Source organism: Diadema setosum, chromosome 5, assembly GCF_964275005.1.
Source record: "Diadema setosum chromosome 5, eeDiaSeto1, whole genome shotgun sequence".
Taxonomy (NCBI): Eukaryota; Metazoa; Echinodermata; class Echinoidea; order Diadematoida; family Diadematidae; genus Diadema; species Diadema setosum.
In genome coordinates, this window is record NC_092689.1 from 2,153,010 (window position 1) to 2,225,098 (window position 72,089).

Below are 72,089 nucleotides of genomic sequence, written 5' to 3' on the forward strand. Positions count from 1 at the left end.
GTCATAGAGTTAGTTAGGACCTCCTTGATAAATGAAATACCTATTATTATACAGGCTATTTGGTACATGGTAAGATTGTAGGGTTTGGGACGGAAACACCAAGCGATTCAGCTCTAGATGACTTGTGCAAAATGGTAACTTACAAAGCTTCTCATTCTCATCTTTTTGATCGAATACTAATCTAGAATTGATGTGTCACTAAGAGTGAATTCATGGATGCTCCACTTTTTTTTTCAACAGACGTCATATTCAACAAACATGGTGTTTGAGTCATAGAAAAAAAAATCACAGCTCAGCTTGCACTGAAAAATAAACGAGTTTGTCTTGTAGAAAGCATTTTGCCTTCAATGCAAATCTTAAGACTTATGACTGCTGTGTACCGTGTTTCATCGAAACATATAAATTGGTATGTTACAATAATGATTATTATCTTCAATGTTGTGACATTCTGTGGTCAAAATTATATTGTATATTTGATGTCACCAATGTAACTTCCAGGAATAATTACCTGTATGAATAGGGTAGTATACACTACTTGAATTTCACCATATTTCACTCGCACTATAGAAACATTGAGTTTATAGTTTCGTGGATTTTGTCAACATGTAAGCAAACAAACAAATTTTTGATTGGATCAGGGTTTGGCATATCAAATGTCGTGTCCAAATACCACATACAGGTTTTCTCACGAGAAAGAAAAAAGATATAATCACTCACTTATGGGCGTTGGCGAATGACCTACAGGTGACTCTACGCCGTATGTGTTTTTACTGCATATTACATAGACCACAGGTGCACGTCCCTAACAATAACAATGTTTCTTTTTGGTGAAATATTTTCTTCCTCATTCGGAAGGTGAGCCAAAGTGCATTGACGATGACCCCTAACCTTATAAGAATATAAAAGGCAAGCTCAAAAGGCGACTCAGTATAGGCTCTTAGGGCATCAAAGTTTACCACTGCTGAAAAATGATCATGCGATTGAAATTTCAGAAAATGATAAAAGATCCACAATAGACCGAAACCTGTAAATTCTGTTTATCTATAAATGTCCGCATGCAGAAGACCAGTACCACATCCCCACCATCGTTTTAATTTTCTTTCTGTGCCAAAATGATCTTGTTTAACATCTGGCAGGGTTCTGTTTCTGTTTCTCTTTATTTACCATTTTTCTATTAAGGATTCCATTCTGATATTTATTGTGATCGCGAGTTCACTAGTCCCATTTTACATCAATCTGTTCGATCCCTTCCAGCATTGCTTGTGTAGGCCTTTGTTCTTGACAGCACGATCAGCTATGTAAAAGACAGCCAGGTATATTGTCCATTCAAAGTTAATAATGTATCATTTTATCCGACACCCTTTTTTATCGCCACTGATAATTCTTACACTCGGAATTCAAGTCTCATGTTAGCCCTGCGGCATGGTGGTATAATTGTTCAGTTTTGTCTTTAGAAAAGCACCAAATTTGGCCCACATGTAGATTACACTGTCTTCTCCTCTTTCCCATACGGACCGTAACTGCAAAGCAATTCGGACGATCATGTCAAGTCGTTGAAGACAGGTTTGGTATACACCGTATTATGTTTCTCAAGTAATAGATCGATTTGTTCATTTATCCCTTCCATTCTTTTTTTTTTTCTTAATCTAGCATCAGCCCCCATAATTCTACTAACTTGCTAAAGACCCGTCATACTTTTCCGAGTAATCTACGCGGGCTTGTTGCGTGTAGGGATTTTCCAGCACGTAGGAGAATTTTCTGCGGGCGAACAAGGATGTTGGCGAGTTCCGTGCTTGCGTCTTACTAATAAAGGAGAAACTGGTCCATTTTCAGCTACGAGCGACATACGGGGACTGCGAAGTACCTGCGTTACAATTGCGAAGTACCTGCGTGGGAGTTGCCTGCGAGGTGCTGCCGCCAAGGGCCTCCAACTGGTGTTCTGCGTTCGGCAATTCCCACGCAGGTACTTTGCAGCTGTAACGCAAATACTTCGCAGTCCCCGCTTAGGCGGCCAAGATAATAACATCCTGTGGGACTTCTGCCATTCCTCCAGAGGAATTCCTTCACCGAGTTGTCAGCCCCCACGCGCCTGGCACGCAGGTCACACAGAATACCCTCAAGTAGAACTTAAGTAGAACGCGTAAGACACATGCAAAACTCGCCCAAATCTTTGTCCGCCCTCAGAAATTGTCCGGTATGCTGGAAATCCCCACACGCAACAAGCCCGCGTAGCTTGCCCGAAATGGTGTGACAGGGCCCAAACATGGTTGCGGAAGAAAAGGATTTGCGTGCGCACCTCCGGGCGACTACGGGTGAGATACGTGCTACGTACTGTCATGTGCGGGTCATCTGCGGAGACCTCCGGGTAGTAAAAATTGTCCCTCGCAAGTCGCACGTAAGGCTTGCCCGGAAAGGTGTGACACGCCCTTAACAAGAGTTCCTGTGAAGATCGGGTCGTTAAAGGCCGTGTCACACCAGCCTTGCGTGCGACTTCCGAAGAACATTTTTGCTATCCGGAGGTCCCCGCAGATGACCCGCACATGACAGTACCTAGCATGTATCTCAAAAGTAGTTACCCGGAGGTGCGCACGCTGGCTCTATTTACCCGCTGCCAAAAAAGGCCCTGTCACACCAGCTAAGCGGGCTTATTGCGTATGGGGATTTTTCAGCACGCAGAACAATTTCTGCGGCCGGACAAGGTTTAGGGCGAGTTTGGCGTGGGTATTACATGATAAACGCGTGATACCTAAGTCCTTCTTGCGTGTATTCCGTTGAACTGCATGTTAGGCGCGTGGGTGTCACGTGATAGCTTCGTGATAGCTTCTTTTATGTCAGTTACGGGCGACATACGGGCTCTGCGAAGTACCTGCGTGTTATCTGCGTACTAGTCGCCTGCGAGGTGAGTGCTAGTCTGAACAATAGGCCGGTTCGAGTGGATGGGCAAACAATCATTTGTCAACTAGCTTTCAAGAAGTGAAGATGCCCCGTGGACGGAAAGTGCACAAGGGCAGAGAACGTCCAGTGGATGGACAGCCACAAAGCCCGGAAGATTCAAAGCAAATGCATCAAATTGCTGCTGAAGTCCATTCGGCGGATGAAGTCCTGTCTGAAAGGGACCAGGTAGTCCTCGACGCCACAGAGGACAAAGAAGAGAATGAGTCCACAAATGGCACGCACTCCCTTCACATCGCATAGGCATAGATCAGCGGGCAACTTACCTACTTCAAGTGGGTCAAATGCCTGTGAATTGCGGTGGCTACGGCCTTCCTACGGGTGTTCTGCGTGGAACTCTTCGGGCAATCCTCGCGATTCATCCGGAAATAGTTTTGGTCATGCTCAAAACTTTGCTGCGGGAAAATTGGACTAGCGTGCGCACCTTCGGGCAACTAAGGACGAGATAAGTGCTAGGTACTGTCAAGTTCGGGCCAACTGCGGAGAGCTCCGGGTAGCAAATTTGTTTCCCCGCAAGTCAAGCCGCAAAACTTCCCCAGATACGGTATGACAAGGCCTTGAGCATGCTCAAAACTTGTTCCGGAAGAGTCACGGGAGTTACCCGTAGAGGTACGCGCAGAACACAAGTAGGAAACCCTTACCGGTAGCACTTCACAGGCAACTCCAAAGCAGGTACTTCGCAATCCCCGTAAGTCGCTCGTAACAGAAAATGGATCGGTTTCAAAGCTCTCACGCGAGTCACACGGAACGCACGCAAGTAGAAGCTAAGTAGCACGCGTCTAGTAAGTAAGAAACAAGTGCGAAAATTGCAAACATTCTTGTCCGCCCGCGGAAAATCTTCTACGTGCCTTAAACTACCTCCTCGCCACAAGCCCGCGTAGCTTGCCCGGACAGGTGTGACACCGCCTTAAGCAAGTTCGAAATGTAACTTTTAGGTATTGTCATCATTTTGAGACAACATTGTGCTCCTGGTCATCCGTTTTATTTTGTTTGTTTGTGTGTGTGTGTGTGTGTGTGTGTGTGTGCGTGTGTGTGTGTGTGTGTGTGTGTGTGTGTGTGTGTGCGTGTGTATTTGTAGTTTCATTTCAGTTATCATCAATGAAACGAATGAGATGCTCGGTGTTTTCATTATCAAATTTTAATTGTTCACGTCTTTTGTGTGACAAAAAAGAATGCACATGAAGGAAATATTTCTCTTATTTTGTCCAAACTATGTGAATGTTTTGTGAATTGTACAGGAATACCAGTTTCGATTATTGTCCTTATATCTTTTGAATGGAAATGAATAAATACCACAAGGGGGAAAATGTGTGTGTGTGTGTGTGTGTGTGTGTGCGAGCGCGCGCTCTCATGCATTATTCATACATAGTACATAATATGCATGTTGTACGACTCTTGCGAACTGACACCGTGACCGTTGATGGCGGTATAACCTCCACTAATTTTGAAAATGATTACTTGTATTGATGTTCTTATCACTGACGAGAGAAAGGCAAAGCAATGTGCCAACTGACTTCTAAGAGCACAAGTTTTTGACCTTTCCGTATTATGTGAATGGTTGTATCTTATTTACTCACAGTCCGGGTCCTATGAAAAAAAAAGAAAAAAGCTATGGATTACATTGTGATGGTATCACCATCTGTTCCGCAAAAAGCAGTACAATACATTATGATAATAATATCAATATACAAGCGCAAAATCTGTATAGATGATTATTCTTCTGCGCTGCAAAAGCTTCTGATATGCTTGACAATAATACACACTTTAAAAAAATGTGTCTTGGGTCTCGATTCCAAGACTGCTACAGTTGGGATTTCCTGACTGACATAATCAAACATGTACCATCTCATGCAGACATAATAAATGATACAATGCGCATTAAGTGATAAATGAATAAATGTTTGCCTTTGTGATTGTGAGCGTGTACGTGTGCTTAAGAAAAAAAAAAATCCTTGTGAAAAGGAACATCTCTGGATGTCGCAGAGTTCCGTCTAAATACTGTGCTGTGCTTACACTGAGAACAGATACTGCACTTGTGCTTAAGAAAAAAAAAATCTTTGTGAAAAGAAACATATCTGAATGTCGCAGAGTTCCGTCTAAATACTGTGCTGTGCTTACACTGAGAACAGATACTGAAAACCATGTGCAACATGGCCTGTCAACAAATTACGTTCTGTCAACAAACCTGTGATGTTAGATGATCTCAGCACTTTATGTTATAGGCAGATATGGACTATTTTTCGGGGCGTTATTGATATCATTGACCAACATATCTCACTTTATAATACTAAAGTACCTCACGTGATGAATCCTCGTTTCGGATCAATTGAAGTCGCGGGCATAAATTTAGCTATGGCCCGCGCAGCACAGAGTTTCATCGCATCCAAGCGGACCGCTTCATAGCATTCAAATTCACCTCATTAATCAACCTAATATCAACCATGCCCCGAAAAGCAGTCCGTTTTTTCAACTCCCTTACGACCCAAGGAACTTCCTGTGAGTGTCATAGAATGCAGGTGAGATCCCAATGGGGCAATTTTTTATCTTTTATAGACCGAATAAACTTAAACTAGCAGAAATTTCTTACAACTGCGATAGTGTTCACATCAAATTCACACACTTTACTGTGATTATCGTGAACAAACTGGTCTCCTACGCATGACGTAGGTACGTTCTAACACCCTAATGACCGAAAGAGGGCGCGGTTTACAACTATGGGGCGGTAATAATGCATGCAGTGTAGGCCTCACGCTCCTAATTCAACTCGCGCATTGCCTGCCTAAAGATGAGGTAATGTTATTTTTTACCAAAAAATCATTTAAAATCAGTCAAGTGGAAAATTGCCACTTTTGGTAGTGTTTGACATTGCTTGAGGACAGGAGCTTCTGCAGGTTATGAAGAAGTTGAATGAATCAGGGTTTTTGTATTTTTAATGATTTTTTATTGATGTATGAGGTAATTTGCTATTTTTATCATTTTTGAGAGTGACTGGATGACTAGTCTCGTATGGAGGCTCTTAACTTTTTTTTTTAGAGCTGGACAACATCCCAAAATATGTTGTTTGCTTGAAAGCAGAGAAAATTTCCCTTCATCTACTTCAATTTAAAAAAAAAAAAATCTATGATTTGATTGATTTTTTATGATTCATGGAATATGCTGCATTTAACACAGGTTTATATGGGAGCCCGGAAAAGGAGCGTGAGGCCTGTACGACTCTTATGAACTGACACCGTGACCGTTGATGGCGGTATAACCTCCTCTACTTTTGAACATAATGACGTTCTTATTATTGAAGAGAGCAAGGCAAGACCGAGTGCAAACTGACCTAGCACACTTTTTTTTTCTCTTTTTTTTTAAGTTTTTCCTCATTATGTGAATGGCTACAGTGTCTTATTTATTTACAATAAGGGTCCTACGGGAAAAAGCTATGGATTGCATTGTCATGATATCACCATCTGTTCGGCAGTTTCGAAACAGTACAATACATAATGATAATAATATCAATATACCAGCGCAAGATTTATATAGGGACCCTAGATAATAATTATTCTTAAGCTGCCCTGCAAAAGCGTCCGATGTGCTTTACAATAATACACACTTAGAAAAAAAATGTGTCTTGAGTCTCGATTTCAATACTACTACATGCAGTTTATGACTTACATAATCAAACACACACCATCACAATGGTCATGCAGACAGAAATGATCACATAAATGATACACATGAGTATAAATTGATAAATGAATAAGCGTTTGTCTTTGTGATTGTGAGCGTGTACACTGTACGTGTGCTAAAGAAAAAACATAAATAAAATGGTTGTGAAAGGAACATCCCTGGAAGTCGTAGAGTTCCGTATTCTGAACACTGTGCTGTACTTACACTTAGAGCAGATACTGAAAAAAACCATCATTGACCATGGGCATTTAAATGTCCTGTCAACAAACCTGGATTGCTAGATGATCTCAGTACTTTATATTTACGCAGATATGGACTGATGGATGATATATTGGTATCATTTCCCAACTCTATCTCACCTGAATACCTCACTTGATGAATCCTCGTTTCGGACTGATTGAAGTCGCGGCATAAATTTAGCTATGGCCCGCTTTCATGGACCGCTTCATAGCATTCAAATTGACCACAACTAATCAACCTAATATCAACCGTGCCCCCCAAAGCAGTCAATTTTCAACTCCCCTTACGACCCGAGGAACTTGTTCTGAGTGTCAGAGAATGCAGTTGAAACAAATGAAACCATGGTTTAAAGGGCTCACACCCGTAAATATAATGGATTCTTCCCAGTCTGATCACAAATTCGTACCAAAGATACCAATATTAATTCAGAAAAAAAAAAATCATTAAAAAATTAGGAAATGAAGGTAGAAGAAAAGTTTTTAGCTCAAGTTGATGAGTGTGAATTCCTCTACAAAATATATTCTGCTTGGCAGGTGATAGCTTTTTCTTATGGAATTTAAAGGGACTAATTCAACTCGGCGCACGCACAGAAAATCTGAGCCTTTTTGAGTTAAAAAGACACGTAGTCTGACTTTGCCGACCTTTTGACAGAGTTTGAGCTGAATAACCCCCCCCCCCTTTCATATTTTGATGAGTGAAAGGGCACATCTTACTTTATTTTGACATGCGATATGAAAGACGCCATTTGTACGAGTTATTTTACAGAATTTTTTAAAGTTTGATTTTTAACACACATTCCTATGGGGAAATATTTATGGGTGTGAGCCCTATAGAGAATGCACGCAATGCACACAAGTCTATGGGAAGTATTCATCCCATACAAGCTCTGCTGGTTTATGTTGATCTATTTTGTAAGATCTCTTCCTCCCTCCCCCTTCTCCTCCCTACCCCCCCCCCCTCCTCTACCCCCTACCCCCCCCCCTCTCCTCTACCCCCTCCCCCCCCCCCCACCCCAACTCTGCTTGGCTACAATTTGTTTTTTTTTTTTTATTATGTTCTTGTGGTACTAGATCTTTGTACATAGCAGTCATCAGTATCACACAACTTTGAATGACTGTGTTATTTTAATGTATTTCTTTGTTTTGCCCACCACTGAAACAGCTCAAAATACATAAAGTTAGTCTGATTGACAAAACAAAGTCTTTTGAAGTACTTTGTAGGCAATAAGGTGATGATGACACCCCCATAATCAAAGATAACTGCCTGCATCTATGTAATCATCTTATGAAAAACTGATCAACACTGCAAGATTTATTTTTGAAGAAAAAAAAAACCCAAAGGGCATGATTTTCAAAAGTGTCCCTTTGAGAAGCTTTATAACCCTTGAATGTGTAATTTCCGATATGATGTAGGGGCAGATATCATCAAAAACACATTTATGATGTTAAAAAGTCAAATAAGAAATATGACCTCCACTATACCATGGACAAAAACCATGGAGCGCCAATTGTCGCGTAGAATATTTCGTTACGAAATCAGTCATTTCGTCGATGAAATGATTATTTTGTAACTAAATTAACATTTCGTCCACGAAATTATAATTTCGTTAACGAAAGATATATTGATTTTCTTCATGTGAGCAGCATACTAGATGAAGTATTGTGGTATAACAGTAATATATGCTTTAATGGAAAAACTTTGTTTTTTGAAGAATGGTACAAGAAGGGTATCTTGACACTTAATGATGTAGTTGAAAATGGATGTTTTAAATCTCGCGAGTTAATTTGTTGTGCTCTCAATTGTGATAATTTATTAGTGGATTTTAAGTATTCAAAACTTAAAAAGGCAATTCCAAAGATATGGGTGGAACGTATATTAGAAGTAGATCAATGTGAAAACGCGCACAAAGATTACGATACTGATTTATATGCAATAAAGGACAATGAGTATATTAGATTATCTAGAACATCGTCGAAACAATTTCATAGTTTTTTATGTGAGAGTAAGAAAAGTGATCTAACTATACTGTTATATTGGAAGGACAGATTTGATTTGAGTACTGATTTTGATTGGAATACTGTTTTGAAACAAACATTTCGGAAATTAAGGAACAACAAAGTTAAGCAATGCTACTTTAAGACATTACATCGTAATAATAATAATAATAATAATAATACATACAATTTCTATAGCGCCGTTCTCCACTTTGGTTAAATGCTCAAGGCGCTTTACAATAGGTACATCAAAGCGAACAGCTTGAAAATACAAGTACATCACAGTAATAGAAGAAGATGAAGAAGCAGAAAAAAAAAAGACATGAAAGTCTGTCTTCAAAAGACACTGGTCTTCAAAATGCACTGCTAAACAGATAGGATTTTAAATTACTCCTGAAAGATGTTATAGAGCTTGAGTCTTTCAGCTCACGAGGAAGTGAATTCCACAGTGTTGGTCCAGCGTGAGCGAAAGCACGTTCCCCCCAAGATTTCCTAGAAAACGGAATATGTAAGAGACCTGAAGTTGAGGATCGAAGAGTTCGTGAAGGTTGGTATTGACGAAACAAACAAACATTGTAATCAGGATTCTACCTTATAGATATAATCTTTTCAAATGGAAAATTGTAAGTGATAATTTGTGTATATTTTGCTCAGAAAAAGAAACATCTAGTCATGTTCTTTTGGAGTGTCCTAAAGTGTCTATGTTTTGGAAAAAGATTACTGATTTTATTCAGTTCGCTTTTAGAGAAACAATCTTATTAAACGAGAAATTATTAATCATTGGAGTAGAATCAAAGAGTCCAAATGTAACGAATATAGATAAGATATTGATATATGCGCAGTATGCAATTTGATGATGCATTTATTTCAAGGGCATTTATACAATAGTTTGAAAATATGGATTAGTTTTAGAAATGAAATATTGTTAGATAATGTTTCTGAGATTGTAACAAACATGATGAAATCATTTACTTGATAATCAATGAAGAATCTGTACTTTTTGAGTATGTGCTCATTCATTGTTTAAAAAAAAAGAAAGAAATTGTTTGATGTAAAGCTTTGGAAATGAATGAATAAAGTACCTCTGTAGAGGTTAAAAAAAAAAAATCGTTAACGAAACGGTCATTTTGTCGACCAATTTTGTAACGAAATATTCCGTGCGACACTTGGCGCTCCATGGCTTTTGTCCATGGTTTAAACCATGGTTTCATTTGTACCACCTTCGTGAATTCGGCCCATAAATGAGGCAGTTCAGTGCAATTTACTTTTATCTAAAAATGGGAGGCAACTATAAAATCTATGCCCCAATTTCTACCAGTCAGATTCGAGAATTAAAATGAGGTAGGCGTATCAAAAGATGTAGAATATTCTGTGCGCAGAATGTTTTTACCACATTCGCGTCTGTTGTTTCAATCAAAATTAGAAAACAGATTGGACACCACTTATTGGCGAAAAATATATTTGGGACTATCAAAGGGAAATTAACACCAAAAATATATTATGCATAGATGCAATGAATGCAGAATTGTATAAAATTTGGGGGAAAATTCCCATTTCAAACAAAGATGCCGGTGATACTCTTGAAGTCATTTGAAGTGGCATGTAGAGCCTGTCTGATTTTTTTTGGTTTTTTTTTGTTGTTAGGTATTTAATTAGGGAGGTGGCTTCCCACCTCATTTGCACATTTCTGTACAAATAATGCAGAAATAAAAACAATCTGTCAGTAAGTCAATCAATCAAACAAACAAACAATCAATCAATCAATCAATCTATCTATCAATGAGGCAGTCAGTCAGTCAATCAGTCAATATGAAGAATAAAAAGAATAATGCTCACGAACAAGCATGTGAAAATAATTATGTGAAACATATACCGGTATTTTTGTATTTTTAAGGTATTATGTTTCTGAATGAACGTCTGTGACATCATGAATAAAAACAACAATTTTACTGAACTCAAAATAAACGTGCCAATTAGACCCAATTCACATCTTTTTCAGTGTTGACTTGTTTGTTTTCTTCATGGTTAATTTCAGTCTTCAGTCAAAAGAATTCTTTGTTAAAATCTTCCTCGTTGGAGGATACTTGTAAATTACGGGAGGGGTGCACAATCGAATGTTGGGAGAGATCGGGCTTTATTGTGACCTTGTGCATTGTGATTAGTTTAATCACCGATTTCATCACGCCTTTCTTCATGTTCGACTCGAGCTAGTTGACTTCTTCGCAACAATAGCAAGACTCCCTCCCACCCGCGCAATCTACACTTTAGACTGGATTCAGGAGCATTTGCATCACAATAGACGTTATTGTTAAAACGCCTTTTTGGGGGAAGCCAGTCGTGAACTGTGTTGCGATAGGCGTTGTTGAATCACGCACGCTCCCCTACCTGCAATGCAAACTGATTGTTCACACAGTCACTAGTGTACACCTATCGGACTGGTATCGTTGGTGACGTGTGGTCTCTTGCGTATTACACCACAGGACCTGTTTGGTTCAAGTCAGCGGATATCCCGAGCAGATTACTGCAACTATGGCCGACATTAAGTTCTGTACCTTGCTCTTTTGCTTTATTACGACTCTCTCTTCATCATGGCTAGTATGTGGATTGCCACTTCAGGAAAACATAGAGGGTGAGTAGTTTCCCTACCAATTTTTAATGGAGTTGTGGTTTAGGCTCTATATACGTCATTGCATAATACCTTCAGCAATGTTCAGAAAGGAACGCGCTTGAATATGTTTAGCCTGATGTAGGCACATTATACAGACCTAATCATTATTCTAAAGCACTGTAACGAAAGTCGTTCATAACAACTCCGCATCCAAAATATAAAGAAAATATCATTCAACGGGTCATGCAATGAATCAGATGCATTGCTATAGTGCAAGTTGCATAAACTTTCCAACTTTTGTGACAGAAACTATAGGGATATGATTCAAATGCCTTTTGAGAGATGTCTATTAAGCTGGCATAGATTGCACATTAAAGGGACTGCACAGTACGGGTTAAGGTGAGGATTCAGGTTTCTAACATTTTTTGATGAGATAATGAGAAACCTCTTATGAAAATAATGAAATATTATGAAAAAGCATGTAATTTCAAGAAGGATTCAGTGTTTATTTGATGAAAATTGGCCGTGAAATGGCTGAAATATCCAAAAATGCGATCATAATAAAATTGACAGGCCACGACTTTTATTAGGATCTTTTTGTTTACCTTACTTTTAAATATGTCAGTCATTTCAAAACCGATTTTTATCAAATAACCTTTTGATAACCCTTAGAATTGTATGCTCTTTAACATTTCATAGAATGGTTTCTAAATATCTCGCATAACATTACAAGCTGAATCCCCACCTCAACCAGTACTGTACACTCCCTTTAAGTTTTTGACATGACTGGCATTGTCCATCTTGATATCAGATCAATTATTTTTTTCAGACAAACATCACCCTCTGATTTAGAGGAAACGGTTGTGGCTAATATAATGTGACGCTGTAGAGATCTGCTATACAGAAAGATACAGATTATCAAAGTTCAGCGTTTAATGTCTGCAAAGGTCTTCTGCTGCTGTGCGAAGTTGCAGATTTTTCCTTCTTAACTGACTCGCACCAAAAACAAGTGTAATTCATATTTTCTCTCGTGTCATTCAGTTGTCTACCACACTTAGAAAAGACAGGGCTTCTTCTTCTTCTTCCTCTTCTTCCTCTTCTTCTTCTTCTCCTCCTCCTTCTCTTAATCCTCAAAGGGCTATTATAGTCTATCACGAAGATGATGTTCTTGGGGAGGTACTGTAGGTGGGCCACTTCATCGGGTTAGCACCCTGCTCTTTCCGATGAATGAGTGAAGTGGGATCTTTTACGTGCATGGATTGAGTCTCCCTTACACGGTACTATTTACCTTCGAGAGCAGTGATTAAAAAAAAAAATGTTCCGAGTTATCACATGTTATGCATAATGTGTAGGTCAGTTCTATCACAAAACATCCTACCATATAAAAATATCGCAATAAAGCATAAGATATAAGGAGATATCACTATATTTTTTCACTAAACCATAACTGTATACGCTTTAGTCTAGAGTCAATTTTAATATAACTATTGTTCACATTCTGTTTATTTAACAATACTTAACATTGATTATACTGATTTATCTTTTTACACTGGTTATTTCTATCCCCAACTCACATTTTAGAACTATTTTGAAGCACTAAAGCTGGGTTTTGTTTCATGTGCAAATGGTAAATGATTTCTTTAATGTCCTATCCAAGGGCTTGCACGATACTGCAGTATGCTGTTTCATGTGGTCGTTATCTTGATAGAAAAAAAAGCATGAGTATGCACACAGACGTTGAGCATTTCCCCTTCAGAAAGTTAACAGAAGATACAAACAGATTACATTGTAAATATTTGGCGAAAAGCAAAGAGGAAACACGAATCACTCATTCTTGATGCTGTTAGACGAGGCTATGCACCTTTCCTATGATACAGACTTTTCTATTTCGATACATGGATGGTTTGTGATTATCACGTTGCTCGTTTTGAACCTCACCAAGCTGTGAATTTGTTCCAGATTATGTTTGTAGGTACTGAAGCAAGTGGTGCACATGATACTTGTAGGTTTAACATATATGTGTTTGAGCAGACATTATTTTTATTCTGAATTCAATTTGTGATGCAGCTCGTCAAGTTATTCTGTGACTTTTGGTATACAGTAAGCATTTGTTTTGTCCGTGTTTTTTTTTTTGTTTTTTTTTTTTGGGGGGGGGTCTTATACATGTAACATGCATGGTTAACATACCTGGTTTGGGGCTTACATTGTATATAAAAAACTTATTTACCCCTCTCCTCCATGTTCTGCGTACGGTAACAAACAAACTTGTATTTTTGCGCTGTGCGGTTTACTTAGAACATAGGCATGAAAATTGCTACTCAGACTTATGTTTGTCCTTTTCTTCATGGTTTTTCCAAGTTAGATTTGAAAGGATTGAAAGAGTTTCCACTCATGCGCACGGTCGCACATGAAAACCCCGCAACATAAACCAAACCCGCCAAACATGCCTCTTGGTACTCATTAATACTGTCATTTGATCCTGTATCACATATATTAAAAATTGAACGACATGATCCAATCCTTCACAACATTATCAGGCTACTTGTCTTTTATTTGATTATAAAGCCTCATTATACATACCATTAAATGACGAATTCATGTCATAATTATAGTCTTAACTTGTGCTATTATAGTAACAACATATTTTCCATTGGCATACAAGCATGCTAAGAGTCAAAATCTTCCCAAACATTTTTTTTTTTCAGGAGACACACCAGGATAATTAAAGGTTATGACATGGCACTTTAATATCTTTGCCTTCTTGATATTACCTTACTCACCTCAGAGAAGTGAAACCAATCTAGATGTAGCATGGAAATACCAGTAATCAGTTCTGGGCAATTTCAGGTGTAATAAGCAATAGTCTTTGGAGTGCTAATGCGGTTTAGAGAATATGATGTGGCATTGAGTGCAGACATTTCAAAGATGTATCATAGAGTGCTCATCCTCTATGATACAGATAGATTATTGTCATTTGGGTAGAATTAACAAATAAGATATGCTATAGAAACCATCTGGTGCAATGCAGTAATGCAGTAATGTATAGAACTGCACTTCTGTAAAACCAAACTTGATGACAAGGAATATATTATCAAGGTATCATATAAAGAAAGCTCAAATGATCGCATTAATATCTCGTGGGAGTGATCACAGATTGTCGCGTCACAAATCAAATCGATTTGTTAGCATGTTGACTCAAGCAAAATGTGACACATGTGTTAAATGTACATAAGTGAGGTATCTCATGACACCATGTGCTCAAATTAAACTGTTCTAATTTGTCGGTCAGATACCGTATGCACAGCCAATCAACAACATTGCAAAAACTCCTCACTTTTGCAAGTAGTTAACACATGTCGAATTAATTTGCCGCCCTGTTATAAAGTTACATTGTTATTCCATTACGCACTGTACAGAAAATTATATACATTTAGGACACATAACTTACATAGAAATTGAATTGAAGAGCAATAGAGGATGTCTCGTATGATAGATTTAAAGAGTGATTGGAACCACAGACCAAAATGCTAGTTGCATCTTTAATTACAGGAAGAGCTAATCCAAAAGGCTAATTGCATCTTCAATTACTGGAGATCTGAGTGCCCGTAGCCTAGAGTTACGACAGTTACCTATACCTGCTTTGTAGATACTGACACAGACCAGCAGACAGAGTTGCTCCTAGTTTGCAGTTGAAAACATGTCTTTTGCCTGATTTTATTTTCAGCTACGCGATTGTTTGCCAATTAGCTTGAGTCATGGGAGACTTACTGTTTGTTCGCCTCGTCAGTAAACCACACAAACTGTCCATGCTAATGCAAATAGACGTCATTTGAGCAAATAATTTCCTGTCGTTTTCCTGCATATTTGCCACAATCAACATTGCATCCTAGCAAAGACCATTTTTCATTCGTATCATATATATATATATATATATATATATATATATATGTACATGGACAATCAAAAGTAGTAGAAACGAAAAGGGTAAATGATCATCCAGAATTTTTTCATGCTGTAGTTCAACACCAACAGTTTACTTACAAAGTAGTTATTTTTTGGGGGTACCCTGCCCTTTGTCAAGTGATTTTTGAATACACACGTAAGTAAACTGTAAGTAAACTGTTGGTGTTGAGCTACAGTATGGTAAATTTCTGGAGGATTATTTCGCATTTTGCTGTTCTCGTACTGTCCATGATCCCATATGACCAATTATGTTTGGCAGTGAAGGAAATCGAAATATTCAACAAAAACCTCTCCAGCCTTTTCACTCTAACTGCTGGACAAAAAGTTTGAGGATTATGAAGAAGACAATTTGACCATGAATATCACACTATAAATAAGTACGGTCACAACTCAGAGCGGCGGCCGATCGATTTGCATCCTGCTCGGTCGCCGTTGAAATTTTAACTCCGCATCAAAACTTCAGCGGCGACCGACCGATGCCCTAAAAATCAGTCGTGCCCGGTCGGTCACTGGTCGGTCTCGTACCGGTCGAAATGGGCTAAAAACTCGCCGACCGGTCGCCGAGCATGCCGAGCAGGCTAATTTGGGGGGTTGTGACCGTAGCCTAATTGTACTGCAAAAACACACGTAAAGAGAACTGAATACCTGGTGTATGGAATTAATTTCAGCGTGACATCTTATCCTAGGGACGGACTTGAGCTGTTGGAGGTCAAGTCCTAGACCAATGTATTTACATAAGCAAAACAGGGGGCATTGTGGCTAAACTAATGGGCATATACATTGATTTCAGCCCTTCCAGGCAATGACTATACAAATTGTAGTCTTATCGAAAATAATATAATTTATGTCATTATTTACGTACACGAGCGTACTTAGTAATGTATGCAAACTATGTAAGATCATACATAGTAGTCCTTCCCTGCTGGAAAAAAAAAGTGTCCTACAGTGTGAGTAACATAGTGTGAAACACAGTGTGAACACAGTGTGAAATCTCTTCACACTGTTAAATTCGAACGTTTTAACAGTGTGGACACAATGTGAGTCATCAATTCACAGTGTGAAACAAAGCATTACTTTGTGAACACTCTGTGAAAACCACACCACAGTGTAAAATCATCTTCACAATGTTAAATTCGAGCGTTTTCATATAGTCGACTATGTGAACACACTGTGGGACACTGTGTTCTTTCCAGTAGGGTTGTATATCCTTTAGATCGTAATTTCTCATTTTGTTAACTATTCCTCAAATAGATTAATTTGTTATGCATGCACTAGTTTGATCTCAACCGTCCTTTGTGGCAGGCTGTTTTTTTTTCCCCGAACAGAATTCTTCACACATCACGATCGCGTAAGGATTACATGTTTTTCAGAACGGCCCTAAGAAACAAAATTTGATCAACTCTGATGGGCAGTGGTTGGATCGCATCGTTGATTCCACAGGACATGATAGAGCCTCGACAATTGTGAACTCAACACATTTTTTTAATCTTTACCTTCAAACATTAGATATTCTCTGTACTGTATCAAATTAGGTATAGGATAAATGAGTGCTCCATCGAAAGTAAAACTGTTTGTTTTTATTTTGCAGGGCACACCTCTTGACAGTCATGTATAACGCATCTAAACATTTGTAGATTGAAACGTGCAGTATTTATATAATCATGTTTCTGTGCACTTATTCTTTAAAATGTTGCTTATCTTTTCAGTCAATGATGGTGACGTACCCTCAAAGCAACCAGAGTCAATAAACTCCGGCTCTATGTTCCCATCTGGCATGCAACCTCCACCTCCTGGTGCCCTCAACGATGGTGCCGTACCAGTAAAGCAACCACAGTCAGCCAACCCTGGTTCTATGTTCCCATCTGGCATGCAAGCTCCGCCTCCTGGTGCCCTCAACGATGGTGCTGTACCAGTGAAGCAACCACAGTCGGCAAACCCTGGTTCCATGTTCCCATCTGGCATGCCCCCTCCTCCTCCCGGCGCACTCAACGATGGTGCCGTACCAGTAAAGCAACCACAGCCAGCCAACCCTGGTTCCATGTTCCCATCTAGCATGCCACCTCCGCCTCCTGGTGCCCTTAATGATGGTGCCGTACCAGTAAAGCAACCACAGCCAGCCAACCCTGGTTCCATGTTCCCATCTGGCATGCCTCCTCCTCCTCCTGGTGCCCTCAACGATGGTGCCGTACCAGTAAAGCAACCACAGCCAGCCAATCCTGGTTCAATGTTCCCATCCGGCATGCCACCTCCGCCTCCTGGTGCCCTCAATGATGGTGCCGTACCAGTAAAGCAACCACAGTCAGCCAACCCTGGTTCCATGTTCCCATCTGGCATGCCTCCTCCTCCTCCTGGTGCCCTCAATGATGGTGCCGTACCAGTAAAGCAACCACAGTCAGCCAACCCTGGATCCATGTTCCCATCTGGCATGCCTCCTCCTCCTCCTGGTGCCCTCAACGAAGGTGTCGTAGCAGTTAAACAGCCACAGTCAGCCAACCCTGGTTCCATGTTCCCATCTGGCATGCCCCCTCCTCCTCCCGGCGTACTTAACGATGGTGCCGTATCACCAAAGCAACCACAGCCAGCCAATCCCGGTTCCATGTTCCCATCTGGCATGCCCCCTCCTCCTCCCGGCGCACTCAATGATGGTGCCGAATCACCAAAGCAATCACAGTCAGCCAACCCGGGTTCAATGTTCCCATCTGACATACCCCCACCACCCCCTGGTGCCGTAAATAACGGTGCACAAACTACAATTCAATTGCAAAGTCAGTATCAGACAATACCTTCAAGCAACTATCCCAATACTTTGGCCGGCCAAAGTCAGAGTTCAAACTCTCCCGCCGAATCACCAGCTAATGCCGTTGCTGAGCCAAACTATCTCACCGGATTTCAAACACCAAATGATGCCGCTCCGCCAACGGGACAAGAGGTGCCCATCCTGAACCCATCCCAGCAACACACTAAGGTTAACAATCAAACTGCCTCGGATATTCCAACAGGAAGTATAGCGGATGATGCTAGCCAAAACAGTTTCCCCAATAATCCCAATGCCGTAGCTCCATTAAGCCCAGATAGTGTGTCTTTGACGGATGCTGCTAAACCAGCCGAAGAAACAGGAAGCGTTGTACACTCTGAGACACAAACCACCTCAGATGAGACATCTCCCAACGAGCAGGGCGTAGGTGAAAACTTAGCACAACAACAGGATGAGACAAAAGTTACTCAAGGTGGCATTGTTACCGTTCCCGATGAAGACTCTTTTGAGGAAAGTATTACCATAGTGGAGGAAGAAGGACGTGAATCTTCTGATTATTCATTTATGAACTCGTTTTTTGACTTACAATCAGAGGACGAAAGTGATTATTTCGGTATGAATGCATTGGACTCGTATTCAAGCCCGGACTATGATTTTGGCGGGGAAGAAGACCAGACGAAAATGACAATAAACTTCGGCGTCTCCAGCAGTGACACTTATGGTGGTGAGTGTTATCTCTATATGCTCTTAATCGTAGGAGTTTGTTCAGACGTCAATCATATAAATACTTATTCTCCTTCAGGATTATTAAAGTGAATTAGCGTTGGAAAATGAGGCCTTCAGCAAAATGATGTAGGTACTAGATACCCACCCACATAAAATTTTTGGTAGCAATGTACAACGTGTATGCAAACCGAAATGATAGATTGTGATTGTGTCAAACCTGTGTCGCACGCAACACGTTTCACCAGAGATGACATACGAGGTCATACACAGAGATAGGGTTGTCATGCTCTTTGCAGATACCGAGTGATGATTAATGATGAGCGTTAGATCGCTGAATAATCAGACTATGTTCCTGTCATACATTTTATCGATGCTCCGCCAGTGTCTCTCGCATTTTTTTTTGTCGAAAGACACTTCATTGCGTTTTTCCTTTCTTTCAGTTTTGTTTCAATGATTTGTGATCGTTGCTTTAGTTAAACCGTCAAAGCATCACTTTTGACTTTTACCTAGTATGTTGTATGCTCTGTCCCTTTTTCTCACAGAAATGGAGAGCTCATTCTATTCCAATTTGGACTGGATTCTAAGCGATGGGAGTGAATCTTATGTAAGTACCATAAATTAGTTTAAAAAGAAGACATTTCATTTTCAAATCTTATTTCTCAGAAATATAGGGATGAAGAGAGAAACAACCTCTCAAAAGAGAGCATTAACGTGACGTGGGTCATTGCCGAAATATGTAAAAATAAATGGGATGCGGTTGTTAAGTGGTACCACAGGCATCGCGTTGGGTTTCACTGCGAGCAATATTGTAAGTGGCTCGGTTTAATTTCCCCCTATCAATGTGTTAAATGTGTGATATCTAATTCAAAGGCAACATTTTCCTTTTCAGTTGTTAAGAGTTATCAGAATACCTGTCCCTACCAGTTGAAAAAGACCCTAATGAAAGCAGGGTATGTCGCTTAAATTTCTCACTCGTTTGGAAGGTAACGAGTGACATGTGATTGATTTTTTATTAATACGTATGACGTTAAATGTCGATTTGAGTTTACAATGAAAAAAAAAAAACCCTCACAAACCAACAGACTTGAAATTGTGACACTCACACCATAACGAGGATCCTGATCTATTCACAATCATCATCTCCTTTAAAATGTGTGACACAGGTGTTTAGATAAAATCGTATGAGTAAGGCATTCATTGCATATTATCTTTTGGGATGAAAGACTGATAGTGAAGTCCGAAGTCTTAAGGCAGTGAATTGTAACAATCGTAAGGGGAGGGGGAGGGGTAGGTGAAGTGGCAATACTTTCCTTATTGCACCACAAAGTTGTAATAAAGGATATTTGAGTTTGTTTGAGCTTGTTTAGATGTTCATGACATTTTTTATCTGTACATAATGTGAGCAGGGCCCCGTGGTAGAACAGTTAACCAACTGAGAGGGCTATACCTGCTAAAAAAATAAATGAATAGATAAATAAATACATGTAAATAAATAAGAAAGTAAATAAATAGATAAATACATAAATAAGAAAATGTAAAAAAAAAAAATAGATACCGGAAGTGTTGTCAAAGTGGCCCATACAAGGAAAAAGCAACAAAAAGCAGAACAAAACAAAATGAATCTCTACAAGTGAATCACAGGGAAATTATTTTGTATGTCGTTGCTACAGGAAAACAGCGACAGTGATTCACGATTTGAAGTGGTCGAAGAAGCAGACATAAAGCTAGAACATAACTGGGGAGACGACTGGAAGCCGGAGGATCAGGAACCTATCAGTCCGGACGTCACCGTCGGGCTCGACGATGATATGCAAGCTGGTAGTTTGCTCATCCTCTACTGCATTCCTGCTATCATCCTGACGGTCTTAATTATATTGGCGTGGCGAAACTATCGGGGCAGAATAAAGGCAAGTAAAGTCGTCCCTAGTTGCAATGGCAGATCCCTTTTGCCATTTGTGTCCATAATGTATAATATCTTACGTTCCAAGGAGGGTATGATTGGATAAAACTGAAGTATTTTTCCTCCAGACCTGATGATGATTTGTATAGACCAGTTTGCACAAGGCCCTGTTATTATTAACTATATATTTCACCAGGAAGTCGATTAAAACCATCAGAGGATTCTAAGTTATTGTGTTTCAAGGTACTCCTTTGCTGCTTTTGAACCAGTCTGTTCCATTTAAGTGAAACAAAAAAGGAAGCTTTCAAAGTATTGCAACTGTCTGTTCGACTGATAAACCTTCAGTATTCGTGGGTCGTAGATGATCATTCTGCATGATTATGATAAGTTTTGATGATTTAAAGTCACTCGTCCACTTCCATTTTTGTTAATTTTTTTTTTAAATTTTAAAATTTTGAACTACACGTATAGTAGAGATATTCCTTTTGAAGCTTATATCTACTCATTTTTCATAGCAAGTTCTTCGCAATCGAAGCAAAGCATTGTCCTAGTTATGGCCGTTGAGGGCGGACATAACACTATCAATTTGTGCGAGAAGCGTGGTTCGTTTTTAGGTGCTGGATATAATATGCTCAAAGAGAAAATCAGTCTGAAACAGCATTTAAAAAAGAAATAATACTTCTATAGAATCAAACAAAGCAAAATAAACCAAACAAACCTGTCACCATATCTGTTGGTTTGTTGTTGTTTTTTTGCAAGATGCTTAGAAATGACTTTTGAAAATGTTAAAGAACATACTTCAAAGAGGAATTCAAAGTTTATAATTAATATGAAAATCGGTTTCGAAATGACTGATATATCCAAAAGCAAAGTAAACAAAGCGAACGTAATAAAACGTTGGGTCACACCTTATAAAAGGATTGCTTTGTTTCGGATATCTCAGTCATTTCAAAACCAGTTTTCATCAAATAAATTTTGAATTCTCTTTAGAAGTATGTTTTTTTTTTCATTATCTTAAAAAAGATAAAGAATAAAAAATATAATCAAAAAACGTTGGAAACCTGAAATCCCATCTCATTCGTTACTGTATTATCTCTTTCAATGTGCAAATTTTCATTTCGGCATGACATATCCTTTTTCATGGTTTTTTTTTATAAAAGAGAGTTGTTTCGCGGGAGAAACTCGAGTATCTCCTTCTTCATTTTTTTTTTTTTTATGTACGAGACCTGAGAGAGATAATCCATGACTCTGTTTAATTTTATTCCTGATGTGTGTATACTGTTTGTTGTTACATCGATCAAGCCTCCAATAAGCCGAGCAGTAATCATGAAAGTACCATTGATATCGTTATATTAATAGTAATAACCACATTTAATTGTCATTCCGAAAGGCCATAAGAACTCTTCTGGGCTTTAACTCCCACATCTGTGATCATTATGGCCTTTTGTTTCTTCCATGATATTTATAAACTGTGTGTATTTTCGTTCATTTTCAGCAGCGGAAGGATGAAGGTAGAAATATAAGATTAAGCCACTCTTTCCATACTTAAATAAAAAAGAAAAGACACCCTGTCTGCAGCATTTGGCATGATATATAGTGAGAAGTGCAACCGATTGAATTGATGCATACTGCGAAACTCCAACCACACTGCTTGTAAAAATTTAAAGGAATACTCCATTATTCACTAAAAAGAGTACTCCATTATTCACTAAAAAGAGTGAAACTAGGATTGCAATAAATTATTGCTATTGGTTTCTCTATTTCGTTTATTTTCATCACAGGTTGTCACTGTCTCTCCTACAACGAAGGGTTATGATTGGAGAGAGAAGTCTGGGTCAAGGGAGCAATTAGAGCCGATGCTGGCGCGAGGAGCAGACGAGGATGGATATTGAAGAAGAGATCTGTGAAACCATTGTGTGGGCATTAAAGGGGCATTCCATATGATTTTCATAATTTCACATCATGTAGTACACAAATCAACAGTTCCATGCACAGATTTGTGGAATATATTGTGGCCCTTCAGCAGAGAAACTAATAGTCTGAAAAACATTAAAACAAATTGACACTGACCAGTGTTGATGACATAGAAGCCTCACATATTTCAGAAATGTAGCAGTGTAATTCCATTAGAATATACCACTTGCTTAACAAGTTCGCCTGTGTAAAATCTATGTCTGCCTTCTTCTTTCGTTCTACTTCCTTGAGCCCCAAATCATGCATTATTATGTTGAGGCTGCCATGTCATCATCCTTGTTCATTGCAATTTGTTGCAAGATACTTTGTTGCAATGAACATTATTATGTTGAGGCTGCCATATCATCATCGTTATTCATTGTAATTTGTTGCAAATTGTGGAAACATTCTTTAATATTCCCTATTCCAATCGCTATAAATTCTGAAACTCTGTCCTCAGTGTAACTAATTCACACTTGTTGAAATGTAAAAGTCTGAAAATCATCCGGAGGCCTCCTTTTTGATAAGTCATGCTTTCTCTCTCACACACACACACACACTCTCTCTCTCTCTCTCTGGACCAATTCACATTCGAACACGTATGGCAATCATAATCAATTTAACCGTTGTTTGTGTTATCACTTAAGCCTTACTTCTTTGCAACGCGTAGCATTATTTTGTAAAGTCGTTGAGCAGGCATGATTATGTGTATAAAAAAATTCTGTTCCTAATACTGTTCGTAGCATTGTTTTATACTTTCAGAGTGTGTTTGCAAATAACTGAAAGTATATCACTAACGTTTAAATGTTTACGATTTATCTCGTTTTCTTTCAGTTTGTTGCTTCCACATACGTGTCTAGTTATGTTGCCCGGAGGATATGTCTTCTTCTTTTTTTTTAAATCGCAGACGTTATGAACATAATTATGTCTCATACTCATTCTGCTAAAATATATTTGGAATGCCTGCTTAACTTGCGTATCTTACAAGGTATACTGTTGTTATATTTACATACTTTTTGCGAAAATCTGTAAATGTCTGAGTATTTTCTACAAGTAGATGTTTGATGTTACTTTTTTCTGCAATTTTTTTTTTTAAGAGTCACGGAATAATTTCTTTCTGTTTTGGATGTTCTATGTATTCTACGTCATTTCTTCCATACTGCCAATGTTTGTTTGTTTTGTTCTCTGTTATGTCGTGAATGAATGTATCTTTAAGATCCGATTATAATGTTTCCACACTTTATGCGAAGACTTCCGCATGTCTGAGCGTATTTTCTACCAGGACGTGCTTGATGTCAATATTGTCTGCAATACCTTTTAAAAATAGTCTCATAATTATCTCTTTCTCTCTCTTTCTATCTTTTTTTTTTATTATTTCTGTATACTTTACTTTCATGCCGCCTTTGTTTGTTTGTTTGTTTATTTGTTCTACCTCTGTTTCAGTATTTCTCCTTTATTTAGTTGAAGCAACTCAACATCCTTGCAAATTGCCTCAGCGCATGGTGTCATAAGGCAGGAAATGAAATCAGTGTCAAATAGGTATCATACACACCGACGTTTGGGGAACAAATTTAATGTTTGAAAAGAAAATTGTTCGTGATTTGTCGACCAAGCACATCGTGCCTAATTTGTTGAACAAATTTGCATGATTTTGTGTTATTGTTCTTTATGTGAACTGCATAAATAACTGATTATCGTTACATGATTCTTCCGTCCTACTAACCTATTGCCTCCAAGTCTTCCAGTTAGCATGTCTTTATGGCTGAATATAATTCTCTTGTACAATGTATTATACAGATTCTAACTTATCTTGAAATTGTAGATGTAACGGTGAAATAAAGTATTTACTAATTATGATATTTTGTATATTTTGTAAATTTACAAAATATTGAGATATTTTGTATACATGCAGGAGCCAAAGCACTTAAGAACAGAAACGTTTATTCATTGGATTCACTTAAAGGTTCAACTAAGTACTCGTTAATATTGCATTGTTTTGTTTTTTATTTGTTTCCCTGTGAAGTTTTGTCCTTGCAAGTTACATAATGTGCATTACCATAATGTAAGCTTCATAGGAGTGTATGACTTCATTGTCCACTTTTTTTTTTCAAAAATAACATCAAAAGCAGCTGGGTTATCTCACATGCTTACTCCGCACTTTATTGTTCAATAAACAGGGAGAACTGCACAGTGGCTGACATATTGTTGTCATTAGTAAAATCGAAATAAAATATTTGAATGAAATCAGCATGGTACGCAGTCCGGAAGAGTCTCTGTTGTACAAAAAATGATATCTTAACATAACAAGCAGTGAAATAGCTTTGTATATAGCTGTAAGTATAATGGGAATCTACTTGATATGTATGTGTGTGTGTGTGTGTGTGTGTGTGTGTGTGTGTGGTATCTGTTTGTGTATGCTGAAATATGAATTTCAAAGAGGATTGAACTTTTTTTTAATCGTGTATTATCCATCCTTGTTACGAAGGGTGCACGTCACGAGACCGACACCCAGTAGTCATACAGCCCACGAATCATACAGCTCACAAGTCATACAGCCCATGAGTTCGACACGAAGCAAACAAGGTCCACAAGACCGACACATCAAGCCCCGTGTTATATCTGTCGAACTCGTGGGCTGTTTTCACTTAGTGTCGAACTCATGGGCTTTATTTGCCTAGTGTCGGTCTCGTATGCTGTATAACTCGTGGGTGTCGGTCTCATGGGATGACCCCGTTACGAATACGTTAGGTTTCATCAAATGCATACGATACACATACATAAGTAGGCTATATGGTATCCACTCACTATGTGTGTATTTGTTTACCTGTGTGTGTGTGTGTGTGTATGTCTGTGTGTGTTTTCTTAAATGCCAAAAAGGCTGAAATTTTTTTTTTTTTGTTTAACATGTGAGGTATATGCATCACTGGAAAGGTTTTGATTTGCTCTATCTGATTACAGACATACTTTTAAAAAATTTAATGATTACAAATGGCGCTTAATAACCTGTGTCACGATCAAAGTCTTAGTATGCGAGAAGAGGAAACACGTGCACTGGACGCAATAATAGGATTCAACACTTTTGATCAAGCTTTCGGTCTTTCTCGCAGACCTTCATTGGGCAGTATAAACATGAAAAAATAAATTACTCACTGGCATTAGACACGAAGAAACTACACACAACAGCTGTATCAGTCGAACTTGTGGAATCAGTAAGTCTATGATAGTATGTCTATGTTCACAGTGTGCTACGGCTATACAGTACATACTCGAATTGTCTATATGTCAAAGGAGGTATAATAGTACTGAAAAACTGGGCTTCTCAGGTTATTGGCTATGTGACATAGAGAGTAAGAATTAATCAGGAATGTGAAGATGAAAATTACTGTGATATTGCCTATATGATAACATATAAAATATGAATAATTCATGAAATTCACTCTCTCAATGAACCCTCAATGTCCATATGTTGTAAAATAGTAAAAGTAATAATAACCAGTTCTTAGAACGCATAATACCAAAGTCCACAAATATCTATGCGTGTGCAAACAAAAGCTGTCAAATATTTCTCTATTCACATAATATTAACAATTATCAAAAAGATGAGTTTTTAACACAGATTTGAATTTATCCAAATCTTTGATGTATCTGATGCTGAGAGGAAGATTAATCCATAATGTTGTTGAAGGCATATAATAGGACAGTGGTTAGCTTTATATCGTATGATTTCTTATTTTATAACATAGAAAATACCAGGAGAATATCCAACCCACACCCTGTAACATACAGTGTTGTCCTTGCCTTCTACCTTATATTCCTAAATCGCGGCATTACTGTCGCAGGCCATGTGTTCATTAAAACACTGGGGAAAAATCAGTATTATCTTTTAAATAAGCATGTGGTCGTGGTCACTGTGAAAATATTCTGTGAAGTATAAAATCGAATTTGGAGGCTGGCTGAGCTTTCATTAAAGTTTTAGTAGACCACATTGGTTTCACGGAGACCACGCCCATGCACTCGGTATTATTTATGGTAAACGCATATATGAAAGCATCCCCTATTTCAGGAATACGATAATTTCTGATCCCCCCTTTCTCTTTTCACAGGCTCATAGTTCCACCTCGGAGACCCCCCCCCCCCCAACCGAATGCGGAATACTGGTCAATGAAATCCCTCTCCCATCTCATGCAGGTCCTTTTATTCCAACCCCTTGTGTCAAATAATAATAATAATAATAATAATTATTATTATTATTATATTATTACTATTATTATCATTATAATAATTATTATTATTACTATTATTATTATTAGTGTCCTTATTAAACTTATATTATAATAATAATTATTATTATTATCATTATTATCATCATCATTATTATTAGCATTATAATCATCATCATCATTAATGATAATTGGGGGTACCTATAATGCCGTTTAACACTCGGAGTGCTCAAAGGGCATGAAAAAACTCTCACAACACGGCATAAGAGAGAGAGAGAGAGAGAAATAGAAGAGAGAAAAATTTCTGAAATTGAATCATTGACTAATTGTATGCTTAATCTGAGCCGACATAGACGTAGACGAATAGAACTTCATCCCAAGATTTCTTATACAGACCGGGGTCAAGCCATCAATCTCAATAGACTTGACCTGAACTTTCCTTAATTGTGACTTAATTAATAACAACTCAGGCTTTTTGATGTTTAATTGTAAGGAGCGAGAGCTCATCCATGGGCGTATATCACTGGCACATCGTTGGAGTCGTTGCAGGGTATAGCATCACCTTGGTTTGGAGAAAAGGATGCATACAATTATTGTATGTCATCAGCATAACAATGGTAATCTACATTATGATGATGAAGTATTCATTTGGGGCTGGTTAGATATAGAGAGAAGAAGATCAGGTCTCCCACAGAACCTTAAGGTACTCCACATAAAAGCGGCGAAGGATCAGACTTGAACCCATTAACATCCACAATATGTTGATGATTCGATAAACATGACTGAAACCGTTTGTGTGCTGAACCTTTGATACCAACAGAAGGGATGTGTTTAATAGAATTTTATGGTTTAAAGTATCTAAAGCTGATGACGTGTCAAGAAGAAAATCAAATGCTGTGATCCTGCCTCTGTCCATTTCCATAAGAATGCGGTTGGAGATGTTGGCGAACATAGTCTCAACACTGTGCTGTGGGCGATAAGCAGATTGGAAATCGTAGGTTGCTCTCGATGAGATAATTCGAGAGCCTTGAGAAGACAACGCATTCGAGGAGTTTAAACGGAAACGGTAGCTCGGAGACCGGCCGATAGTTGTGAAAAAAAAAAATAGTTGTGAAAAAAAAAATAGTTGCGAAGAAAATCGAGACTCAAGAATAACTTCTCCAGAAGAGGATGGGCATGAAAAACTTTCAGGCAGATGGGTACAGGAGATTGCAGAAGGCTCGTGTTGATGATTTCTGCCACAATTGGTGCGAAGGTGTGGAAGTTACTAATTCTAAAGTAGCGTAGTGGATATGGGATCCAACTGACACGGCTTGGCTGGGAGTTTACGAAGAAGAGACTCAATTTCACTGGATTCGGTAGGTAGAAAGGCGTCCAAACTGGAACATGAGACGTTATTTCATCTGGAGACAGGTTGCTACACATGTGTGCTTGGATGGAGCTTCTATTTGCTGAAAGTGTGAGGCAGGGATTCTGTGTTTATGTTTGCTGGAAGAGAAGATTGGAGTTTACTGTTTGCAATGGAGAACAGCTGCCGTGAGTAGTTGCCACAGTCTTTGATGGCTTGCACTAGATGATCACGTTTGGCATTGAGAACCAGCTTGCTCAAAACCGCCCTTTGGTCACTGTAGAGTTACCAGTCGATCTGGAGTTTGCCCTTCGAGTGCCATCTCCGTTCAAGTTGTTTGAATTTCCTGCTTTCGAGAGTAATGTGATGGTTAAACAACGGGAAGTTGGGGTGATATTTGATGAGTCGCCTCTTGGGTGGAGTGAACAAAGTCATTGAGAAAATTACACAGCTTGATATTGTAGTGGGAGACAGCACCTTCAAATGTGCCGGTCAGAGAGTCAGATGCTAAAGCCTTGGAGACAATGGCTGCAAACTCCTCTATGTTGACTGCTTTAATGTTTCGAGCCTTAACCATGTGTCTGCGTACGAGGCCTAGCTTGCCCAAATTAAGACCGCAAGCGTTCGGAAAGACTAGGAATAACTTGGAGATCTGTACAGATGTAAACTTTGGACCCTTGAACAATGAAGGCGTCCAAGGTGTGACGTTTTTCGTGTGTAGGAACCCTAACTTTTTGTGACAGGTCATGGGTAACCATAAGGTCGTTGAACTTCTTGTGGATGTTCAGGTCGTCTGTAATAATTTGAGGAAGGGTTTGTACAGTCTGCTGTCTGGCTTCTCAGAGAAGTAGTCCAGGAATTGGGAAAATGACGGGTGGTTTCTTGATGGTCGATACGTATGATGGTTTCGATGCTGGAGCTAGAATATACGAAAGCACAAGAGAGCATCCGAAACATCCTCAATGGGATACCCCGTCATGTGAGCTTCCGGGCTATCTCGGAAGAGGAGACCCGCTCCGCCTCCTCGTTTCGACGATCTGAGAAGTTGCTTGAACGTGAAACCATTCGAAAAGAGGTCAGCGATGCCAGCGTCGTTGCTCGAAGTGAGCCACGTTTCACATACGCCGACAATATCAATGCAGCAACCAAGTGTGAAGCCTAGTAATTCAGTTGATTTGTTCCTCAGTGAACGGACATTGTGACTGAAGCTCGGAAGTGGATGGTATTGCTAGAGGACTGACGTGAAAATGTCGTCTGGAGCCTTTGGTTCCACGGTGTATAGGTGTCTTACGAAGAAGGCCGAGCTGTTTGATTTTGAAAAAAGCAACAGGTTGCGAGGACATTGATTGTCATTAATCCTGCAATGGTGATGATGGTGTAGAGAGTCAGCATCGAAGGTGATATGTTTATCAGTGCCAAGCTACCAGCCATCACAGCCATGGAAAAGTGAAATGTATAATATATCAATTTGTTTACATTGTAGTGAATAGCGTCCCCATGCGGTTACACGTAGAAAGTTCATGCTGCATGTATGGTCATGTAAAGTTTGGGTACGTCTACCACTGGATGTTCCATGCATAACAGCGATACATCAAAAGAATTTATACAGAAACACATGATTTTAGAATATTTCCTCGGTATTTTCTTTACTGTCAGTAGCGCCCCCAAGTGTAATCTTGCGAAAGTTCAAAGCTGGTGCCATAATATGAAGAGAATAACCCTAAAAAGACTGGGCTATTTTGGAGGTTTTGAGAACTCAGTGGGGGCATGATGCCCCCCCCCCCCCCTCCATATTGTCCATGGAATGTCCGATTTTCATCGGCACACACCTAGTGAATGACGTACACTTCAAGAATGCATAGTTAATTTTACAAATATCAAAAAAATTTTGATCAAAGGCTAATTATGGAAATATGCTGATTTTTATGGATTTTTTAAAGATTTTTGTTTATTTTGTGCCATTACGGTTGTCTAGTGATTCCTTAATCGTAAAATATGTGAAAGGAAGTTGTTAAACATGTATTTATAAAAAAAAAAAAATGATTGTCGAACACACACACACACAAAAAAAAAAAAACCCACAAATGACAGCAGACGTGATGGCTGGTAGCTTGGCATGACTTGCTCACTGTGGTCCAGGGTTCGGGCTGAAGTCACCACAAGAGAGCAGTAAAACATCGAAAGTGGCACTGGTGTTGGCATAGTTCCTTGCGGGATATCCAAGGCCTCTCTTGCCAAAAGAGCTTGCATAACTTGTATTTATCAGATACAATGTCATGGTTAAGGCAAGACCGACAACCACCCCCCCCCCCCCCTTATCTCAGGGAAGCCGTAGGAGACATTTTTATGCCTCCATCACGAAGTATTGCAGGAGTTATGTTTTCAAATACATGTATTGTCCGGCCGATCAATTTTGTGGATCGCGACACCGTAACTAATGCCCCTGTAACACTTTGCCGGATAAGGCAATCACAAGTGAAACGAATGTTTCCGTTTATACCCGTTAAAAAGCATATTATATCCTTTTCATCGTTTGGATGGACGTTTATCTTCCGGGATGTCCTCAAAGCAGCCAGAAAATTTGTGCATGTACATTTTTTTTTCTCTCGTCAAAAAACTTCATTCCCCTACCATTCCTTCCCCCCCCCCCATTTTTACGCCCATGATTCATGGTTTACCCCCATTGCCATTTTTTTTTTTTTTTTTGAATTGGCCGACAGCAGTAACAATGAATTTCACGATGATTTGATGATTGACAATACAGCTTCACGCTGATTACATGCACGGTCCACTGCGCACATGTTCCTATTGCGCGAGGTAATGGCGTTGGTGCCATTATGATCTATGATTGAGTTGTGGCTCGAGAACGTATCTGTAAACAGTGAAGTTAGTGCAAAGAGGTTTTTCTTTTTTATTTCCTCACCACCATTATAAGCTCTGAGTTAGGTGAGGCCTCTCCGAGCCCTGCCAATTTGATAACTAAGATTACAAAAGTTGTGTTTCCGTGAAGATGAAATAATAAATGCTTAGAAATCTTTCTGTTTTATTGGAAAGGGCTTGTACATATTTATGTTGGGCAGAATATATCCATAACGGATCATATTTTTTTTTTATCCATATGGGACTAATAAGATAGTTGTAAATGCTATATCTATTGCGTGGGGATTCCCAGGTCTCCACTGAACCCGTTATTGCATCTCCAACTATAAAATCGAAGATTGAACAGAGTACGTAATTATCTCCTTCAGTGGCTCGTTACTTTAAAGTCAGGGAGGAAACAAAGTCGGATAGAATATCTAACTATTGATCAGTGGTGCTGCGCGCTCGGTAAGAATTATATATCTATGTTGCTTTTGGTATTTTGATCTGGAAGGTACAGTTGCGTATCATTTCATTGGCATTCATAGGCAAGTGCACGAAACAGCACAAGTGTATGCATTGTAGTCTACCTGATTCAAACCTTCAGATAAAGCCCAAAGGGGAGGGACACATTGTGCCTCTATCATTTTTCCATTTGCCATTCCTACACCTTTTACTTTAATTTCAACCGAATTTTGTGATTTTTCCTCAGAATTTGTTGCAAAATATTTTGCCATAAAAGTTAGCTATGTCCAATCGCTAGTTGCCATTACAACCATAAGCTGACAACCATGTCAACAATGGTTAACTAGATTTCATGGCTTTTGTGTTCCAAATTCAATAAACAATCTAATAGTAAATAAAGTGGGGGTACTCAGAGCTTTAATTTGCTGCAGGACCACAATATGAAGTAATAATCATTATGATTGGCCCTGAAGCGGTCTTATCATTTCTTTCATTCATTTCTTTACAAAATATCCTATTTGTTTTGTATCATTTTGTATCTTTCATACAAGTTTGGCCTTAAGTATCATTTGTAATCATATTATTAATCTGTAAAATCTAAATTCCTTATATTATGGAAAAGTGAAATGTATAATATATCAATTTGTTTACATTGTAGTGAATAGCGTCCCCATGCGGTTACACGTAGAAAGTTCATGCTGCATGTATGGTCATGTAAAGTTTGGGTACGTCTACCACTGGATGTTCCATGCATAACAGCGATACATCAAAAGAATTTATACAGAAACACATGATTTTAGAATATTTCCTCGGTATTTTCTTTACTGTCAGTAGCGCCCCCAAGTGTAATCTTGCGAAAGTTCAAAGCTGGTGCCATAATATGAAGAAAATAACCCTAAAAAGACTGGGCTATTTTGGAGGTTTTGAGAACTCAGTGGGGGCATGATGCCCCCCCCCCCCCCCTCCATATTGTCCATGGAATGTCCGATTTTCATCGGCACACACCTAGTGAATGACGTACACTTCAAGAATGCATAGTTAATTTTACAAATATCAAAAAAATTTTGATCAAAGGCTAATTATGGAAATATGCTGATTTTTATGGATTTTTTAAAGATTTTTGTTTATTTTGTGCCATTACGGTTGTCTAGTGATTCCTTAATCGTAAAATATGTGAAAGGAAGTTGTTAAACATGTATTTATAAAAAAAAAAATGATTGTCGAACACACACACACAAAAAAAAAAAAAACCCCACAATTCTACTCATATACATACTAACTCGAGTGTCTCGGTATTTCTTATGTTAATTATTGTTTTTATTATTTTTTCTACTATTTTATGTTTTTTTTTTTATTTAGAACAATAACTTTAAGATTACATCCTATTAGCTGAAAAACAGACTGTGCAAGAAAAACACATAAACATTAGAATCTTGCAAAATCCCATTAATTTTACACATAAAGACATACAAATACGTCATTTTTTGACTGACACGTGACCGTAAAATGCTATGTAACACCATAATCGCTGCAGGTATATACGCAAATTAAGTATCAAAATTTCCAGAGGGGGCCATGATGCCCCGTCCAGTCTTTTTAGGGTTAAGTTGCTTTATCCATTTGCTAAATTATGACAGTGATAATGTCAAATGATAGAGAAATGATGTAAAGGTGCTGAATGTAACCCCACCCCTTTGGGTCCGGGAAGGGCTAAACTAGCTTGGGCTTTATAGACTGAATGGAACATAACTTTGTTCCCCATTCACCATAGTCATTATGTAAAAGTATACATTATTGTGTTTTGCCATAATTATGATCATCCGTCATCAGGCATTCAAAAATAACAAGGCCATGAATGCATGATGCATCGGAAGATCAAATTGACTACATGATGATGGCCGTTGCAATATTAAGAAGCTTAGTGAACAACCGACTTATCCGTTTAATTTGTTATGTAGTATCATGCACGAATTGCATACATTATATGAGAATATTATTATTCATTATACAATGTGCACTGAAATTCACACAGTGCACGCACGCAAAAATGTTCTATCATTCAAATTCAGAATCCCAACGATCAAATTCATTCATGGGATTTCTATGACGTTTCCTTCAAATCAAATTTCCAAATGCGAGCACTGGATGTCCTACTCATGCATTCATATTCACGCGATAGTCATGTGATTGTCCCGATGACCTTGTTTAGAGCTTTAATTTTCATTTTGAGGAGATCAATTACTTCGTGCAATCAATTTAACGAGGATATGGAAGAGATTTTTGAAAAAGGAGAAAGGGGCAGTACACAACCTTTAAAGGCTCGTATGTGACTATCATTGCTCAAAGGTTTTTTGTTGTTCAGTGTCCATGTATACTTTGTAGTTCATCTCAAGAAATTGTAAGGTCCAATCAGCAGCGCATACAAACAACGATCTAATCGTATGATGCCGAATGCTTACAACTTCCCAATACTAACCACATAATGACAATTCATTAATTTAAAGACAAACTGACACACAATGATATCACATAGTCCCGCAAAAGTAAACCAATAAGATAAGACTAAACAAAGAGGTTAATCGATGTTCATGTCGTCAGTTTCAATGTAGTCGACTTTTTTTTTTTCCAGGTGTCAATCAGCACTCCCCATTATGCTAGTTTGCAAGCCTATACAGTGTCTATGATAATATTCTAATCTATAATTAGGTTTTTTAGATCAGATAATTAAATAGAAAAAAAGAATGCATGAGTTTGATTCTATAACAAAGCCAATAGTTTTTCAATGTATCTCAAATTATTTTCAAACTCAAATGATTATTCGCATATGATATTTAGCCAATCATGAAACAATGGAGAAATTAGACAGTTATTGTTTTATCAGAACAAAATGGGGTCAGATGGTGGAGTGGATATATTGGTTACAGGTGGACTTTACGGCTACAAAATCCAGTATGTTGATTCTGTGGACATTCAAAGTTATCATGTAGCACTGTATATACCACAGAGTACTTCCAGGAAAAGTTTTGAGTGCGCCTTACAGCAAATATGACTCGATTCTTGGGTGAACACTTGCAGATGTCTGAGAAGGAGGATCTCTCTTCATGGCTGCTGTAAGTACCTTAGTCCCATCCCTTCCATTCCGACGGGGGATTCTCAACATTTCAGAGTGCAGGCCATGTACATATAGGCACGCGCGCCGGAAGCAGTTTTGGATTGGGGGGGCAAATATTGGAGGGGGCTCACGATAGACCATTATACATATGTTACACAATGTACACATACACACACACACACACACACACACACATCTATGTATATATATACATATATATATATATATATATATATACATATATGTGTGTGTGTGTGTGTGTGTGTGTATATATATATATATATATATATATATATATACATATGTGTGTGTGTGTGTGTGTGTGTGTGTGTGTGTGTATGTAAAGTGGCGTACGGTGGGTCGAAACATTGGGGGTGGGACTACAATACGGAATATCACACTACGGAATGTGATACATTCAACAACGCAGTCATTGAGCAACATTGTAAGTTTTCCTTACATGGATTATGGAATGACGGTGTGAAACGACAAATTATATACTGTCAGCAACATCAGGAGAATTGCATAACAATAAAATGCGAGTGAGCGGAGCGAGAGCGCTTGAAAATTTTGACATTTTACAGTCCCAAAACTGCCGTTTGTAGCTATATCTTTCGCTTTGGAAATTAAGGGGGGGGGGGGCATCGGGCGCAACTGCTGGCAATTTAACTTACTGGGGGCAACATTAGGAGAATGGCATAACCATTCAATGCGAGCGAACGAAGCGAGCGAGCTTGAAAATTTTGACATTCTACAGTCCCAAAACTGGCGTTTGTAGCTATATCTTTCGCTTTGGAAATTAATGGGGGCGCATCGGGCGCAACTGCTGGCAATTACTGGCTGCAACATTAGGAGAATGGCATAATGATTCAATGCGAGCAAGCGAAGCGAGCGAGCTTGAAAATTTTGACATTCTACAGTCCCAAAACTGCCGTTGTAGCTATGTTTTTCGCTTTGGAAATTAAGGGGGAGGCGCACCGGGCTCAACTGCTGGCGATTACTTGCTGCAACGTTAGGAAAATGGCATAACGAATAAATTTGACGATTAATTTTGACATTTTACAGTCCCCAAACTGCCGTTTGTAGCTGTATATATATATATATTTTAGCTTTGGAAATTAAGGGGGGGGGGGCGGCCCAGGCGCAACTGCTGGAAATTACTGGCAGCAACATTAGGAGAATGGCATAGCGATTAAATGCGAGCGAGCGGAGCGAGCGAGCTTGGAAATTTTGACATTTTACAGTCCAAAAACTGCCGTTTGTAGCTTTGTTTTTTCGCGTTTATTCATTTATATACATATCTATCTTATTTTATCTATTTTTATTTATTTGTTTATTTATTTATTTATTTATTTATTTATTTTTTTTGGGGGGGGGGGGGCTTTTTGGGGGGGCAAAAATGCGTTTTGCCCCCCCACTTTTTGGATTGGGGGGGCGGCCGCCCCCCCTGCCCCCCCCCCCCACTTCCGGCGCCTATGCATATAGGGCTAGTAGGCCTACCCTCCATGCCGAAAGAATTCTGAGTCTGCACCAACAACAAACGCGGAACTACACCTGTTATTATTTGACGTTCACCACAACAACCTCTCCAGTGAATACCGGACTGAATTCCTAAACTCCATATTTGTTGATCCCATTCGTGTATTCGGTCACACCTGATCCAAGTGCAATGGCCTCTGTTCCACCCTCAACCAGATCAAAGACAAAGGAGGTGAGAGAAGTTACGCAATCGTCCCTGATTCAGGATATCATGAAAGACCTCCTCACAAATAAACAGTTCCTCTCGGTCATCGAAGAATCTGTGAATAGACGACTGACAGAGCTCGAGGGAGAGATAGAGAAACAAAAGGGTGACATACATGATCTTCAAGTTGCAAGCGAAAAAAAGGACATGGAGATCGTGAGTCTGAAAGAGAGGCTGGAGAGACAAGAAAATAACCTCCAGAGGGTAAACAATTCTCTGAATGAACAAGAGCAGTACTCGAGGCGCAGCTGTTTACGTCTGTTTGGCTACCCGGAGAAAAGAGGAGAAAACACAGATGAGATCATCGTCGGGCTGGCAAAGGACGTCTTAGTGGATCTGCAGGAGTCAGACATCGAGAGAAGTCACCGCGTAGGGACACGGAAAATGCGAAAGGACGGCACAGAATCTCCTCGAGGAATCATAGTGAAATTCAAGGCATACAAGAAGAGACAGGAGATGATTGCCCACCGAAGGAACCTAAAGGGGGGAAAAAAAGATGATCTTGGTCAAGGATTTGACGCAAAAGAATCAGGAACTCTTGAATTCTGCAAGATCGAACAAGAATGTTGAAAATGCCTGAAGTAAGGATGGTCGGATAATTGTGCTGCTGAAAGGAAACAAGAAGGTGACAAAAGTGATCCATAATGAAAAAGAAATAAAGTCTTTGTAATTTAAGATATATATGCGCGGCATGATATGTGACAAGTGATAATGTACAATCTATCTATAGTCACCTAAAGCATATTGTAGTCACATTTTTCCTTGGAAGGACATCTGACTCTAAATAGTAGTACTTTGTTTGATTGAATGATTTTTTTTTCTCCTTTTTTCCCCAAATGCTTGACACTGATTTTCAAGACACTTTACATTTGGTATACCTCTTGTGTTAGTGTATGTGTTAGTGTTTCGTATATATATCATAATCATCACTTGTTTTGTTAATTATTTGCGTGGTTTTTACTTTTCTCATGTACAGATTAAGTCCCGGGATATATGTTTAGACTTGTTTGATGTCAATGTTCACTTATCGTCACTAAAATATGTGTCACTTGTAGAAGGCAAATTTCTGATGATCATAACCAAGAATGTATTAGCTGTTTGCAAGAAAGTTTTGAAAATGTAAATCCCATGTTTGACAGGTATAAGCTCCTTATCGAGGACGTAAACTACATCTTGCCCCATGAGTATGATAACGCTGTCAATGATGTGTTTGTAAGTAACCCGAAAGTTTTATCTATTGTGCATTTCAACTGTCGAAGTATTAAGAAAAGTCTTGACTATTTGACCACTGTTCTTGCCAGTATATCTAATTCTCTCTCTTTCATCACATTAACAGAGACATGGCTGTGCAATCATGAATCAATTACAATACCTGGCTACACATTTATTGGAACAGGTAGGAAAAACAAGCGAGGAGGAGGAGTTGCATGTATGATACAGAGTAGTATTCGATACAAGAGACGGGAGGATCTGGACATTTTAATGATTATATTGAAACAATTGTTGCCGAAATACAGTGCAATCATATAAATGCAGTTCTTGCCGTAGTTTATAGACCTCCAGGACAAAGTGTCATTGAATATATGCACTTATTGGAGGCATTTCTTGCCAAGGTAACTCGTGAAAGAAAAATATGTTATTTGATCGGGGATTTTAATATTGATTTATTGAGCTCTTCTTGTAACTCACATCGAAACCATTTTTTGATCTATTAGCTACTTTTTCACTTCTTCCACTGATATTAAAACCAACCAGAATTACGGCAGATACTGCAACATTGATTGATAATATATTTACAAATGATGCAAAAAATGTAATGAAAATGGGTATCATTATGGCTGATGTGAGTGATCATTTTGGTATTTTTACAATCGTTGATCATTATAATTGTCCAAGTTTGAATGTAAAGCCTAAAGTATATAAGAGAATAATAACTGAGGAAAATATATATGAATTTCAATCAAGGCTTACTGATACAAATTGGCAAACAGTGTATGCTAAAAATGATGTTGATGGTATGTTTGATTCTTTTATACAACAATTTCTCAATGTATGTAATCAGTGTTTTCAATTGAAAGAGAAAAGACCCCCTAGAAGTGATATGAATCCGTGGTTTACTGACGACATAAAGAAATTATGTAGAAAGAAAAATATGCTTTACAAAAAATACATAAAAAGTCCAACTCAGTATAGAAGATCAGTTTATGTTAAATATCGAAATATGGTAAAGAGTGTAATTCGTCATACTCGTCTTATGTCTTACCTCTCCCAAAATGATATATTATTCAACAAACAATTTGGATTTCGACAAAAAATACTCAACTTATATGGCATTATTAGATTTTATTGACAAAATTACAACTTCCATTGAGAATAAAAACTTATTGGTAGGAATATTTTTTTGATCTGTCAAAGGCTTTTGATTGTATTGACCACACTATAATATTGTTGAGTAAACTGCGGTTTTATGGAATAAGAGGTACAGCTTTTAATTGGTTTAAGAGTTATCTTTCAAATCGTGTGCAATATGTAACATTTAATGGTTTTTCTTCTCCCTGTGTGACTGTAAATATCGGTGTACCCCAGGGATCAGTTTTAGGTCCATTACTTTTATACTTTACATAAATGACTTACAGCATGCCAGTAACTGTTTGCAGCTGATCTCATATGCAGATGATACTATTTCATGTAAAGATGCACAAAGTATCAGTGCAATTTTAAGTTGTGAACTAGAGAAAGTTCATCAATAGTTCATAGCCAATAAATTGAAATTAAATGCAGACAAAACATCATGTATGATATTTAGACCAAGAAATAAAGTAGTAAACATTGATGATTTTAATGTTAAGATTGCTGACTTTAAAATTCCAGTTGTTCGTTTTACCAAATTCCTTGGAGTTATCATTGATGATCACTTAACATGGAGATATCATGTCAATGAAGTATGCTGTAAAGTCTCTAGAGCAATAGGTGCAATCAATAGTATACGTGCAATCGTACCTTCTGAAATTCTTGTTAAGTTGTATCACACTTTGATTATGCCTCAATTATCTTACTGTAACATAGTATGGGGAAATTGTGCAAAGTATCTTTTACAGCGTATTTTTATTTTGCAAAAGCGTGCAACCCGTATGATTAGTAATAGACCATTTCTTAGCCACACATGTCCTCTATTCAAAGAACATAACTTATTGACGATTTTTGATATGAACAAATTTTTTTCTCGCTGTTTTCATGTACACATATATAAACAACATTTTGCCAGGGTTTCTTGATACTTCCTTCATCCAAAATAAGAATAAATATGATACTAGACAGATGAATAGATTGTATATCCCAAATTTTAAATATTGCATTTCAAGATACACTTTCAAATATACGGGACCTGTTCTATGGAACGACTTGCCAAATGTGATAAAGCTGTCTAATAGACTTTCAATATTTAAAAGAAGATACAAATCATTCCTTGTTTATAAAGATACACTATAAATTTGAAGTTTCATGCAGTGTACAAGCACCACACTTAGATTACTCTTGCCTTCTTATATGTATTGTGCACTTTTTGTAGTATAGTTTTTCTTGTGTGTATTGCATCAATGTAACTATTCTTTGCTGTATCATTTGGGATCAGCCATAGAAAGACCAATGGTCTATGTTGATCCCCCCACAAACTGAAATAGCTGTTTTTATGTTGTGTTTGTTTGTTGTAAAATCCTTGTAAGTTGGACTTATTTTTCTTGTGTTGTTGCAATGTCCTACACTGTGTATGTATCGTTCCTGCATTTTGTAAATGCTTTTTATCAGGATGTGGAAAATAAATGAAATGAAAAAATGAAATGAAATGTAAATGCGTGAATATTCGCGGTAGGCAACATTGATTTTCGCTCGTTTCACACTATTGGCTAGCAATATTGGCTGGCTATTGGCTGGCAATTCCCAAACCAAGGAATGCATACTCACGTTTTTCTTTTCACATTATTTTGAAAGGGATGTATATCGTGCTTCGTTAGTGACAAATTATCTTAATTAGTAAAAGTACTTTGAAAGGTGACATTGCATTATCCCGAAGGTTTGTTAATTTTATAAGGTTCGTTATTTAAAGGTTTAATTGTTAATCCGTGAATAAACAAGGTTTGTAATTCCCGTGGTTCGTTGGTGCGGAACTCCTTTATATTTTCGGATTAACAAATCAACCATTTTGTCTGTGCAGGCCGTCAGGTTGAGTGAATAGTTCCCTCTCTAAACATTACTGGAAAGTTAATCGGGGCATATTTTTATCTCTCTCTCTCTCTCCGGGGAATCTCGTGGCCGTATACTGCAGGTTTGCCGTACAGGCAGGTGGCCGCTATTTAAAGGGCAGGTTTGACAGTAGTTCATTTCATTAGTCCTTATAATATATGCATATTTGTTACCCCTTGTCATTACCAAATCCCAGGACATTCCCTCATCCAGTCTGAAACCCGAAAAGCTTATCTGGTTGCATGATGAAAGTTACAATAGAAAGTTAATTCAAGTTAATGAAATTCTCCCATCGAGGTTTTTTTATTGCAGCTGATTGACAAATTATAAGTACAAGCACCGAATTAGTTTGAGTATAGTAGCCACGAATGAAAAAAAAAAAATCGAACCTACGTCCTCCTGCAAGAGTATGTATGTCCACAGTTTTTGAACATGGCTTCTATTGAAACACTGATTAATTAGGTGCTTATATACGCCGATGTAGGGCAATTTGTCAATCAGTTGCAAATAGAAAGTTTGCCCTCTAACTCAGTATGGGGCGACAAAATTGCATAGAGCTGTTGCCTGTATACAGGTAGTCACACTCTTTCTCACCCGATTCCCTTTCCCTAACACATAAACACACACACACGCGCACACACACACACACTCACTCACACACGCACACGCACAGAGACCATGCAACAAGCCCGCATTCATAATCTGCGAACGGCATGTATACACAATATAAACCCAATAACTTCAGTTCCCTATGTGGTATCAAACTAAACCTTGTGTATAACATGTTGGTTTTCTGATGAGCATGTCATCGCTGCACATTATTATCTTAGATTAACATTGGATAGATATAAGACACATACAGATCGCTTACTTTCCATGTCTGATCGTTATGTTTTTTCTTATCGAAATCAAACAGTTCACTCCATAAAACTCCGCCGACGAGTCCAATGAGCATACAAGTATATAATGGCAACTTCTCTTTGTAAAATGATGAATGCAATAATTGAAACAAATCTTCATCTTTTTTCTTTACTGGAATGAGCTGTATAGGTGGATCATTTCCGGCTAGAGCACCTGTGTGTCATATCCTCACCATGGCCTGTGGTTTTACTCCTGCAAATACCATCACGTGTGATGAGTGCCATTCTGACTTGAGGCCTGCTGAAGCCTCTACCTATCGCCTCGAGATCCAGAAGAACTTGTGCCCTGAATGTGCCATTAAACGCCAGGACTTCATCAAGGCACTGACAGATAGCGTGAAATGGACTTGTCAGAAGCACCCTGATAAAACAGCCGAGATTTTCTGCATCACTCATGACTATCCAATGTGCCAGGTGTGTGCCGTGACCTCAAACCACGCAGAATGCAAAAGGGATGACATTAACGACGTGAGAAAAGAAAGGGAAAAGGAACTAGCGGAACTCATTTGTCGTGCTAAGGCTAGAGGCGAGAAACTGAAAAAAATCGACGAGGAGATACGACAGCACACCCTTCAAGCGGCGAAACAGTTAATGATGATAAGAGAGCAGGTGTCCGCTGCGGCTGAAGACGAGAAATCAAAAATTGTTAAAGATCGAGAAGAGAGAGAAGATAGGATCAATGCAGATTATGATGAGCAGATCAGGAATTTGAATGAAATGCGAAACGAGAGGCTGACACAGAACAGAGATGAAGCGGAGAAGAAACTCCAGAAGATCCGAGACGAGCAGCACTCACTTGAGGAGCAGATAGGCAGGGTTGAACGGGAGCTGGAATCACGTAAGATCAAACTCATGCCTGGTCTCGAAGAGCTAGCTACAAGCATCAAGGATGGATGTGTGAAAGCTGAAAGCCTCATCATCAAACAAGAGAATCTGATGAAGGACTTCCATGACGTCACCAGACGGATGAATGAGCATCTCGGTGTTGACCTCAGCAGAGAGAGACTGGACAGATTGAAAGAGGAGATTAAAAATATTAAGTTCGGAAGAAGTGGACTTCTTGGTGAAATAGAAGGGTTGAAAGAAACATGGGTTAAAATAAGGAGTATATCCCTAAAGGGTACTTACATGACTTTCCTGGGGATCACCAGTAGCGATGAGGTGGTTGCCATAGACAGAATAAAAGGGAAGAATTGCATATCCACCGTGTATCTTGACAGCATGAAAAAAATCACTAGATTCAGCCTGTCACCTTGGTTCAAGCCCGTCTGCTACAATCCTCTGTCTGATGGTGGACATGTCTTCGGTACCTATGATTTTAAACTCGTAATATTCTATCAGCACTGGAATTATGCGAGAACGATTGAAACCAAGTACCAGCTACCACCGTCGACAAAGATGGGATGATTCTCGCAGCAGAGAAAGGCGGGTCCTCTATTTCAGTGTTCAACCCCAACGATGGGCAATGCCTTCACACTATTAGTATGCCCACAACCATTAAAGACTTTAAGCCCATGTCAAAAGGGGACGTGATCGTACAGTTTGATGATAAGTTGACGGGATCTACTGCTTTCGATTCATCTGTCATTTGTGTGTTCGATCGATCTGGTGTTAAGAAGTGTGAACATCACTTTTCTGATCTGATGTCGGAGCTTGCAGTCGACCTGGCGAGTGACTGCGTGTTTGCACTAGGTTTCAGCCTGAGGCGTGAGGTGCATGGTGCTTGGGAGATCTTCAGTAGTGGCTGTCGGGTATCACGTTGCATTACGGAATGGCCAGGGGAACCACGGCATGCTCGTCGCTCATTTTACGTGCCAGCACCAGACTTGCTTATCGTACGCCGTAACTTGTGTTTCACTACCTACAAAAGACTTCAACCGTTTACCATTGATCCACGTGAAGAGCTTCAGGAGTCACGTGATTGATCGATCTGTGTAATCCAAATATTGTAACATAAACACTCACGGACATAGTCTTCTGTCTTCTGAATAAGAACGTCGAGTATAGCAGTTGGCGAGATTTTGCCCAGTGAAATTTAGTCATAATGTAGAAATGTGGCGACATAATGGAATTGCGTCGTTCTTCCTATATCATTTGACGTGCTATGAAGAGGTTGTTTTACTTGTCATATTTTGTGACAATCTTTTTTCTTTTTTTTTTCATCGAGCTTTGCATGTGAGGTTCACCCACTGCCATGCTGATGCGGGGACAGTACAGAGCTCGTAATTTTGTTTGTTTTGTTTGTTTTTGTTTTTTTTTTAAGAAAAGAGAGTGAAAAAAAGAAAGGGAAGTCTTCATCAGACTTGTGCAAAACAGAAAAAATATAGCACTTTTAGTAAAATGTTACTATTTATCAACGATAGCGACAAGAATCAGACATTCTATTTTCATTAATGACATAACATAGTGAAAAAAATAATAATGTTGAATTATTATATGGATGGAAAACATGATTTGTTAGATTTAAATAGAAACATAAGATGATAAAGAAATAAATTTATTATGTTATATCTGTTTACACATGACATTCCCAGTATTCTGTCTCTTTCTATCTCTCTTGTTATCTCCTTCCTGCCCCTTCTGTCTTCCCTTCTCTCCGTCACCATTCACAAGTGTACAATACCTCCCTTGTGGTCACTGCCTGGCCCCTTTCCCCCTTTCCCTTTCAGTATAAACATAATTTGAAAGTTTCGCTGGGGGAGTACAATGATTTATGTATATTTGATATATATATATATATATATATATATATATATATATATATATATGTTTAGAATTGTGAAATTATGATTAGGTTTAATGACTGTTTATATCAATTCTTCCGTGATCGTGTAGGTCAATCGTGTAGATCAATAGGGATTAAGTTGAAGGAAAAAAAATGTCCAAGGATGTGCGCGCTGTGTGTAGGATACGAACCCTATATTGACTGTGTAAAGGCCCATTTTATTGTACAACATTAAACTGTGCAATCATGCTTACGACAAATTATGCAAACCATTTCGATATTGTGTTCATTACAATCTCATGTTATTTCTCTAGACTCTTTTACACATATCAAAATCAAAAGAGTAATTGCCTAATCATGCTGAAAATACAATTTGAAATAAAAAAAAAACTGTTATAGTAACTCGTATTAGGAGCATTTCGCATGAATCTATTTTTATCTTCCCAACTGGATTATCAACACACCGGCGAGCCCATTTCATTATCGTTTTCTTGGAATCCAGATTTAGGATTTACATTCATCTCTTTGTTCTTTTTTTTTTAATAATGAGAAAATATTATAAGTAAAATCTATGGCTTGGTAAGTGAATCTTGTACCATTGTCATACATCAATAATGTCTTCAGAATTATTTGCTTAAAAAAAGTTCATGTTTACATCTATTATTACATCAGATTATGATATAGGGACCCTTGTTAATCGTTTGAACACTGAATTATTGAATATATTGAATTGGTTTAAATCAAACAAGTTATCTTTGAATGTTAACAAGACAAATTTTGTTCATTTTAGAAAACCCTACTCACAGGATTTTAATGTCAATATACCAATTGATGGGTTTTCTCTTTGCGAGAAACAGGTTATTAGATTTTTAGGCATTACAATCGATTCTCATTTGACATGGAACGAACATATATCCTGTCTACAAAGGACCCTGTCAAGAAATATTGGCGTACTCTGGAAGTTGAAAGATCTCCTATCAGAACGATCCCTGATTATTTTATATAATTCTTTAATTCTTTTTGCCTCATATATTGTATTCAAATATTGTATGGGGAAATTGTAGTATTACTAAACTGAATTCATTGTATTTACTCCAAAAGCGTGCTATTCGCATTATTACTAATTCCACATATTTATCTCATACAGATCCTTTATTTCATCGTTTGCATACTTTGAAGCTTCAGGACATCCACATTTTACAAACAGGTATATTCATGTACAAGTACGCAACAAATCAACTTCCCTCTTTATTTCATAATATTTTTCACTTAAATTCGAATATACACACATATCCAACTCGCCGTTCGACAGACTTTCACCTTGTAAACCCCAAAACTGTCTTAGCTCAGAAATCAATTAGACATTACGGTCCCGATGTTTGGAATAACCTACCTGATCAAATAAAGCAGTGTACTTCACTTTTTTCCTTTAAAGCTCATTTAAAAAAGTATTTATTATTGAAATATGTTTCCAGTTACTAGTCTTTGATCAATGTATTTTTTTTTCTTAAGTCTCAGTCAGCCCTGATCCATGCAAAATGTTTTTTTTTTTCTCGATTTTTTTTCCATTCCCTCCCGTTCCCTTCTTTGATAATGATATTGCATACATTCAGTAAAGCCCATATACCTTACCCCCAGAATAGGCATGCTACAGCCTTTATTCTCTCTTGCACTGTCACCTGCACACACGACGCACTGTCACTCGCACACACGTACTATTTTATTGTCTACTATACCATGCAGTAGTCAATGGTGCAGCATGCTGTTTTTTTTTTTCTTGTTTTAAAGCGCCAAGTCACTATTTTTCTTTTCTTTTTTTTTCTTTTTTCTCTAGCAAAATGTGTTTCGTGTATTAAGATTAAGAGTTTTATGAGTACATATATGATTGGTGTTGTATTATATTGATATCACATATTCAGATAGGGCCTCATCCACGTCAAGCTCTGCTTATGATGGTCCCCTGTATTGATTTCTCCTTTGTTAATAGATACAGTATGCCTTAATATGTTATTTTGATTCATATGTCACTTCAGACTAATGTTGTTACGCAAATGATATTTTTTTTTGTATTGATTTGTATGTTATCTGTATCATTCTGTTTTCATTTGCAATTGTATTCGGAGAAAGAAAATGCAAAAATAAACCAAACAAACAAACAAACAAACATCGTGGAAAAAAAATGGGATTCCAATCCGCATTTCTTTTTCTATTCGACATAGTATGCCTCTCTTAGGGGGAAACTACAGTTGTATAAGTTTGCTGTCGTGCAGTTAACGTTTCAGTCTAGGCTGTTAGCATGTAGATGTTTGTATGTTAGACATAATTCAGTTATAGTGTCGGAGATTAAGAAATATATTGTCTTACTGACAGTGATGTTCATATTTCTGTATAGTATATAAAATATTACAGCAAAGTGATGTCTGGGTACAATGATCATTTTGTTCATGCTGATGTTTTGAAATGACCAAAAGTCCTTTGCAAGATAATGATACAGTGTATTCATCTTCAACCATCTGAAAGATGTATGAGTTGTTGTTACGTGACATAAAAAAAAATAAAAAGTATATGTCATATAACTAGAAAAGCACTCGGGGGGGGGGGAGCAGACCTCCGCCAAGCCTATCATTTCCACCTATATACACTCGTACCGAAAATTGCCCAAATTGCCGAAATAAACGAGGGTGTTTATTCCGTGGCTTTAGTGATTTATTTCGGATCCAAAGTCGGTCAGTCGAAAGTCGTATAGTGTGTGGCGACCTTTAGAGCGCGTATGCAAGCCACACAAAATCTAAAATACGCGCAGCTTGAACTCCAAAGTTCATAAAACCTACGTGCCAAAAGATAACAAAAAATCCTTCATAAATTCATAAATATTTCCTGCCAAAATTCAATTACCTGTTCCTTTCGTCATTATCAACTTGTCAGGCAAGTTTCATCCACATCCGTTCACAACTTTTTGAGTTATTTTGCACAAAAAAAAAAACTTTGAAGAACCGCATCCAAAAAGTGGAAATGGTCCAGAGAAGAGCTTCAAGATTCACTCTGAATCGCTACCATCATACATCTATATGGTGTCATTAAAATGCTGCTGCAAGAACTTGATTGGACCACTCTGAAACAGCGTAGAGGAAATGAGAGGCTCACCATGATGTACAAAGTACACAGCAATCTTACTCATCTTTTGGCATTAAATTTGATATTAAACAGGTTACTCATTTAACGAGAGCCACCCGACTACATTCTTATATCAAGATACATACTCGAGAACTGAATCCCATTGCGATTCGTTCTTTCCCAGAACAATAAGGAGCTGGAATTTCCTGTCCTCGGAAATTGTTGTAGCGCCATCTATGGGAGCATTCCGTAAGCGGTTGATAAATTGCTAGTCTTTGTTCTTCATATTTGCTATGTGCTTGATATTTGTAAATAAATTGTATTATAATGTAAATAACCCAGTCTGCAAGAATATTCAGCTCATTGAAGGAGGCAGACAATCAACCAGAAGAAGAAGACAAACAAACAAACGACGCTGAAAGCATAACCACCTTCTCGGAGGTACAGAAAATACGATCTCACTGATATAAGGTTATAATAATATAGTAACGGGATGATCCAAACTGTTGAAAATTTGTATGAATATTTGGTTCTCCTCTTACGTAGACGACCGTCAAGAAGTTCATTCACTTGTGTTGTTGGCCTTCAGTAAAATATCTGTATATGATCTGTAAAAAGTTTGAAATGCAGGATGTACTCGTATATACCAGTACTAAATTTCATGGCATTCCTCATTCTTTTCTTTTTTTATCTTCACATGATTGCTTTATTAAACGCCTGCATCGAAGTTTATTCCTCGAGTTACTTTACAAAATACAAGTTCGGGAGATTGATGCGTTGATATTTTTTTCTTTTCTACCCGTTTATCAAAATAAACTACGTCCACGCGTGTGTATGTATGAATATGCGAGGGTATCAACAGATCTCCAGGATGTGAGCTCACATGTATTGCTTACCAAGCACTCTCTACCCTTCCAAAAGCATGTTTCAACTAGCTTACTACCTTTAAATCGTTTGCACAATCCTTATAGTATGTGCTTTTGAAACTTTATGGGTGTTTTGATATACTGTACATGTATTATTCTGTAAGATGTTATTAACGCATTATGCCTTGCATATTGCTGTATTTCTATGCAATACTTTAAGCATTGGTTGTTTTTTCATTTCTAATTGTTGTATCCAAGTACATGTCCATTCCTATTCAGTGCTCCTATGGTAATCCTTCTCAGCATAATAGCGGTAGCGCACGAAATGGTATTTACATAAGAGATAATGATAGCAATACAATAAATCAAGACTGTATTTCGATTAAAAGGAAACATAGATATCTTACTGTTTTGTACTCGGATTTATCTCTGTGTTTGACTAATTTCTTCCGGCCTGACTGTCAAAGCTTTCTTGAATAGATAACTTTCGACACCATTTACAAGAACATAAATGACAAGGATGGATATATTCTTATCACAATAAAGGTTTCGTTCAATGGGTATAAAAGGATCAGCTCTTGCATGGATATCTTCTAATCTGTGTAACCGTTCGCAAACAGTATAGGATTAATGAACACCGTATCATTCTCCGCTAGACCTTTGTATGGTGTCCCTCAAGGATCTGTTTTTGGTCTGTCATTCTTCACCATTTATTCAAGTCCTTTTGCAGAGATTGTGAGGACCCATTACATCCATATGCATCTTTATGTTAATGACCACTCAGCTGTACACATGATTGATTCATCTGATCCTTAAAGTGAGGCCTCTAAACCAGACATTGAACTCGAAGAATGTATTGATGATATGAGAGCATGGATGATACGGAACAAACTCAAACTGAATGATAATAAAAGTGGTTTTATGATAATTGTCTCAAACCACGAAGTCAATCATTATGCGTAGTTGAAGGACGTGTCAATGTACGATCTGTATCAAATTGTAGGAATCATGGACTTTACTTTGACCCTGAAATATCAATGGCGAGGGGACACATATAACAACCACATGTCGATCTGTATATTTGCAATTAAGCAATATTCACAGCAACAGAAAATCATTATCACACAAAGTTGCAGCCTGTATGTTCTGTCTCGTATTGATTATAAAAATGTACTACATTATTCTGGAAAGCTCTTCCACTGAGGATCCGATCAACGGAATTCATAGAAACATTTGAAGGGCATGTGAAGTCAAAATATGTTTTGGTTAAATATTTTGTTGAACTATTTATATATATCTGATATATAGTGTATATTTCTATCTCTGCCTAGATCTTTCTACTTTCATGTGTACAACTAACTGTATTTAATTCTTTTTATTTGTTCCTCTGCGCCTCAGAATAGGCTACTAGATCGATTGCGCATTACGTGATGTATACTTATCATTGTTGTTATCAATATCATTACTATAGGTTTTCCTGAACAATTTTGCGCCTTTGTCAGTCCATTAATTGCTTCATTTAATTTGGCGAAATTTAGCCTAGATATAACATGTTTGGTATGTCAATTTTTTTTATCTCTTTATTCAAGCTCATTTTGGAGCATTCGGATTACCTTTAACCTCTTTCTAATTAGCACTTTATCAACTGAAATTCGTAATACAAGCATTATTTCGCTCTTCGTTCATGTAGTTTTGAATAATGTAGTCCAGTGATTACGTTATTTTATATGCTGCACCGTTCATTTGAATTCATATTTGGACATCCAATTCAACATGTACTGCAGTCAACTTTTAGTAGCAGACATGGTAATTCTTTAGTTTTTTTCTTTGTTTTCTTTTCTTTCATTGTTTTGTAAGCATTATAACATTTTTCATATAGCTTCATATTCATTTTTTTTTGTAATTCTTACATCATCTTGGCAACAGTTCTTTCGATGTGCTTAAAGCGTCTCCAAGTCCAAAGATATAGTGTGTGTGATGGGCACAACTCATCTGGCCGTTGAGCGCTGTGTGCCGAGTGTGTCGGCCAGTTCTATAGGTAGTCAAGCAATAATCCTCAAATGCATCAAATTCTTTCTCTGTCTTCTTGATATGTAAGTCAATGTCTAACTTACGCTGCTACGACCGTAAGAACATGAGTTGGATCTGTAGTTCTAGTACGTGTAGGCCTATAATGGCATGTAAAAAAGAAAAGACGCGTTACAGATCAACAAACTCGAGTTATTTATAGGGTCAAAAGCATGATACTTCTTACTGCTTAACAATATGTGGATGAAACAAAAAGCCCCATTCAAATACACATACTTAATGTTCCCACCATTCAAAATAGAAACTACATGACGTAAATTTGAAAGAGTACCAGTATATTTGGAATTGATTGTCAATCCGCGAAACTGAATGACTGAAATACCCTTTTCGACCAGTGTTGGCTAAGTTGATTCGAAAGACGCATGTGCAAATGTTCATTGATCAAAATGCTACATAGAGCGTATAAGTTGCAAATTTGAAAGACAGACTGCGCAATAACAATGATTTTTGGTAAATTGAATGAACTCTCTATCAAATGGACTGACAAAAGTGCAAAATTAGCCGAAAAAACCAACAAACTATATAATTACTATAATTATTGTTATTGTAGAATGGAGGCATATAAACTAAGGTCTTGTGTAGATTGTATCTAGCCTGTGATTTTGCTATCATCCATCGTAACATACGTAATGATACAATTTCCGTTGTTATATGATTCTATACATTGTATGAACTTTCCCTTTGCTTTTGTTCTCATGTTTATATAAAAACTTGTTCGTACTGCTTCGTTTAAGCATTTTTAGATTTCACGTATTGGCTCCGTAAGAAAATGAAAATAAAAACTGGTAATGGATTTTTGGCAATTAAATTGTATGTTTGCTTGACTCACATTTTCCCACGCCTTCTTCAGGAGTCTTGACAATACAACGGTATCAACATAAAACAAAATGATATTACTTTTGCTTTGGGGCCTATATAAAGGCAAGACTGTTCAGTCTTAGGTCCCATAATAAAACCAGGTATTCTGAGAGACATGAAGCATGGATATCTAGAGACCATAACTATAACTGAGAAAAAAATACAATAAAAAACACGAACTAATATCACTATGTGAGACTCGGAGAAGACACACGAAGCAAGAGTGTTAGCATAGACACAATAATGGTGTCACTGATACATATAATAGAGACAATGAGGTTTGATAACTCGAACAAACATAGGCCCCATGATCGTAGTTCACTTTCACAAGTCATAGTGGCATAAATGCGTAATTGCATAAAAATAGCTCACAACGTAGGAAATAAAAGAACAAACTTTATCGGACACGCGTACATGACACGCAAAACCAATATAGTGCTGAAGACACATGCCCTGGACAGCAGAGGCTCCTGAACCAGGCCGCATGACCAGCAGGGCGCTGATAGTTGCAGCTGCATGGGTTTGAGTTATCCATGTAAGATGGCTGCTAAAAACTGAAATTCCATTGTAAGATGGTGGTGAAAAAGGAAACCGTCACCGTTTGGCCCCATTTTAGTAGAGGCTACTATGTAATCCCGTGAGATTTTCGTGCCAAAATTGAATTTTTTCGCTAACTTTGTCAATTTGGGGGTGCTGAATCCAAAAAACTTTGGTTCCATTTTTTCTGACCACGTCTTCAGCCGCCATTTTGAATTTCAAAATGGCCGCCCTTGCAGACTGTATTTTGACCCATACTTCATAGAGTGAGCATTGTAGAAGCTTAAAATTTGGTGCAAAATGCATGGGTGTGATGTCAGACACTCTGATAAATCTCTGTTTGATATTGTGGATTGTTTTGATACAATTTGTAGGCTGTCATTTTGAATTTCAAAATGGCTGCCATAGCAAGCTGTATTTTTACCCATATCTCATAAAGTGAGCATTGTAGAAACCTCAAACTTGGTGCAAAATACATCGTTATAAAGTCAAACACTCTGATATATCATTTTCTGATATTATGGATTGCTTTGTAGAGTTTGTAGGCCGCCATCTTGAAATTCAAAATGGCCGCCATAGCGTTTTTACCCATATCTCAGTTTGCAATTATTGTAGAAGCATCAAATTTTTAAGAATGCACATGCTTGTGGTGTCCAATGGTCCATCAAAGCTGTTTCCTAATTGTGGATCATTAGATAGACCACCATGTTGAAATTCAAGATGGCCGCCATAGAAAACATAATTATAATACTGTGGTAAGCGCCTTAGATGAATGTGCCAAAATTGTCCTAGTTACACTGAATTTATTTCCAGTTCACGCTGAATGACAGCCATCTCTCTATTCAAAATGGCCGCCATAAATTCAAAATGTAAGGATGAGGTTCTAATTACGTCATCAAGATATGCTGAGGGGCAAGAACTGCGTAAAGGGGGGAGGGGGCATACCACTGTCCGATAGTGTGGGCAAGCGTGTAAGCGTTACATCCCATATAGCCAGGCGGGTATGCGGTTTGCAAACTGCGCGCTAAAACGGTTCGTTTTTGCCTCTCAGGCAACACGTTATTTTGCGTTGTGGAACCTCGTTAATGATTATATTTAATCCCAATCAATGAATATTTGTATAAAAGCAAGCATTGATGCAATTGAAGGTGATCTTAAAAAACTTGATGCTGCCTCAAGAGAATGAAGACAAACGAGGAAAAGTTTTGCAATGGCAAGAAATGCTATGGTCACCCTACCAGACATCCCATTCACAAGCTTGTTTGTTGGCCATAAACTGAAACACTTAAGGTTTGATAGATATAATTATTTCTGGAATAACACAGAATACAGAAGGAATAAGTAGGCTTTTCCTGATTGCCCTTGAGTGGGTCATCTTCAATTATCAAGACTTCCAAGATGCTTATTGCTGTACAGCCAATTATTCTAAAGCTACAAAGGAGTAATGATAGCTCAGTTCTGTGGCACTTGCATCCATCAGAATTCCTCCACAACTTAGAAGATCATCACATGAGGGTAATGAAAGAAATTGACACTGCCTTGAAGCTAATAAATGTGGTGTTTGGCAGTCAGGTATCAGAAACATTCAAGGGAGATACTCTAGAAAGAGATGAAAAGGGCAGTTTTAATGTTTTGTACTAAGAATTTGTATCTGCGAGAATTAGAATATATTAATGTCTGGAATATTGTGAGAAAGGCCAAACATTCAGCTCGTGCGAAAAAAAAAAACACCATGTAAGATTGGATCCAAAGTCATTAAGCTTAAGGGATCGCAAATTCTTCATAACATTTCTCCTGGTTCTACAGCCTGATACATGTAGACCTGTCATTATCCGGTAATTGCTGAACGATACAATTATTGAAAGGTATAAGTTCTAAGCAATTCCACAATCACTCTCCATCTCATTGTTTTATGGCCTTCTCCTCATTCTCCCTATGAAAGGTTCATTTTTCCTACCCATGAATGCCTTAGAAACTCAAAAAAACTGAGCCAAATAATAAGCCTGAAAGTTGAAATACTGAGCAGTCAATTCCATCTGACACAGAGACCATGGAAAGAAAAAAAAAGAGTTCATCAAAGATGCCATGGGAGTTACTGTCACCCGTCACTCGCAAGAGATAGCCTCATTCCATTGTATGTATTAGAGCAACGAGAAAATCAGAGATATTGAAGATTATTACGTAGACTCTAACATTTTAATTATCCTGATGGATCTTGTAGGTTTACTTCACTTACTGCATTGCATGTTGTCTGCCCCATCACTGGAAAAGGAAATGATAAAGGTACAATTGACAATTTTGAGAGATTATGCTCTGCAGTTTGTTGCGAAAAAACAGGAACTGCTAAAGGTCTGCTTTTTAATGCCTTTCATGGTGCTGGCTGAAGTTCAAAATTTGAGGATGTCTCCAAGAGCAGATGGACCAAGAAGTATCTAAACCTTGAATCATGCAGAATGTGCTATGACACAGTCCGTGCCTTCCAGAAGTTTGGCGTGGATGACTTCAACCAGGACAATTTCCCGCTTTACCCTCGAAGAGACTTGACGATATAACCAGAGAACGAACCTCGTAAACTCTCACAACCTAATTTGTGCCTCTAATACATATAAATATGATATATTAGATTGTAGATATTTCGAAAGGGTGCGCATAAATAAGTCTGTTCAAATATTATAAAATGCTTCGAACTTCCTACATCAACGGTAGCCACAGAATTCATTATCATGCTCAAAAGCAAGAAATGCAAAAGTCATTATTTCTGGAAGAATTTAGAACCAATTCTCCCATGTGTACAGCTTTAGAGTGCTGTTTCTAAACATGTACAGGGAATGAGCCTAGAAAACATTTAATTATCTAAGTGACTATCCCATGAATTGTTAGAGTATATAGGGCTAATATTGTAAGTTCTTACAACCAAATCGTCTAAATGGGGCATTATTTAGTCAGTCAGACACAGTTATTGAGAGGGGTTTTTTAAGTCCTTTGTTTTTAACATCAAAATCACATGATTTCCCATTCACAAATTTTACCCAAATGCTATACTTTTAAAGGAATGTTTCACATGGCAGCATTTTTGCATTTCAACACAACAGTATACCTACAGGACAGGAAACACTTGAAGTGATTGACTTATACATGAGTGTTTCACGCGTACATGACACGCAAAACCAATATAGTGCTGAAGACACATGCCCTGGACAGCAGAGGCTCCTGAACCAGGCCGCATGACCAGCAGGGCGCTGATAGTTGCAGCTGCATGGGTTTGAGTTATCCATGTAAGATGGCTGCTAAAAACTGAAATTCCATTGTAAGATGGTGGTGAAAAAGGAAACCGTCACCGTTTGGCCCCATTTTAGTAGAGGCTACTATGTAATCCCGTGAGATTTTCGTGCCAAAATTGAATTTTTTCGCTAACTTTGTCAATTTGGGGGTGCTGAATCCAAAAAACTTTGGTTCCATTTTTTCTGACCACGTCTTCAGCCGCCATTTTGAATTTCAAAATGGCCGCCCTTGCAGACTGTATTTTGACCCATACTTCATAGAGTGAGCATTGTAGAAGCTTAAAATTTGGTGCAAAATGCATGGGTGTGATGTCAGACACTCTGATAAATCTCTGTTTGATATTGTGGATTGTTTTGATACAATTTGTAGGCTGTCATTTTGAATTTCAAAATGGCTGCCATAGCAAGCTGTATTTTTACCCATATCTCATAAAGTGAGCATTGTAGAAACCTCAAACTTGGTGCAAAATACATCGTTATAAAGTCAAACACTCTGATATATCATTTTCTGATATTATGGATTGCTTTGTAGAGTTTGTAGGCCGCCATCTTGAAATTCAAAATGGCCGCCATAGCGTTTTTACCCATATCTCAGTTTGCAATTATTGTAGAAGCATCAAATTTTTAAGAATGCACATGCTTGTGGTGTCCAATGGTCCATCAAAGCTGTTTCCTAATTGTGGATCATTAGATAGACCACCATGTTGAAATTCAAGATGGCCGCCATAGAAAACATAATTATAATACTGTGGTAAGCGCCTTAGATGAATGTGCCAAAATTGTCCTAGTTACACTGAATTTATTTCCAGTTCACGCTGAATGACAGCCATCTCTCTATTCAAAATGGCCGCCATAAATTCAAAATGTAAGGATGAGGTTCTAATTACGTCATCAAGATATGCTGAGGGGCAAGAACTGCGTAAAGGGGGGAGGGGGCATACCACTGTCCGATAGTGTGGGCAAGCGTGTAAGCGTTACATCCCATATAGCCAGGCGGGTATGCGGTTTGCAAACTGCGCGCTAAAACGGTTCGTTTTTGCCTCTCAGGCAACACGTTATTTTGCGTTGTGGAACCTCGTTCATGATTATATTTAATCCCAATCAATGAATATTTGTATAAAAGCAAGCATTGATGCAATTGAAGGTGATCTTAAAAAACTTGATGCTGCCTCAAGAGAATGAAGACAAACGAGGAAAAGTTTTGCAATGGCAAGAAATGCTATGGTCACCCTACCAGACATCCCATTCACAAGCTTGTTTGTTGGCCATAAACTGAAACACTTAAGGTTTGATAGATATAATTATTTCTGGAATAACACAGAATACAGAAGGAATAAGTAGGCTTTTCCTGGTTGCCCTTGAGTGGGTCATCTTCAATTATCAAGACTTCCAAGATGCTTATTGCTGTACAGCCAATTATTCTAAAGCTACAAAGGAGTAATGATAGCTCAGTTCTGTGGCACTTGCATCCTTCAGAATTCCTCCACAACTTAGAAGATCATCACATGAGGGTAATGAAAGAAATTGACACTGCCTTGAAGCTAATAAATGTGGTGTTTGGCAGTCAGGTATCAGAAACATTCAAGGGAGATACTCTAGAAAGAGATGAAAAGGGCAGTTTTAATGTTTTGTACTAAGAATTTGTATCTGCGAGAATTAGAATATATTAATGTCTGGAATATTGTGAGAAAGGCCAAACATTCAGCTCGTGCGAAAAAAAAAAAAAACACCATGTAAGATTGGATCCAAAGTCATTAAGCTTAAGGGATCGCAAATTCTTCATAACATTTCTCCTGGTTCTACAGCCTGATACATGTAGACCTGTCATTATCCGGTAATTGCTGAACGATACAATTATTGAAAGGTATAAGTTCTAAGCAATTCCACAATCACTCTCCATCTCATTGTTTTATGGCCTTCTCCTCATTCTCCCTATGAAAGGTTCATTTTTCCTACCCATGAATGCCTTAGAAACTCAAAAAAACTGAGCCAAATAATAAGCCTGAAAGTTGAAATACTGAGCAGTCAATTCCATCTGACACAGAGACCATGGAAAGAAAAAAAAAGAGTTCATCAAAGATGCCATGGGAGTTACTGTCACCCGTCACTCGCAAGAGATAGCCTCATTCCATTGTATGTATTAGAGCAACGAGAAAATCAGAGATATTGAAGATTATTACGTAGACTCTAACATTTTAATTATCCTGATGGATCTTGTAGGTTTACTTCACTTACTGCATTGCATGTTGTCTGCCCCATCACTGGAAAAGGAAATGATAAAGGTACAATTGACAATTTTGAGAGATTATGCTCTGCAGTTTGTTGCGAAAAAACAGGAACTGCTAAAGGTCTGCTTTTTAATGCCTTTCATGGTGCTGGCTGAAGTTCAAAATTTGAGGATGTCTCCAAGAGCAGATGGACCAAGAAGTATCTAAACCTTGAATCATGCAGAATGTGCTATGACACAGTCCGTGCCTTCCAGAAGTTTGGCGTGGATGACTTCAACCAGGACAATTTCCCGCTTTACCCTCGAAGAGACTTGACGATATAACCAGAGAACGAACCTCGTAAACTCTCACAACCTAATTTGTGCCTCTAATACATATAAATATGATATATTAGATTGTAGATATTTCGAAAGGGTGCGCATAAATAAGTCTGTTCAAATATTATAAAATGCTTCGAACTTCCTACATCAACGGTAGCCACAGAATTCATTATCATGCTCAAAAGCAAGAAATGCAAAAGTCATTATTTCTGGAAGAATTTAGAACCAATTCTCCCATGTGTACAGCTTTAGAGTGCTGTTTCTAAACATGTACAGGGAATGAGCCTAGAAAACATTTAATTATCTAAGTGACTATCCCATGAATTGTTAGAGTATATAGGGCTAATATTGTAAGTTCTTACAACCAAATCGTCTAAATGGGGCATTATTTAGTCAGTCAGACACAGTTATTGAGAGGGGTTTTTTAAGTCCTTTGTTTTTAACATCAAAATCACATGATTTCCCATTCACAAATTTTACCCAAATGCTATACTTTTAAAGGAATGTTTCACATGGCAGCATTTTTGCATTTCAACACAACAGTGTACCTACAGGACAGGAAACACTTGAAGTGATTGACTTATACATGAGTGTTTCACCATGCTTGGGTTTGCAGTTTAAAGATCTTACAGCACCAAATATGGTCGAAATACATCTTGAATTTCAAGAGTGGCAACCAATACAAATAATCCATTATTACAGAATGTATAGGCCCTATGTGTGTGTGTGTTTAAAGAATTTACACTGTAAGCCACCATAAGCATTGATATGTCTAAAAGTTGCTTGTAACCAGAGATATTAGCTGAAAAGCAGCCATTTTGAATTCTAAGAAGGCAGCCTTGAAAGTTAGGCACTATCTGCAATTTTAGGGATGGGAAAAGTGCATCTGGATGTTCAACATTATGAGTCCGGTTTATGCCCGAAATGTGAACTGTCTGTATTGCGTACAACATGAGATATGGGTCAAAATATACATTCTGGTATGGCGGCCATTTTGAATTTCAAGATGGCCAACTTTAATATCAAAATGAACCATCGTTCACTAAGAAAAAGATTTTCAGAATGTCTGACAACATACGTATGCTCTCTGCCCCAAATTAGAACCTTACACAATGCATAAGATATGAGATACCGGTCCAATTACATTTGTTATTGTAGCCATTTTGAATTTCAAGATGGCCGCTAAGGAAAATGATCCATCATTAAATAAATAAATGTACATATTAGCGTGACTGACATCATAAGCATGCTTTTTGCCCCAAATTTATACTGTACATAGTGCTTACAACCTGAGATATGGGTAAAGATATATTTAGCTATGGCGGCCATTTTGAACTTCAAGATGGCTGCCTAAAAAATGTATCAAAGCTATCTACAATATTAGAAAATGGTGTATCAGAATGTCTGACATCACAAACACGCTTTTTGCATCAAATCTGAACCTTCTATGATGCTCACATTATGCAAATTGGGTCAAAATACAGTTTGCTATGGCGGCCATTTTGAAATTCAAAATGGCGACTGAAGACGTGGTCGGAAAAAATGGAACCAAAGTTTTTTGGATTCAGCACCCCCAAATTGACCAAGTTAGCTAAAAAAATCAATTTTGGCACGAAAATCTCACGGGACCCATTATTTCGACATAGTAGACTGTACTAATAGGGTTATATTATGTCATTTTGTTCAAATGATCATCTCCATCTCCCGAGCTTCAAATTCCCTAAACTTTGGATTGTTTTTATCTGCTTACCCAATAATGATCTGAGTTAGTGATATAAAGATCTTTTGACTGTAACTTCAAGTTTAATACGGATCCACGGGGTGCCCTGAAGGGAAGGGGGAGAATTGAGCTAAACTTTCAGCTCCCTATTGAAAACCCTGAGAGCTTCTTTTTGAAAACCCCACAACGGATTTTCACAAACTTGGAAGATAGCATCCTTATAGATATAGGATCTCAATTTGTTTAAAGGGGGGCGGCACTAACTTAACTCTGTTTTTTTTTTGTTTTTTTGTTTTTTTGTTTTTTGTTTTTTGTTTTTTTGTTTGTTTGTTTTTTTTTTGGGGGGGGGGGTTCTAAAGGAGAGGATAAAAACAATCCATAGTTTTAAGAACCACGGGGGGGGGGGGAGGATGCTAATTTAACATATTGAGATTCTATCTTCCTGAGAATTCTATTTGCCAAGTTTGATAAAATCCATTGTGTGGTTTACAAGTAGCCTAAATTAAAAAACCGTAAAGGTTTCAGTGCAGTTTTTTTTTAATCAGATCGAGTTTATCTACAATCAATAAATGATACCGTTGAAGTAAGTGATTTGCACATGTTTTGCCGGATGTGTTTGTACATTTCCCGGCTCCACGAGGCCCATACTCAACTATTCTCCATATATTATGTGACATTCAGTCTCTTGTTATGAAAGCTATCGACATCGGTATCATATTCATAAAAAAAAAATAACACCGTAATGATTATCAACAGGATGAGGTGTTAAAATATTGGAACACATTTTCTTTCTAATGAACCCATCGAATCTAAAAGTTTCTCATCACCAAAATTACCCTTTTATACCATTATGTACAACCAACTGTCCCAAATTAACCGTGCATGCAGACATGCGTACAAATACGTATGATCTATGGTATATCATACATCAACCGATCTCGGATTATATGTATACCCCATAATGTGATGATTTCTGGTATGTAGGCCTACCTCTGACACGTTATTTCACCATCCCATCTTTCCCAGTAACTGTTCAAAATCATCATTAAAATGAACGAGTAGGTGGGATATCACATTTCTTGTGATTTTCGGACATGCTCCTGTACCACCGTATATTGGCCGAAAGGATACACAGAACAAAGCATCATTGAGTGAACAAAACACAAAATCTCATACGATACAATTCACATATAATAATACTCTTTTGATGGTTATTTGCACGTATGGGTAATAAATCTATTGTTTGTAAAATTATTCAAGTTTGGTTAATTCTTATCCTTACACTGATATGGTTCCCAGCACTCCACTCCACTCCACAAGAAGGTTTGTAACAAAATAATGTCATGATATCGTTACAACGAATTATTTAAGAGCAGGCTTCTCCTCCCATCTATCGATAGTCACGCAGCAGATCATGAAATATTTTACTTATAACCTTCATGATATGTCAAAATTCCCGTGAAAATAATCTATCGCAGAGAAAGACACTATTGGATTACCCCATTCTTGGAACGCGAAACACAACCCAGCTCTCGAGTGTCCTCATAGGCCGGAGGGGTCAGGCCGTCATTCGACAGTGCCATGTTTTTTTCCTCGTGGTATTTTCCTCCGAATTCACGGTACACTTTCGCTCCCTCATGGCTGGTAGCGCCATTGCAAGTGCAAGCTATCATCACACACATCTTCTCCGCTAACACACACGATTTTAATGCCATACGTCTACCGAAGATAGCACACACTGCTCTGCGCCGGTACGCAGTGGACATTTAATATATGCGATCCACTCTCGCTATTCGCCTTGTGCATTGCTTTCATGTTGCACAATTATTTGCCCCATTCTCTATTCAGAGTTTCTCCTCAGAGATGGAATCTGAAAGGAGTGTCTAATTCTGTGGCAATGTCAGAAGGTAAGAGTCTAAATTTGATTGTCTCATCTTTTGAGGAGCGGCTTAAATGTATGAGCATTGAGTTACGTTATGTGCAAACGCCATCGTAGTATCGGAACCTGTTGTCTGCGGATCACGACAACGGTGCCCGAACATATCTTATCAGATTTGCTTGAACGCATGTCAGGTACGTGTCTGTTCTCATCTATTGTCATTACAAGTAGCTTGGGTTGAACTTACACTGTATTCTTTGCCTGTCTACTAGAGCTGATGTCGGCAATCAGTTTGAATAATGGGAAATGTTGCGTGCGATACGTGCGTGCTCAAGTATACTCTGTGCCTGCATGATACAATGATAAACACATGATTAAGCGATCAATAATGAAGCATTGTAAACAGCTGCATAAAATGGTAATGACTGACAATGATAGGAGCAACAGTAGACACACTAGCGTTGGGATCGATATCGTTAGACAATGAAACCATCAATTCGATGATTACACCGTTGTTGTGCTCTCTGCAATCGATGATAATTAGTTTCCACAGAATATGGGTGGCAAACTGCATGCATTCGGACACCAGGGAAGCGTCATACGTCCTTTCTGCCCTCACAGTTATGCACTCAACTGACACAGCTTTAAATCCATAGTGTCATCCTAACAGTTGTTACAGTAGGCCTATATACAGATTAATCAGAGGCATATAATTAGCATATAAAAGAATGCAAATTTATTGAATAAACCGTAGTTGCAAACGTGCTCTTCACCGCTTCATATTCATGTCGAGCGTCTCGATAAAGGCAACAAATCATTATACTTTGATGCTATCGATGGAAATTGAAAACCAAATTACGAAGATCAAAGGTGAATCTAAGAAATAATCTTGTGTATTATCATGTTTCTTGATAAAATCCGTCCTCAAGTGATGCGTCATTGAACTCTTATTTAAATGTTGATTGCAACTATGAACAGAAGAAAACACCGACAATCAAAAAGCAAAGCTAAGAGGTATTATAAACGCTTCGAAACATTGGTAGTGTTGAAACAAATGTATTTGCCTTCTCTACATAATTATTATGGTGAAAATTGTCACATGACATTTCTCTGGTATTTGATGTATATCTAATACGCCGCTGACGCATAGACGATTCCCATTGTGGAAGCTACGGTGTGCTGGTAGATTAATGAGATTTGGGCTCGTTGCAGCGCGTTCATATACAGGGAAAAGGGGAACTTGCAGCGGGAGTGACCCCATCGACCCGACGAGTATATAGAAAAACAGGCCAATAAGATACGGGGGGGGGGGATTACGCATAGAAAGATGAATGTACAAAGTAAGGTGGAATTAACAATCAGCCTTCAACTGTAATGGGAAAAAATGGGAAGAGGGGAAGAGGGATAAAGAGAAAAGTTTTAGGAATTAGAAAAGCGAATTTACCAATATAGGTTCCCGTCTATTGCTCCGTCCTTATTTCAAATAATTGTCAGCCTCCATATATACGCTGCATGTCCTTAGGCTTTGATAATTAGCCGGTATACTTTGATATTTCTTCCAAAAGCAAAATATATTTAGCGAAATGAAACTTTGGGAACTTCGTTAATATGATCAATGTTTTCATTATTATGTACACTGTCATGATTTGTTTATTTCCTTGTCTTATCAGTCACAACAAATATAATTTGACAAATAAATACCCCTAAACCTTTACCGAAATATTCTCATAATAAAGGCTGTTATGCCATCCTTGCGTTATTTTGCACTATTTATCTGTAATAATACACTTCTTCATAGTCTAAAGTGATGCCACTCTTATATTTCATTTCCCTATCATTTAAAATCGCATTCTTCGCTTTCCGTGCATTATTATAATGCATGATATAATATGGCAATGCAGGATATGTTCATTCGCTTTCTTGCATGTGCTTGCGCGTGTATCTATGTATGTAGGCCCGTATGTTTGAGTGGAATTATGGCCATCAAGAAAAAAAAAGTCACGGTATATACCAGGGTAAACGATATGATTTCCGTAATCATGAGAGCTTTGTTTGTCTTCCATGCTTATTCGTTTGTTTTGACTTGATGATTTGATAGAACTATTCACTTATGGAATGAAATATCAAGGAATGTTTAATACCGTCACCATTTTGTATACGTGCAATATTTGGTGTAGTAGTTTGTCTTGAGATCAATGAGATGACTGTGCCGCATCGACAATTAGATCGGACTACGAATGACTGCACTGCTATTCCCACATGGAATTCAATTATCACTCCTTGATCCGGTAGCGTACCAGCGTGCCACCGGTGATTACAAATTTTAGGTTGTGTGAAGACTCACCTGAGAAAGTGATGCGCGTTATAGCATTTACACCTGAAAGTGATGGCTGTATCATTATCACTTTCCTTTACATGGTGTCGTTGATTGGAGAACGCGTTTCACACCATAAGCAATGTTTTAGGAAACCTTTTTTATGCAACAGATATTTAGATAAAAACAAACAAAAAACATCATGGTAATATTGTTGTTTTCTATTTCATTGTCTCCTTCTCCTTTGTATTCATCACTTGCATGAAACATATACCTCCGTTAACCCTATACCCCAATCAACCGATTTCGCATTCCGAAGATGGAACATTTGATGACGCTCAATCTTCTCTATATTTTTTCTCATACTCCCCATTTTACCCGCACTCCCCATACGCTACGGAAGAAAAATGTTCACAAGAGGTCATAACTACATCTGCCTTGATGCATAACAGTCTATGAAAGAAAGCTGTGCAACGGCAGTGATTCGTCATTTGCTCGCAGTAGCAATCTGAGACCGTGTTATTCTATTTTGCCAAGTCAAGGCGGTATAACGTGCCAAGAGGTATTAAGCAGAGACCCTGCATCCCCTGATGCGGACCATGCATCTTAGCATCTCGTACTTCACACCCATTAGAATCACTCCATGTTGAAATTTGATAGCAAGACTGAGGAGATCCCTCTTTTTTTTCCACCCTTAAAGCTCGGATTGTCATGAAAGCAATAGCTGGCAATACGCCTGGCTATGGGTGGTCCGAATATCTTTCAATACCGCACTGACAAATGACTGAGCTAGACGTGGTCCTATCAGGCAGGAAGAAACGAATGCCATGTAAGCTCCCGATGTGGACTGAGGGCTTTCATTGTGAATACGACACTGCGGAACAATTCATCGTCTCAAGCGAGTGTAATGTTTGCTCATTAACGTAGTCATTTGGCCGATGCATCGTTCTACTTTACTTTTCCTGTCAGCGCAGATGATGACGTAAGAAATGAATTAAGTAATTTGATTTACTCTTCAATTCCAGTCAAGAGGTACCACTCCACCAAGATACTTCGTAATACTGATGGTAACTAAAGAAGTGGCTAAATAGTCCATTATCACGCGGAGAATTTCATGAAAGAATCACTTTTTGTGTTCAACAATTTTACAGCGCAAAAATATATACTTTCTTAGTAACCCCCCCCCCAAAAAAAAAATATATAAAAAATAAAAAATCTCCATCCTTTCAATTCCCTGCATCTATAATGTGTCTATTGCATCAATATGATCAGACTCGGTATGTTATATGACACGATTCACATAAACTACGCAACAATAAAAGAAAACAATTAAAACGTTATTACATTCTTCACTGTAAAAACATCGGTGTTAGATTTAACACCACGGGTGTTAAATCTAACACCTATCAAACTTCAATAAAGGACCACACCCACAGGTGTTAAAAATGCACTGTAATGGTGTTGAAAAGTGTTCACCTGACACTTCGTGGTGTTAATTTGACACTGTACCTGGTGTTATTTTGACACTGTACTGGTGTTAATTTAAAAATGACACCACATGGTGTTGATTTGATATTTGTTGGTGTTAATATCAATGGTTTAACACCCGTCCAGCTTCAATAAGAGACCACACCAGCTGGTGTTACTTTGGTGTAAATTTATTTTCACATTTTTTCAAAAATCTAGTATTTTAATGTAAAATTCTTTATCGTCTTGTTTAAATTAAAAATCAACAAGAAGTGCAGTTACTAAGAAACTCTTCAAAAAACAGTTTAAAATTTGGAAATGACACCCGGAGGTGTTAATTTAACACCATAAATGAGCACCGAAAATTTAACACCAGCTCGGTGTTCACTATTTAACACCGGACTTTTTGCAGTGTTCTTTCTTATTTATCATCATAAAACTATCACTGCATAAAAAATAAACAATTTGACAAGTACGGCGTATTTCCAAATTTGAGCTTGCGACGAATGTGTTTTGAGTTATTTTGTCGCGGAAATAAGCTTGATGTCTTACTGGTCTTTCATCAAGGGGAAAAAAAAAAACTATTTTTTTTTCCCGAGCTGCAGTAAAGTAATCCATTGTGCTATACTGAGAGATCACATAGAATATTTTTGTTTGTTGTGATTTTCTTAAGAGCCTACCTATATGGCCACATGATCACAGTATGATGATGTGTAAGAGAATGATAATGATTTACAGTATAAAAAAAACGTCTGTGATATTTACAATGACATTGGCAATGCTTGTGATTAATCTAAATATGATAAAATCCAGCACGTTCATAGAAATAAAAGAAAGAGACCTTGCTTTGTTAGAATTTATAATGATATTGAATGGTTTGTTTTTTATGACTATTTCCATAGTCATAAAGGCTGGATTGCACATATTTTCTTTTAATATATACAGTGTATTGTTGTTGTTGTTTCTTTTACTATGGGATATCACAATACTCAATACCTCTAACGTGCGCTCGACGGATCGCGCCGGCCATATTTTGTCACCGTATGATGGAATAATATTGCGTTTTCGCTGGCGGGATGAAGCAAGTCACCAGTACATCTTCTAGTACATTGCAAAAACAAATTTGTTCGGTCAAGAGGTAGAGTAAACTAAGAAATGAATATTGAGCATGCCCCCTCTGAACGAGAATAGTGGACACTGCACGTGGTAATAGAAATGCGGAAACTCCTCAGCAACCTATTACGAATGCCTGGCGCAGCAGTCTGAATAACCACCCGCATTGATATCGATCCATCAGCCAATAATAGAGCATCTGTATTTCTGAGGCGACAGGGAATAAAGGGAGCGTGACATCTTGTAGTTCCATTTCATTCTCACTCGTGAGTCATAAAATACCGAGGAGTTGTCATATTCATCTTTGAAAACTCCTTGGTCCTATTATAGGCTGCTATACATATCGTATACCATTTCATTTACGAGTCCTAGAAGGCCCAACGGTTGCAGTTTAGCAAAAACTGTCGAAGAGATTTCGAACATTTTAGGCTTGTTTTCTTACGTAAAAAGAATACATTCCAAAATCACCATGCCTGTCCAAATCGAAAATACATTCAACCTGTACTATTAAAGTTAATTCATGTTTAGCTGTTTATGTGTTTGTTTGCTTGCCTACTTCTCTGTTCTACGAGGGTAAGACGGATCAAAACTCTGTTCTAGGAGGGTAAGACCGATCAAAACTCTGTTCTAGGAGGGTAAGACGGATCAAAACTCTGTTCTAGGAGGGTAAGACCGATCAAAACTCTGTTCTAGGAGGGTAAGACGGATCAAAACTCTGTTCTAGGAGGGTAAGACGGATCAAAACTCTGTTCTAGGAGGGTAAGACCGATAAAAACTCTGTTCTAGGAGGGTAAGACCGATCAAAACTCTGTTCTAGGAGGGTAAGACCGATCAAAACTCTGTTCTTGGAGGGTAAGACCGATCAAAAGTCTGTTCTAGGAGGGTAAGACGGATCAAAACTCTGTTCTAGGAGGGTAAGACCGATCAAAACTCTGTTCTAGGAGGGTAAGACCGATCAAAAGTCTGTTCTAGGAGGGTAAGACGGATCAAAACTCTGTTCTAGGAGGGTAAGACCGATCAAAACTCTGTTCTAGGAGGGTAAGACCGATCAAAACTCTGTTCTATGAGGGTAAGACCGACCAAAACTCTGTTCTAGGAGGGTAAGACGGATCAAAACTCTGTTCTAGGAGGGTAAGACCGATCAAAACTCTGTTCTAGGAGGGTAAGACGGATCAAAACTCTGTTCTAGGAGGGTAAGACCGATCAAAACTCTGTTCTAGGAGGGTAAGACCGATCAAAACTCTGTTCTATGAGGGTAAGACGTTAAATCAGACAGTTTCTTCTCGAAAAGGTTCATAAAGACATAGGCCTAGTTTGATGTCCTTTCGTGCCTATAGGTCTAAAGAGAAACCAATAGTCACGATTTGCCTATATAAACGAAAGGTATATTAAATAATAATAATAATAATAATAATAATAATGATAATAATATAACTAATAATAATAATAATAATAATAATAATAATAATAATAATAATGATAATATAATTAATAATAATAATAATAATAATAATAATATAATTAATAATAATAATAAGGTCTTATTTATATAGGGTATAGCCTCTCCAGTGTTGACGCTACTCTACCAGAGGACCCTGATATTATTATTACTTCAGTGTTGCCAGGTACCCTTTTATACCCCTGGGTCGAGAGGGACGTGGTGGGTAAAAACATCTTACTCAAGGACGTAAGCACTGGGCTGGAATCGAACTCGGTTCCTCCGATTAGGAGTCGGGAGTCGAATCCACAATGCCACAGCGCCCCCTTTTACAAACATGTCATGACAAACAAGAAGTTTCTGTGATTGTTTTAGAATTATTGTCTTAAATGTCCATGCCAGCAGTCACAAACGTATTGACTCTTCGTGATACATTGCGATGTTCATCGGTATTAATCTTATTATGTTGTGAGATTTCTATTGTATTGACTTTTTAATATGATCAACTACAATGTAAGTATTCTAAAAACAAATCGAAAGTCATTATTCGTCAGCTTCCATTGCTATCATCTTTGTGACTATTCGTAAACCATTTCTCTCATTATTTACATTATTTCCACCACGATGGGTTCAAATAGAACCAATCAGCTCTTATTAATAGAGTTGACCTTTCATAGCTTACCCCTTTGCCTACGCAAACGTAATTTAATTTTGTTCAAAGAACATGATTTTATGCTTCAACTGTATACTCGCCGCGCATGCTGAGTTAATTGCGTTGATCTTCATACGTTCGCGTTTGTACTTCATTTCAAAAAAATATATAGATACGACACTCTTTCGATATACAAGACGGACCATCCCCTGATAGCAATATCAGCACAAAGTCACTCTGATGTGACATGGCGGTATAGTTCTTCTGTATTAAATGTCAGCCTCGAAGATTTAGTTGCACCAATCCACATGCCGCCCTGCTTTACCAAAGGTCATCCATACACTTGCACTCATACTTTGGCGGATAGCAATAGGAGTTGCAAAATGTACGTAATATTTGTCTTGATATACACATGCAGGATCGTGAAGACTTCACCCGAGTGGAGAAAGTGGTGATACAGACGCAATAAACCAGTGAAAAATTGGCAGGGATGACTGCTCAAATGCCAGTGGTGTTATTGAATATGACAACCTATTTCGGAGAACTCCCTAAAGATGCGTCTGCACTCTGATTCGTTTAGAATGCTCCTGTAAACTATAGCTCAAAATACTCTCGACAGATATCATGAGCCGAAACAATAACTGTAGGCCTTACATAGGATATTCCATCATTAATTGTCTTGTTACGAGGCGTGACATGTAGTCATACGGTTATCATAAATGCAAATACATAGCATTATCACAAAAAAAAACACACACACACACACACACACAAACACTCATACAAATCCGGGACGTGTGCTGAAACATGCATCTCTCTTTAACAGCAGATAAGAGGGAGGAGGGAGCTGTCAAAAAATAAATGGTAAGCAAGTAGTGTTGCAGATAAACAAATTCGATCTTTTTAAGACGCACAAAGACCGCAACGTATGCAATGATTTTATTAAGTGTTTTGATGTATCTTTTTTATATGCGTGCATGTTAGATTACTTATACACACACCATGCACATTCTGGGTCTTATAGAATGTTGTCGAAATATCATGAGTGTCGTTTGTAATTTGTCTGAGGGAGACTGTTTTTTTTTTTCGCGCCATTCTAATAATCTAGTGGGAGTAAAAACGGTGCTTTAAGGCCTTGTTTACCTTTGGGAATGCATATTATGTATAGGTCTGTTGTACCACAAAACATCCTATCATAATTATGAAATTTACCCGATAAAACCTAAAATATAAGGAGATATCTGTATTTTTCCCAATAACCCGTGACTGTGTGAACGTAAAAGTATCTAATTACAATCTGAGGAACTCGGCATTTAAAGTATTGTTACCAAAACCAAAGACAAATTTCTGCAAAAGTAGTACTGTTTACATCATGTACATAGCAGCTCAAACTATTATTCAATCAATTACCGGAAGCCACGAGAACATGTACAAGGTTAGCACAATTTCTGAAGGATATCGATTCTGTTTTCTTACTTGATTTATGAGTTTTTCTATTTCTGAGTAATATTTTCTTTTGAATCACTTCCTTTCCGAGATTTTTTTTTTCAAACTACATTCTACTGTCTGACTGTTTTGTAATGAGTGTTGTGTATATATGTATTTTCTCTCTCATCTTTTTGTTTCGTTATACCGATTATTGTCTATGTATTATCATATACGTTGACTGTACCACATTATGTTTGTTGTTGTTGTTTTTTTTTACAGTGTATATCATACGGACTTGCTGAAAAACAGCCTAACGGCTGAGTGCAGGTATTTTTACCCGTGTTTAGATAAATAAAACAACAAAAAACAACAACTGTAAACGGTTTAGTCTGGAAGCATTTTTATTATCACTATTGTTCACATTTTGTATACTTAACAATACTTATCATCGATTTTACAGATTCATGTTTCACAGTGGTTGTTTCTATCCCTAACTCACATTTTAGAACTATTTTTAAGCACTAATGCTGGGTTTTTGTTTCTACAAATGGTAATTATGCCTTTAACGGTCTCGATTCTGGCGACTGGAATGTGTGACAATTCGCACTGATAAGGCCAGGTGAGATAACATGCTTTGCAAGTTCTGTGACGCAGAGTATGGTATCATTTGCTCTAATCTCAGCTGCCTACATTGAAAGCTACCGACTTTTTTCCCCAAATACTCGTGGGTACTTGTGCCTACTGATGTAGGCACATGGATTACAGTGCTACTGCAATGAATATCCCATATTCTGTTGGTCAGAAATCAATGAAACGTTAGGGAGAAAGGTATTGAGAAGCGTCGAACGTGACATGTTACCCTTACAGAATGATGTTTTTTGTAGCGATTTATATTGGAGACCTATTGAACTGAATCAGAAAAGCAAAGAAAAAAGCTGACAAACACATGTCTCCTCTCCAGAATCGCCTATTAGCTATCTTGGTGACGTCAAACCCAACGCCATGTGTATGTTTCGTCCCAATTTTGTTTTGTTTGGGAAGCAACCATGGACATGAAAATATGTTTACCTTGAAATATGCGCATTTAAAACATACTTTCCCGTCGAACATATTTTTGCTGCACTCGTCATAGGAGACAAGTTTGTTTGGACGTATATACAACTTTCTGTATTGTTTGATTCTACAATATTGCTAAGATCAAACTTAAAAGATGATATTAGCGACCACTCACGTAAAGCATTTTATATAGGAAGTTGGATTCAGGAAATTTAGCGTCAACATAACCCGGTAGTCAAAATATTAGAAACTATCTTTATTTCTTATTTATTTGGAAATGTGATATTGCTTTACAGAAAGAAATTCCATTCAGACCTATGATCGAAAACATAGTGAGATACGTATGATCTTAGTGGTTCTACTAGTGCTAAACATTCACAGATAGAAATATGATATGAAAAATAATGTAGCTTATTCAGAGACTAATCTGAAGGAAATTGGAGTGTCTGTCCCAGTCGAATCTAATTCAGGACATATTTTTCAGTTTATCCACAATACAATATTCTTCTCTTGGATATTTATGGTGAGGCAATAAATACCTCATTTCCTGCCCTATATTTCTCTCAATGGAAACTGTCATAATCATTGCCGTTACACGAGAGGCATACAAGTAAGCTAATTAAATACACATTGATTCATACATAAAAGCCCTCTGAAAGTCCCATCCATTGAAGATGAACATGGGGAAGCTTCTGCGCAGATAACTCTAGCCGCGCTGGCTGTATCGGAATAATTACCGAAATTGAATTTCTTACTTGGAATGGCAGGAAACCAAAGCCTGTCTTTTCTATGCCATTAGTCGGGAGCAATTGAGTGCCACATGAACGTGACATTTCGTTATCTGCTCCTCGTTAAGTGCACCTGTTAGCAGAGGGCCATTAAAACTCAGTATTGGTAGCTTTCTGTTCCGCGACAGTAAGACCCAATTCTCAAATTTCAAATCCTGTTTTGTAACGCTTTTCCCGCAGTTCTTACCAAGGCCCGTCGCACACTTTCTGTATACAGTAATGAGAAAGCGTATTCTTTATACCCGTCGTTGGAGAGGGGCCAGAAAATAGCGTTTCTTGTCGAAAGCAAAATTTCATCTCATACCATTTCTTCACAGTTTTGATTTCCTCTCCTCTGTTTACCCCCCCCCCCCCTCCTCTCTCTCTCTCTCTCTCTCTCTCTCTCCATCTCTGTCTATATCTCTTCCTCCTCCTTTTCTTTCCTTTTCCCCCTCACGATTTCCCGCTCTTTTACATCAAACTCGAGAAGGGCCCAGTTCGCCTTGCATTGGAGGTATCAACCAACATACTGCCATCGATCCATCTCGTTTTGAAGGGCAGATTC

At 38.1% G+C, this 72,089-nt stretch overlaps 1 protein-coding gene and 1 pseudogene across 1 annotated transcript; both read left to right on the top strand.

Annotated features, from left to right (window-relative positions):
• The first annotated feature begins 2,979 nt into the window (after positions 1–2,979).
• Positions 2,980–23,115, top strand: LOC140228416 (uncharacterized). The gene is made up of 7 exons (XM_072308636.1): positions 2,980–3,158; positions 11,342–11,490; positions 17,139–17,827; positions 18,011–18,911; positions 19,456–19,517; positions 20,584–20,820; positions 22,595–23,115. The coding sequence occupies exons 1-7, from the start codon at positions 2,980–2,982 to the stop codon at positions 22,703–22,705; spliced, it is 2,328 nt and encodes a 775-aa protein (XP_072164737.1). The 3' UTR covers positions 22,706–23,115.
• An 18,732-nt stretch (positions 23,116–41,847) lies between these two features.
• Positions 41,848–43,598, top strand: LOC140228417 (uncharacterized; annotated as a pseudogene).
• The last annotated feature ends 28,491 nt before the right edge of the window (positions 43,599–72,089 follow it).

Coding starts and splice junctions, on each gene's coding strand:
- LOC140228416 (XM_072308636.1), top strand. CDS start 2,980: ATGCCCCGTGGACGGAAAGTGCACAAGGGCAGAGAACGTCCAGTGGAT. Junction 17,828..18,010: donor CAGTAAAGCAACCACAGTCA/GCCAACCCTGGA, acceptor AAGCAACCACAG/CCAGCCAATCCCGGTTCCAT. Junction 20,821..22,594: donor ACTATCGGGGCAGAATAAAG/GCAAGTAAAGTC, acceptor TTTTCATCACAG/GTTGTCACTGTCTCTCCTAC.